The following is a 72,089-nucleotide window of genomic DNA, read 5'->3' as shown; positions in this document are numbered from 1 at the left end:
CCATCCAAAAAGCAGTAGAAGTCATTTCCAGATAGCCGATCCAGAATTTGGTCAATGAAAGGTAAAAGGAAATGAGCTTTCTTCGTTGCCACATTCAACTTGCGGTAGTCCATGCAAATACGCCATCCGGTGATGGTCCTTTGCACTATCAGCTCATTATTTATGTTGAGGACTACCGTCATCCCACCTTTTTTCGGCACGCACTATACGGGGCTGACCCACGTGTTGTCTGCTATCGGATAAATGATGTTCGCATCTAACCACTTGATTATCTTCTTCTTAATGACCTCTTTCATCATAGGGTTGAGTTTGCATTGATGTTCAATCGATCCTTTATGGTTTTCTTTGAGACGAATTTTATGCATACAGTATGCGGGGCTAATTCCTCAAATATCTGCAAGCATCCAGCCAATTGCTCGCAACATATTTTCTCAGAATACTCAGCAGCGCATTCTCTTGATTTTCATTAAGTTCAGAGGAAATAATTACCGGTAACTTTTCATTCTGCTCCAGAAATGCATACTTTAAGTGGTTGGACAGGGTCTTCAGCTCTATTATTGGTGGTTCTTTTAAGGACGGTTGCTTTGTTTTTCTTTCTTCATTTACTACTGGCTCTTCTTCTTGGGTTGCGATCATCTCATCTTCCTTGTTTGTTTTTTCTATGATTGCATTGCATGTAACAATGGATGCGATCGCATCCCCATCTTCATTTTCATCGTCAGGTTTTTCTTCTTCATTCAAACTCTGATCATCATCAGAATCATTCAAGTCTTCTTCGTCAGGAAACTTCATGGCATAGATGATGTCGAACTTGAGCTTTTCTGTCCATTTATGCTCAAGGTGACTCTTCTTTGTGCACATCATTCTGGGCACGATCTGTTGATAAAAATGGTCGCCCTAGGATGATGGGCACATCCTTGTCGGCTTCGTAATCTAAGATGATGAAGTCGGCTGGTAATATAAATTTGTCGATTGTAACCAGCACGTCCTTCACCTTCCCCTCTGGATGCACCAGAGATCTATCTGTTAGTTGGAGAGTCACAGTCGTGGGCGCAAGTTGCCCCACATTCAGCTGCTTAAAGATCGACAGAGGTATCAAGTTGATGTTGGCTCCAAGGTCACATAATGCTTGCCCGATATACAATCCTCCAATGGAGCAGGGTATAATAAAGCTCCCAGAATCGCGCATCTTTGGTGGGATTATAGATTTCGAGCTCTGCTTAACGCCACCGTGGCAAACTTACCAATGCCTCTCTTCTTGGTCACCATATCCTTCAGAAACTTCGCATATGCGGGTATCTCCTCAATCGCTTCAGTGAACGGAATATTAATATGCAATTGTTTTAACATAGTCATGAGGCGTTAGTACTGTACCTCGTCATTCTTCTTCTTTCTGTGTCATTGTGGGAAAGGTGGCAACTGTACTCTCACGGTCCCCTGTTCTTCTGGCTCTGAGGTGGATGCAATCTCTGGCTCTTGCTTCTTTTTCTCCTTCTTCTTCTCGAGTCACCGCAATCTCAGGTTCCAACGCAATAGAAGCAGTCCGACTAGGCTCCTTCTTCTCCCCTACCATAGTCTTTCCACTCCACAGGGTCAGACTTGACATTCTTTTTACCTGTTCCCCCTGCATTGTGTGGAAGTTCTATTAAACTCGGCAGGGCCCCTTGCGGTATGTTCTTGAGTTCACTCGCAATCTGGCTCATCTGTAGTTCCAGGTTGCAGATAGATGTCGCTTGGTTTTGAAGCACAATTTCGTTCTTCTTGATATATTGCTTCAACAAATTTTCTAAGGAGGAAGATTGCGGTGGTTGCAAATTGCTGGCTTGACTACTCGTCTGACCGTTATTTCGCGGGAAAAATCCAGGTGGCCCATCTTTTTGTGCCACAAATTGGAAATTTTGCTGTTGATTTTTCCACGCAAAGTTGGGGTGGTTTCTCCATCAGGAGTATAGGTGTTAGAGAATGGATTATTTTTCACAAAATAGATAGACTGTGGGTTTTTCGGGCATTCTTCCATTGCGTGTCCTTCACCGCAAATTGCACACCTTGTGGTAGTCTGATTAATTGCGTTCACTTGCCCATTATGCGGTGCTGGGCTGTTGATTGTGATTCCCTGAATTAGGTTCATCATCGCAGTCATATGACTCTGAGGTGATGCAATAGCACCATTGTTTGCATCATTATCCTTTATTCTCAGTCTTTGATCGCTCTCTCTCCAGTCCTCATGATTTTTAGAGATGCGATTGAGGATGTTCTTAGCCTCATCATATGTTTTGTCTAGCAAACCACCAGCGACTACCTCATTGGCAGCGGTCTGCGAAGGGGGATTTAATCCATGATAAATGATCTCCATTTGCAAGCAGTCTGGTAATCCGTTGTGTGGACAGTCCTTTACCAGCCTCTTAAACCTCACCTAGGCATTGTTGAGCGATTCGTCCATGTCCTGTTCAAAATTGGTTATTAATTTCCTTCTCCTGGCATTCTTAGTTGGTGGGAAATATTTCTTCATGAACTTCTCTACGACTTGTTCCTATGAAGTGATCTCCCCCAATTCAAAAGAATATGCCCATTTTCGTGCCTGATCACACAGTGAAAATGGAAACAAAGTTAGTCGAACTTCTTCGGTAGAGATATTCGAGAACACAAAGGTGTTGCAGATTTCTATGAAGCTCCGGAAGTTTGGAAATTGTAGAGCAGGCCTCATGATTCCTATGGAGAAATTGTAGAGGTTTGGAAATGCATGGTCCCGAATGGGCCTATTACAATCGTTTGCCAGTAGGATCGGATTCGCCATGACATTGTTTTTGTTTGGTGCTCCGTTTCCAGGTTGTTTCGCCATATCGTCTTTATCTGGTTTTTGTTGTTGGCGGTTGTCTCTCAATCTTCGTCAGAACGTCCTCTCAATCTCCAGGTTGTAATTCGCCAGAGATTGAGAGTTGCAAAGAAATCAGAAAAATTACCGTTATCACACTGAATTACCTAAGTCCCCGGCAACGGCGCCAAAAACTTGATGCATTGTTTTATGTGATGAAATGATGGAATGAAATGCAGTGATAGAAATGCGTTGAGCAATAAGTTTTCTCAGCAGAATCCAAATGTAAGCCCTACTGAGTTTCCTAGCAAGTCCAGGGTCGAACTTAAGGACTAAGGAAAACGGTATGCAGTAATAATTTTCAAGAAGACTTTGCGGTAACCAATAAATCAAAGAGTTGTTTTAGGTTGTTGTTTGTTGTATAAAATAAATGTATACGGTGGAGTTACGAAAAGAGTTGGGAATAAGGAAGAAACGATGAATATGCAGAGGAACGAGTTGAGAAGGGTTCAGCTAACACTTCCTAGGATGCGTTCACATTATGCAATCATGCAACACACATGTGATAGCAAATCATCTCTCAACACAAATGCTACGGCTTCTAGTAATAGAACGCATGCGATATATGCGATGAGTCTATAGGACCTACACATAAGCCTCTATTCTTATTTATGCGATGACAAATGACACACACACAAATAAGGCGACCACATAATATCATAACCTATCTCTAGGATGCATGCAATGCATGTTGGCAAACAGAGCTTATCTCTAAGTTCAATCTCTCGCTTATGCAGTTCTAATCTCGCTCTCTCGAGTCTAGATTCTAACCTAGCTCTCTTAAGTCTTAGGTTCTTTCTTTAGACTCTCTCTCGAGTAGCTCTAAAGGGGTGTTGGACGCAGCATAAGACAAGATAATCGCATGCGATGAAGATCCTAGGTCATGTTAGCTTAGTTCTTCTCAACCCATTCGATAAAGTTAGCTACTCATGCGTGCTTTTAAGAGAGTGAACAAATGTAGATAAGCAAGTTTCATTTTATAGATATAGAGTTGAAATACAAAATAACAATGCAAAATGAGAATAAAGAGCCTGGTAGCAATCTTTTGCTTCCCAAGGCTTTTACACTGTCTTTTCTACTCTGTTCAAATGATAGTCTCGCTCTCATGAGAGTCGGCCCTCTCTCTGCTTTTTCACACCTCTGTGTTCTCTCTCGAGCTGACTAAAGCGATCTTCCAGTGTCTCTTCCCTTCTCTCGCTCTGCCTTCTAAGTGAAAAGGAAAACTATGAATAAGGTTATTCTATCTCAAGGAAAATTATCTAACTATCCGAACTCCTTCACTGAAGGTTGCCTTCGGTATTTATAAAGCTTCAGGGTGAAAGGTTGCTTCTCTCTTATGATTGCACTGATGGGATGGCATTAATTCTCTGTCTGATGCGCCGAATATTTGTCACCAAAAAGTTGAGTATACTTGCTACAATAGTTCGTTAGCGGTTTGTCAACTTAATTCGGAATCGACCGTCATCAGCTTTTTGTCCCATCGTGATTTATTATGCTTTTCACCCAGATGTGCCCACCAAGTTGTGCCGGCTCTATGCGGCAATCCTTCTTGAGCAGATAATTGTGAGCGTAAATCACCGCAAAGCCTTGCAATAACACTGCGTTCGACCGTTGATTTCTTGTGATCGCATTTTCCACCTTGCTCAACTCATATTTTGCCAAAAAATACATAAGTTAACTGTTTTCGTGTGATGGACGCCTGCGACCGCAATGTCACGAACTTAATGCTTTTTGGACGCAATCTTATATATTTTATCAATGCAAACCTGCATTGTTTAATAACTTAGTACTGTAATAACGTGCATTTCTGCCCATTATTAATGCTCTTTCCTTATGTTCCCTGGGTTGTGTGGGAGCTCGATTGAGCTCGGTAGCGTCCTTTGCATTCTATTTTTCAGCTCTCCCGCAATCTGCCCTATTTGAATTCCTAGATTGCGGATGAAAGTCACCTGGTTCTGGAGGACCGTCTCATTCTTTTCAATGTACTGTTTTAACAGGTTCTCCAGAGAGGATGATGGTGGTGCTTGAGGGCTGCTGGCTTGTTGTTGCTGTTGATCGTTAATTCGTTGGAAAAACCTCGGTGGTCTTTCTTTTTGCGCCATAGGTTGGTAACCTTGTTGTTGGTTATTTTTCCAAGCAAAATTAAGGTGGTTTCTCTACTCGGGGTTGTATGTATTAGAAAAAGGATTGTTCTTGACAAAGTAGATTGACTGTGGATTTTGTACACACTCTTCAATCGAATGTATTTCTCCACATGTAGCACAACTGGTGCTCGTCTATTCTATTTCGTTGACTTGCCCTCTTTGCATTCCAGAATTGTTGATTGTGATGCCCTGTAATATATTTATCATCGCATTCATTTGATTTTGCAAAGATGTGATGGCACCGTTATTTGCGTTACCTTCTCTGGGTTTTACTCGTTGATCGCTTTCTTGCTAATCCTCATGATTTTTCGATATGCAATCAAGAATGTTTTTAGCCTCATCATAAGTCATGTCTAGCAAACCACCTGCTGCTGCCGCATTGGCAGCTGTCTGTGATGCAGGATTTAATCCATGATAGCAATTTTCCATCTGGAGGCAATCTGGCAATCCGTTGTGCGGGCAATCTCGCACTAATCTCTCGAACCTCACCTACGCGTCGCTGAGCGATTCGTCTTCTTCTTGTTCAAAATTTGTTATTAACTTCCTCCTTCTGGAATTCTCTGTAGGAGGGAAATACTTCTTCATAAACTTCTCAAAAACCTGCTCCCATGAAGTTATCTCCCCTGGTTCGAGAGAGTATGCCCATTTTCTTGCTTTATCGTATAATGAAAATGGGAATAACGTGAGTCGAACTTCTTCAGCAGAGATATTAGATATTAGGGAACACAAAAGTCTTACAAATTGCAATGAAGCTCCGGAGATGGGCGTGCAGATCTTCGCCACGCCATCCACCAAACTGTCTTGCTGTCTAGATCATTTGTAACATAACCAGCTTCATTTCGAACCTCGATCCATCCAAAGCTGGCCTCATGATTCCTACGGAGAAATCATACAAGTTGGGTGACGCATAGTCCCAGATGGGTCTATTGCGATCATTCAACAGAAGGATAGGATTTGCTATTATGTTGTTTGCATTCGCGGCTCTTTCTTCCAGTTGTTCAACCATTCTAGGAGTTCTTCCTTGTTGTCTACGTCTGTGTCTATGTTTTCTTCGAAATGTTCTTTCGATCTCTGGGTATAGTTTGGCTCAAGAGTGTGTCCTTCGCTCATGTGACGCCTGCTTCTTCCCTTACTGAAGGAATGGCACTGCACAGAGGTCGAAAGCTGCAAAGAAAATCAAAGAGGTTTGTTGTGAGCGCAATATATACCGTAGTTCCCAACAACGGTGCCAAAAACTTGATGCATGACATTGTGATGTGTTATGGTGTGAGTTTGCAGTGATGTGTGTTATGCGGTGATCATGCAAGTTTTCCTAACAAGACCCAAGTATAAGCCTTCTTAGGTTTCCTGGTATCTAGGGGTCTACTAAGTAAATATGCGACAGACTCTTCGATTCTATTGCGGTGGTAAATAAATGAAGTGGGTAGTGCTTGAGTAAGAATTTTTCCTATACGACGGAGTTAAACGCAGAGTTGATGAAAGCGTAAAGTTACAATGAGTATGCGATGAAGGGGTTGAGAAGGGGTTTAGCTAATATTTCCTAAGAATGTGCACAAGTTATGCGATCATGCTACACACAAATAATAGTACGTCATTTCTCAATGTAGAATGCCATAGTTCCTATTTCTAGGACACATGCGATGTGTATACGAAACAGCCGATAAGACTTATGTCTAAGCCTCTACTCTTTTCTATGCGATGATGAATGATGCACACATAAAACAAGGTGACCGCATGCAATCATTCCTATTTCTAGGACGCATACGATGTATAAATAGCAATAGAACTTATGTCTAAGTTTCTATTTCTTGCTTATGCGATTCTAATCTGACTCTCTCAAGCCTAGATTCTAATATGACTCTCTCAAGTCTAGATTCTATCTTTAGACTACTCTCTCAAGTATGTCCAAAGGGTAAATGATGCATACATAAGATAAGATGAGCGCATAAAATATAAATCTTAAGTCATGCTAGCTAAGTACTTCAACCCATTCAGAAATTTAGCTACTCATTCATGGAATGGAAAGATTGAACATGGATTGAAATGAGAATTTCATTTTCTGTAAATAAAGTACTGAATACAAAATAACAAATGGATTTGAGAGATAAGAAGCCCAGTAAGCAATGTCTTGCTTCCCGTGGCCTTTTACACTGTTCTTTTTCACTCCAACTCTATTCTAGATGTGTATTCTTACTCCTCCAAGTGTTGACCCTTTCTACTTTGTAACGCTTTCTGGCAGTCTCTCGATCTTTCTGGGAATGATCTCTCGGCTTTCTCGTCTCCTTGCTCATCTCCATCCTCTAAGTATAAGTGTGTGAGAATGGACTAATTAATTAGCCTTCTAAAAAGTTGAAAGACTCCATAACTGTAACCTCTTTTACACTGGTGACCTTCGATATTTATAGAGCTCAAGGTGAAGCAGCCTTTCCTGCTAATGATTGTAATGATGGGCGGCATTAATTCCTCTGCTCTGATGCATCGATTAATGGTCAACGAAAATTGAGTGTATTTGCTACAGTGTGGCTTTTAACGGCTTGTCAACTAAATTCGGATTCGATTGTTATCAGCTTTCCGTCCCATTATGATTTATTATGTTGTCACCTTGATGCGCAGTCTTTATACAGCCACCTTTTTAAGAAGCTTCTGACGATTGCATGTCTTGTGATCGCAATCTTCAAGCGCATTGACGATCTGTTCCTTTGGATCACAATTTCTTATGTGCCATCACATTGTTCTTGCACAAAATAGGTAAATTAACTGCTTTTATGCGATGAACGCTTGTGATGACATGCAAAAATGCATGCCATCTTAGTCCTTTTACTTAGAATTATGAAGGTTGTTATGCAGAAATTGCGTCGATCATGATAGGAATTCACGAGAATATGAGTTTGCGTCGATCAGCATGGCAAATCTCAGCTAACCCATTACTATATGTTAATTATGCGTTCGATGTTCTATTTTTGTAGCCAATGTAGGAAATGAACGCAAATGCGAAAATCGGATCACCGCATAGACAACCGCATGTGGAGAAACACTCCATCGCAAAGGCAAACACATCGATCAATGCATGGATGTTGCGATAATCACCCGTATGCATTCCATCACATGGGAGTTGCACTCGTCAAGTGATTGCGGTCATCATATAGAGTTACGGTGTTAAGCGAATGCGGCCATTGAATGATTGCGGCTACGTAACAACGCATTCTAATGGGATCAACACAAGGTAGGTGGAATGAACGCATCAACGCATCTACCTCGAGAAAATCTAAAGCTGATGCTGACATTTCACTTACCGTGCCATTGGTGGCAGAGGTTCAGAAAAGACTGACACACCGAATGTCAGACTCAGAGCAGTTCAATTAATGTTGTCGGCGGTTCAAACTCTATAAATAGAAGCTGATGAGCAAAATTCCAAGTCATCCAAGGGAGGATCCTTGTGAACCGGGGACTTTCCCCGCGATCTAGACAAACTGCATGAGAAGATGGCTGAGAGTTCTTCACCTCTTTCATCCATTCTGAGTGACGATCGGAGCTAGATCTCGAGAGAGTCAGCTCCTCCGCCCATCCATGGCACCATTAGCAGCCTTGTCGCACATTCGCTGGAAGCAAAGCTTTGCTTCCAGCTGGTCATTTCTTTTTCCTTTCTTTTCCTATATTGTATTGTATGACATTTTGAATTAAGAAATTAATACAATGTGTTTTCAATACATTTCTCTATTCCTTCAACTCCATCTCCATCTTCTTGCTTAGCATCTTTACTTTCATTGCAACACTTAGTGGGATTGCTTGGGTATTGCATACTTAGTCATGTGGATTAGGGATATGAAGCATGTAGCAACCTATCGAGAGGTGTGCATTGCATGAGTATGTGAGTAACCTTATTTTCTTAGTGTGAAGCTACAACAACGCCTGTTTATAGGCTAACGCAATGCTTGTCTATGAGTAAAGTCAGCAACAACCAACTATCCGGGAGGGTAAGTGGTTAGTCGCATTAAGCAATATTTGCGTTGTTCACTAGGGATAGTAACAACCTTACGTCAACCAAGTTCATTTGGTTACCTTGTCCTAAGAGCGCATCATTCATCATTTAGGCATACTTGAGAGAGTAATCTAAAACCCAAATCTTAGAGATAAGCTCTGTTTCTCAGCTTGCGATCGCAATTCCTTTCAAATTAGCGCTTTCGGACATGATATTGTTTATTTTACCATCGCATTCTCTCATTGTTTTACTTATTTGAGCTGTAATACTTGTATTTCTACCAGTTATCAAAGGTTCCCTATGCATTGACCATTGGAAGTCTAATGTATGCTCAAGTATGTACGCATCCAAATATTGTGTTCATAGTTGGAGTGTTAGGCAGATATTTGAGCAACCCATGGATGGATCATTGGAAAGCAGCCAAACGGGTTATGAGAAATTTACAGAGAACAAAATATTATATGCTCACTTATCGAAGATTAGAAGTTTTGGAGATCATTGGGTATTCTGATTCTAATTATGCATAATGCCAAGACATTTTGCGATCCACTTCAGGCTATATCTTCATGTTGGCTAGAGGAGTTATATCCTAGAACAGTGTTAAACAAACACTTATGGCTTCTCATACCAAGGTTGCGGAGCTTATAGCATGTTATGAGGCATCCAATCATGGAATATGGTTGCAAAATTTTGTCACTAGGCTACGAATGGTGGTTGGCATAGAAAGACCACTAAAATTATTTTGTGACAATAAGGAGGCAGTAATGTATTCCAACAACAACAGAAGCAATACAAAATCAAAGCATGTAGACATAAAGTTTATGGTTGTTAAAGCAAGAGTTCAGAATGGTCAAATTTCGATAAAACATATAGGAACAAACTCTATGGTGGTAGATCCATTGACAAAAAGGTTTACCATCTAAAGTTTTTCATGAGCATGTTGCTCACATAGGTGTCAGTCACTATTTTGATTCCATGGTTTAGTAGAAGTTTGTTATTAAGGATGTTCTTTGACCTTTATTTATTTATTTTCTATATAGAATAAAGTTCATGGTTAAGTTTTATATCTGAACTTGTTTATCATGCATGCGGTTTTACAAAAGCGGTTTAGCATAAAGTTTTAAGAAGGATCTCATTAAGGAATTTGGACCAATTGGAAACATGCATGATCTAGATCATTTTGCATGTGGTTTCCATGCTATCCATCCATGCTTGATCTATGTAATTGAATGTATTGGAATTGGTGATCAAGGAAGGTTTAATTACAAGGTAGTGACGAAAGCCACCTTGTTTTGGGGTTGATACCCTAAAATCTCGTGTCCTGTAGTTTGTAAACAATTTGTATGAACGTTTGTGTTGTAAAATATATGATATTTACTTCACATCTTGTATTTTTGTCAGTTGTTTGTTTTATTTGCTTTACCACAAACCAATAAACATAAAATCCCTAGTTATCTGTATGTGACTCAAGCATGTATGTGGTGACATACAAGTGGATCATGTCTTGAGTGATAGCCAAAATGGTTTGTAGTATATGGATATAGGAGGGAAACCTTATCCTGGTAATGCTACGGATGCGGCTCGCTTTGTGGAATAATCACAAGTATTGTGACTTGTCACAGATGGTTTGATCCTGATCGTTCGTGTTGGGGACATGCGAGCGGGGGCGTTCTATATAAAGAATTTGTATAAGACCTGACCATAAAGTGTTAACGTCTCATTATATAACACCGTTCATGACAGAGACTTCACTTCACTGGGATGACCATAGGTAACATGACCTCAATCCTAAGAGAGTTGAGAACTCCTGCCATTGAGGGCGATCCTTTGATTTGTATGGGTGCGACTGGCCAGGTCGTCGATTCAAACCTACCATTTTGGGGATTCGTCTGATTTTAGAGCTGGAAACTCAGTTACACAAGATGGAATTCCTTCCTTCCTCGAGGCAGGGGTAAGTAGATAGATAGCTCCCTTAAGGGCTGATTCTGGGGGATTGAACGATGTGGTGTCATACACCTTTCTTGGCTCGAGAGGTGTTCACACATAGTTGGACTATGTTGTATTGTTCATTAGAGGAATCAGTGGTACTTAAGGAGTGAGATGTAACTACAGGGGCAAAATGGTAATTTGATCCAGCTGTACTTACGAGCATCTGTGAAGGGTCATTGTACTCATGATTGGTTATATCCGATGGACACAGAAATATATCTGTGGTAAGAAGAGTTTAGCCTTTGGTCTTTAGTGGAATTCCTGGCAGTTAACGGATGGTGGATCTTGTGGCTAAAGAGTTTAGTCAGCTATTCACAGATCATTGGAGCTTCGAGCCACAGGTTCATTAGGTCCCCTGGGTAGCTTGGACAAAGTCGAGAACCAGTGTTTGGGTTAATTTGAAATGTTCAAATTGACAAGAGGAAGTTCGATTACATATGATATAATTGGACTGGTTAATTTATATGATATAATTGGCTAAATATATGAGATACATTATTTTGGAGAAAATTAGATATAAATATGATTTATATCAAGTAGAGGAGAAAATACTATAGTAGATATGTGATATCAAACTATAGGATAAAAATATAATATGATTATATTTATTATTAATTAATTGATTAATTATATGATAATTAAGCCAATTTTTCACGTTCGGATGTGGGTTATTGGGCCAACATCGGTTATTGTAACCGATGAATTAAAATGAAAATAGTTTTCATTTTGAATCGTCGTTCGAGTAGAAATTACAGAGATCGCGTTGGTGAAAGCTAATTGATCGCTTAAGAATTTCGAGAGCCTATACGATAGTCACTCTCCGCTTAAACGATTGTCCATCTCGCGCCTAAACGATCGCACACTAGTTCCTACACGATCGCATAGCTTCTCTAAACAATTGTAGTGTGTGCCGAGTTTGCTAAATGATCGTATACCATTTCCTAAACGATCATTCAGTAAAACCTACACAATCGTGTAGTGTCTCCTAAACGATAAGCATCGTGCTATGCGATAGCGCCTTTTCCCTCCCATTTGCTTATCACCTACACGATCCGTGCTTCCTCCGTCCTCCACCAAATTCACCAAAGATCACACTTTGGATTCTCACTCCGAGAATACCCGGGGCTCTTTTCTGGTGGTGTCGTCCCTGCAGCATTCGTGTTCGTGCGGTTGTTCGTGTTGCTATAGTCGACGTTGCTGTTGGGCGTTGGTTAATCGGGTGGAAGGTTCCGTTGCATTGAGTTCTAAAGATTGAAGATTGTCTTCAACTGGTATGGCACTCTCTCCTTTGGTATATCTTGTTTATAGCATGTCGTTAATTAAGATTTGTTTGCATAACTGTGTGTTTGAATGTATATTGTTGTATTTCGGTCACTGTGAGATCGGAGCGATCCGAACGTGCTCATGGAACTCTTTAGTAAGAGATCTTTCAACTTGATTCCGTGCTAATACAGGAGATGGACCAAATTGAACTAAAGAGAAATTCTATTATTGAAATAACGGCATGTTTATGTGCGCTTAAGGTTTATGTGATTTAATTATATTAGGTACATAGACATAGTCCAAGGAGGAGATTGTTAGACATATCTAAATAATAATATGTTTAATTAAAGTATGGGATATGTACGTGGATTAATAATTTATCACATTGGGTTATTTTATTAGATTGGGCCCTATTATGTGATCTAATTAATTAAGGCTCTAGATTCCTAATTGAGTATGGACTTAATGGGTAGAAGCTCATTCCTAGTGGGTTTAATGAGAACCCTAATTGAACTAGTATATAAAGAGACCTTAGGGCAATGGTCCCTAATATACCAAAATAATAAGCACTCACTTTTTCTTGAATCCCATCTAGAGAGAGATCCCACTAAGGGCATTCAGAGTTTTGGTTGAGGAAGACATAGTCATCTATGAAGCTATCATCAATTTTGCAATGGAATCCGGTATATTATTCTTGATAATTTGGCATGAATGATCCTAGGGTTTAACTCTTCAGTATAGATATTAAGATTTTATGCTAACATCTCCATCTTCAATTTCTTTTGTTGCTCTAATCTTGAAAATAAGAGTTAGGATTTATCGAAGTTATCGGATTTTGTTAAGGAGATTGAGCGCTTGGTTGTGTTGGCTCATGTCAAGTCCTTTGGTCGATGCACACGTTTTGCAAATGGGTTGCCCCACCATTTGGCTCGTGCTATGGTGTTGTATGGTGATTGGGTGGGTTCTTTTGTAACTATTTCTTCTTTTGGCTCAGAATAAGTGTGTGAACCCCGAATCCCAATTTTACACTTATGTGTTTTCTTATTTAAATTGTCTTAATTTTCCACTTAATTATGTGTCCCTATTTAAATTTGTATATAAGTTGAGTAGGTTGATGAGAAAGTTAGTATGAAATGGTGAAGAAGGGATGGGGATTTGAAAAAGAAAAATATGGAAATTGAGTTTGGGAAATTTCGGCTAAGTATAGAGAAGTTATATGAAATGCATTATGGATGAAGAAAGGATTGAAGAACTGAGAAAAATATGGGAAATTATTTTGGGGAAAATCTAGAAAAAAAACGTGTAGAAGTTGCATGGAGACAAACAATTCGCAGTAGCTAAGAGCGAGATCATTGAAAGTGAGATCAGCGAGATCATTGAGATCGAGACCAGCGAGATTGGAGAGGAAATAGGAGAGAGCGAGATTGGAGATAGCAAGACTACCGAGATTGCTGGAGAGAGCAAGAGTGAAAAGAGCGAGACCAGAGAGAAAGTGGGAGAGAACGACACTGCCAAGAGTGGAGAGAGCGACAGTGCCGAGAGCGGAAAGAGCGAGAGCGCCTATGCATTAGCCTTGCTTTGTCCGATTCGAACGTCATGCCCACACCTCGCCTATGTATTGAACGATCGAGCTAGCTTCTGGGCGATGTATTTGGACGCATTAGGGTGGATTATGCATTTAAAAACCCTAATTTGAATACAAACAAAGCTTGAAGACGTAAGGGAAAACGTCAATTAAAATCTAGGTGTCCGATTAAGTGAAATTCTTAAACCCTAAGAAATTGTGTTGGATGCGTTTGGGAAGAACACATTGAACCAAGGTGAAGTCAACTTACGTTGATAAAGGGAGGATTAAACATTTGGCCATGCAGCCAAGTAAGTGCTGTCAATCCCACGAGCAATTTGAACGCCTATAAATAGGGAGTTAGGATTTCATTTTCAAATCACACAAATCATTATGCCTTTGCAATGTTACTTGGTTTAACTCTATTTGTGACCTTTTCTCGTATGTGGGACTCTCTATCTTCATAAATTTCGTAGAGAAAGTAGAGGGCAGTGAGGGTTCAGAAGAATGTGTCAAATTTGGACGAGGAGATCTTTCAATCTACTCATGCGTTTGGAGTGATTCCAAAGCCATCTGAAAGCTCTGAAAGTCTAGTTTTCAGAGTAGGTCTGCCGGAGGAAAAGGCTCAAAGAAACTGGGCTGGAAGTTGAGAAGAAAGTAGAAGGGTCAGACTGTCGGGTCAGTCTAGGCCAGTCTTGAAGATTTTGAGATTCCGGCCAAACCACGAGGAATTCTGAGCTGAAAGTTTAGGATAAGATTCCTAAGACATAAGTTTGTAGAAGGAAATATTTTCAAATAAGGTTCGAAACTATGAGTAATCTAAGTTGTAAGTTGAATCTGGATTCTAGGGGTGAAAAAGGGACCCGAGGAGCTACTAGAGTGAAAAGTTCCTAAGAGTTCGAGGTGAGTGGCTAAAATGTTTTCGAACTAAATGTTTTTAAACTTTTTTTATTACAACATTTACAAAAAGCATGTTTGCGAAAATAATTATCATGCCTACTAGTTTTCTAAAGTGGTTTCCAAGCAACTTTGAATTGTGATTTGAATGCATGCATATTGTTGAAAAACTATTTACATATATATATATATGTATTGATTTTATCTAGCATGCGTTACCATCTTTAAAGCCATGTTGTATATGTATTATACTGTACATGCTTTAAAGAGAAAAGTTGTTTATAAATAGTTTTGGTAAAATGCGATGCCGAAGTACAAGGAGAAGGCATCCACCCAACTAGATACTGAAGTACAAGGAGAAGGTATCTATTGGTACTGAAGTACGTTTGAGAAGGTACCAAGCCAACGGGATACTGAAGTACGTTGGAGAAGGTATCCTTGTAGCTCGATACTGAAGTATAAGGAGAAGGTATCTGAGCAGTAGTACCTAATGTGTGAAGGTACTTAGTGGGGCCACAGGTGAATAAAGTCAGAGATTGAGCAAAAGGGTTCTCTCTGGACTAGTAGTTGATGTTAGGATTATTTTACCAGTTATACAGTACTTTGATTTGAGAAATGATTTTATTGTTTTTTGTTTAAAACAGCTTTATATAATTTACGCTTGGAAAGTACTTATGTTGTAAAAGTTTATATTTCAGATAAACTATTTTTTGAAATTATGCATGAGAATTTACTATGTTTTCTCGGTCACTCACTGGGCGTAAGCTCACCCCATTTTCAAATGTTTTTTGTTTTTCCCCCCCATAGATAGCGGTCAAATCCTCTGAAGACAGCTCAGTATCTGCTCCGCCACTAAAGGACCAAAAGACTTGTAACCGTTTGCTAGGTGGTTAGAGTTAATATTGTACACATGTTACTATTGTTCATATAAGGACTAGGGTTTGTGGGTTTTGGGACTTGTAAATCTAATGTTGTAAATACTCTAACATATTAAGTTTCTAAGTTAATAAATTTTGGGTCTAAAGACATCCCGTTGCATATGAATTACAATTGGTATCAGAGTTATTCTGCAAAGAGTTATTAGGCAGTAAGTGTCAGCCCAAGGGTTGGTAACTGCTGTAGTCACGCCTTTCTCTAAGTTAAGAAGGTGGTCTGGAGCGGGGTGTGACAAAGTGGTTGGGGATTCTCTATTTATCTCAAATTGGTTTTCCTCTACTCTTGAAGGATTGTGGCTCTGGTTAGTTTTTGAATGAAAGTTCTAAAAGAAGAAGAAGAAGAAAAAAATGAACATCTCTGGTTGACCATTAGTTTAACCTAATATTTTTTCCTAACACTAAAATAGTTAAATGGAGAGTGAAAGAGATTCCATTTCAAATATTTGAGTTTAGAAAAGTTATTGTGTTTCACATCACAACGTTTCCTTGTCTTCCTCTTTTTCTAGAAATATCCTTCGGAGTGTAGGCCATATTTTTATACAAAAATGGTCTTTCAATCATATGTGAATTTTACATTTTGTGTTTTTTCTTTTTTCAAATTAAAAAAATCCGAACATATTCTCTTTTAAAATGTTTAAAATAATAAAACCAGAAAATGTTTAATCTCTTACTACTATTACATACACGAATTTTCTATTTCAAGATAATTATTATTATTTTTGGAAACATATATAATTTCACATTCAAGTGGGATCGTGTACCACTATTCTCACAGTGCGGTACAATCAAAAGTTGTGACAGCCAATGAAATTATTCCACGTGGCGGAATCACATTAAAGAAATATATTATAACTCAGGTCATGTGATAGCTACTGTACTGTGACCATCCAGTTTAAAAGTTTTCCTCAAACTGAGAACTTTCGTCATGCTTATGTATATAATACCAATATTTTTATTTTATTTCTTTTTAACATATATAGATATATATATCACTTTAGATTCTTTATATAGTATCTTTTAAATTTTAAAATTTTGATTCTGATGTAAGTAAATTCAATTATAAACTAAACTAAAATAATGTTAACAGATAAATACTCAAAAAGTTTAGAGAATTAATAAATCGCCTAAAATCTTATCAATAAAACTATGGCTAAAAAAAATACTTTTTTGTTTTTTTAAAGAAAAAAGGATAATTTTTATTGTTAAACTTGGATAAACAAAACAATTTAGCATTATCTTATAATAATTTAATCTATTTACTTTCGATTTTCGTAACATTGTAGTCCTCCAATTTAATGTTTAACAATTTAGTTTCCGTACTATAAAATTTACAACAATTTAATTCTATTGTGAAAAAAAAAAACAAAAATAAATGTTAATTTTTATTAGGTAAAGACTTAGTATTTGAAATTTATAAATAAATGGGTTTCTAAACAGTATACCTATCTATATATGCATGAATATTATGTTTTTACATAGAGACTAAATAATTTAAAAATTCAAAGTACACTGCAAATTAAAACCATAAAGTTCATGGTCCAGTTTATTAAAAAAATAATAATTAAAAAATCTGAATACAAATGTTCAAATTTTGGTAAATGTATTATCGAACATAACAAGTAAATAATCAAGTAACCAAAAAACCAGCCACTAGAAAAAGAAATTCATAAGATATTTAATTTGGTTTAATTAAAATTTATTAGATGAAAAATGAAGTCACACAACAAATTATATGTGCAAAAAGTTATTTATTTAAAGAGAAATAATAATATCCATAAAAGTGTGGTTGAATTTAAAGGAGAGATAATGTTCATAAATAAATAAATAATGCTGTTTCCAGTTGTATTGCAACCGAGGCCATCATTTGGGCACATGTACATGTGGGGGACAAAATCGTAATTACGCTAAAATTTATTTATATGGATAAAGAACTTCTAAACGACACGTGTCAAACTTTTATGGCGTGATTTTTTCCATGGGCTTTATTTTGGATGCTTGTGTTTTTCATAATGATGATTATTGTTATTGTAATTAATTAATTAATTAATTTTAAGTGGGGGAGGAAATGGAGTCGGGTTTAGCCGGTAGCCGGTCAAGAAGGAGGCAAAGGAAAGAAGAGCCTTTTTTGAAATAGTGTGAAAATGAAGACTGGGTTTGAACAACGGAGGTTTAATGGATTGGACTTGTTCCACCATGGCATTTTCAAGAGTTCTTTCTCTTTTTTTTCTTCACTTCCCTCTCTCAGTTCTCGATTTTTGTTGTGTTTCTGTCATTTGATTGAAAGAATCGAGCTCGGATGGTGCTTCTGGTACGCGCTTTCTGTATTTCTTTTTGGGGTTTTTCTGATGTTTTAACTGTTTTTTTTCCCCCACTGGACTTATGATCGTGCTGGGTTGTGTATGGTATCTTCTCTTGATCCGAATTTGGACTTAATTGCATTTGGGTCTGTTTCGATCTTCATCTGTAGTTGAAGTGTGTGTGTGATTGTGGGTGTTTTTGCAGCTTTTGAGTTTCAAGTTCGTTTTAGTGGCTTGTGATTCTTGTAGTGTTTTTGTGAAATGTATTGTTTGTTTAATTAATTTGTTGAATTTTGATGATGGGGTGTGTTTGAATTTTGAAAATTTTGGGGAAGTTGAGAGGAGGGAAGTTGGTTAGATTTTGATTGTGCTATCTGACGAGTAATTCTTGCAGTTTACTTGCTAGGTAATACCTGGAAGCTGATGCAGAACCTGGATTTCATATGCCAAATTAACTTGGTATCTCAGCTCAACCTGGTTGGTCCAGGATGAGGTCATGACTCTGCATTGTTCTATGTTTGTTGTTTAATTATTCATGGAAAGACGTTTCAGGAACATCGTCTCTGAAACGTCGTTGAGGGAGATTTGATAAGTTAGGATATATTAGTGAGGTTAATTCAGCTGTCCTGTTATTAAACTCTGTTGCCCTAGTATGGACTTAGCTGAAACTGAAAGTGACCAGATTGGGCAGTCTATACAATTCTACAACTGTTTCAAAGTTTCAAGCCTGAGTGAAACAATTTTAGAAACTACACAAGTTGGAAATTTAAAAGATCGGTATGTTTTAGGGGAACGATTAGGTTGGGGACAATTTGGTGTGATTCGATCATGTTCTGATAGGCTGACTGGCGAAATGTTGGCTTGCAAGTCCATTGCCAAGGATAAATTGATGACAGTTGATGATGTGCACAGTGTTAAGCTTGAGATCGAAATAATGTCTCGATTGTCTGGGCATCCAAATGTTGTAAATCTAAAGGCAGTCTACGAGGAGGAAGAATGTGTGCACTTGTTAATGGAGTTATGTGCTGGTGGGGAGCTTTTCCACCAGCTGGAGAAGCATGGCAGGTTTTCGGAATCTGATGCTCGGGTTATTTTCAGGCATCTAATTCAAGTGGTCAAATATTGTCATGAGAATGGTGTCGTTCATAGAGATCTAAAGCCAGAAAACATTCTATTAGCCACAACCTCCTCCTCATCTCCAATTAAGTTGGCAGATTTTGGTCTTGCAACCTATATCAAACCTGGTAACTTATCTACAAAATTTCTTCTCCAATTAGTATTTAACATAAACTAAAAAACCATCATTCAAAACTCTGTTTTGTGACCATTTGTCCTCTGACAACAGGTCAGAATTTGCATGGTACTGTTGGGAGTCCATTTTACATTGCCCCGGAAGTCCTTGCAGGAGGCTATAACCAAGCTGCTGATGTTTGGAGTGCTGGAGTTATTCTTTATATCCTTCTCAGTGGGATGCCCCCATTTTGGGGTAAGACGAAATCAAGAATTTTTGAAGCTGTTAGAGCTGCAGATTTACGTTTTCCTTCTAATCTTTGGGATCATGTGTCAACATATGCAAAGGACTTGATCTCCAGGATGCTTTGTATGGATCCTTCAAAGCGGCTCACTGCTAAGGAAGTTCTAGGTAATCCTAATACTTTTTTGGCCAAATTTCTGTTTAGACAATCGAGTAAGAATGTAAGAAAAAACAACAATCAAGAACTTAGAGTAAAGGGCAAGAGATTTGGTTCTTGGATGCGTCAGAAGCATCTTCCACATTGCCAACATTATGTTATAGGAATGCTGTTAAAGGTATAGTAGTAATTAGTTAGGGAGTTTTTTTATACTTGTTGGTTATAAATGGAGGGGGGATGGCGAATGAATTAGGGCTTCAGAGTGATCTCAAGAAAAGAGAATCCAAGTACCTTGAAACACTTGGTTTATTGTATAGTTCTGATCTCTTTTATATTTCAATACATTTGGTCCTATCGTCATGTTGGAAGACTGTCCATGTTCAAAAGTTAGATTAGATTAGCTGTATTGTCGCCCTTTTGGTGGACCGGGGAATGGGTACATGAACATCGCAAACCATTATTTTCATTGTGTACTTTTTATCCTTTAATGTCACACTTTAGAAAGGTTTGTTTACTTGGGAATTTGGCATGGTGTGACGAACAAACATTTATGATTATGTAAAATTCTCAATTTATTGACCATTGACTAAGACAACCCTTGAGCATTCCTGCTGACATATATTCTATGCTTATTTTTAGCTTTCAATTTTGGAATAAGCTTATGCATTACATATCAACAAAGTGCGCCATTCTTTATTTCTTCTTCTCTGAAAGGCAAACATACTTTATGTTTCATGTAGCTCATTCATGGATGAAAGATGCTGCCCAAGCATCTCAAGAGCAGGAAAAGCTAGATGCTCGAGATTGCAGATGGGTGGAAATGGGCATAAGTTCTTCGCCCGCTCCATTCATCATGAGAAATCGGGATTTTAGCTTCAGTGATGGAACTCCTGTTATTTGTGAGGACCAAATGGGACATTCACCTGTATTCACTTGCAAATCATCGTTCTCTTCATTCCTTTTAGATAACGGTGGCACGCCTAGTTCTGTTCCAGGAGGATTTTCTTTCAGCAGTTGCGTTGAGTTAGATACAGCCACCGAGTTTTCATCCCCAATTCCAAAGCTTCCCAGTTTTACTTTCTTCAGTCCATGTTCAACAGTTGATCAAGGAAACAGTTCCATGAGATTCAAAGCAAATCTGTCACTGTCAGAAGCGCTTCATGAAGGTGTGTTTTTTTCTCTCTTTCAGGCCCTTTTCATTATATTGATTATAGGTTTAGGATGGTGGTATAGTAAAAAAGTGAAAAAGAAGATGTTGAGAACGAACTCTGAACAAGCCTAAAAAGGAAAACGAAAACTTTTAGATGCAATCTTTCATTCATGTTTTGTATTCCCTTTAATCAAGACTCTTTTGTATGCCTTTAGATATTTCATCAATCAATGAAACAGTTTCTTATCCACAAAAAACATTTACTTCATGTTTGAAATGCTATCAATAGCTAGTTCAAAGCAACAACTAATTGGGCTTTCTCTGAATATCATTTAGTAGGAAATGATTTCTTTAGTTTTACCAATTACGATGGACCATATTATCTTAAATGCAGAACCAATCAAGAGAAAGCTTTCTCTTCTCCTGGAACCTACAATTCCAGCCAAGTACAGGTTTGGAGAATTGGAGTGGAAAGAAACTCGAAAGGGGGGACCAGGTGGATCTAGAGGGACCAACATTCCCAGCAAAAGGAATCATACAATCGGACTTGGCGAGCTCGATCAGCTCAACCTCATTGTGACCGAATCAGTTATACGATGGGCATCGTGCACACATATCCCAACAACTCCATCCCTTAGGCTATCACTTGTCTGTTAACATTTTCGGTTTGTTAAAATTGTTTGCCAAAGTACAGACAAGTCATGCAGGGGAACAAGGAAAGCCGATGATCCCGAGATTTCTTAACGTTTCAGTCTCAGGAAAGTGAAATCTGTTGTTATATAGAGTCTGGGCAGCATTTTTTTGTTTTATAATTTTCAATGTGGTGCTATTGGGACTCTGATGCTTTGTTATATTTGGAAGTAGTCACTAAGCAAAGAATGAGAGGTTTTGCATTTGCTTGGCCTTTTTTGACAACTCCCCTAACTTCTCTAGCCTAGTTACTGAAAATCCAATTACAACCTGTTGATTTCTGTTCCTTTTTTGAGTGTTGTTTTAGAGTTGGAGAGGAAAAAGAAATTAGCTTTTTGTTTAATGATAAGGCCTAGTAGATCTTGTAATTTTAAATTTATGTAAAGGTGTCATTTTGTTGGGAAGTAGGTTTAATTAGCCCAATGAAATTGATTAGTGTTTTGAGGTTTGTACATTGTTTCAAGCTTGTAAAACTGGAGGAGCTCTCAAGATGTGGGCATTTTTAAAAGTCACCCAAGGGAGAAATTTGGGGGAAATTATTAAATTATTGGAATTTAAAGTTCAATTGTAAAAACATTGTACTTCTGGAATTATCTATGATGAAAATTTTAATTATGAAACTAAAACTAAATTATGTGATTGTCCAAAATTTTCATTCAACTGTGTGCATTAATCAAATTTAATATTATTATTCAAAACTTGATTATTTAATTTGAGTTTCATTTTTTTAAAATTAAAATTAGTGAGTGAATATGTTGGAAATTGAATAGAGGTAACAATCTTTTATATATATATATATATAAAGGTCAAATATTAATTTATACATTTACACTTAGGAGATTGTATTAATCAAAACTTTTTAATAATAATTATAGTAATTTAAATCTTGAATTTTTGTAAGTGTGACATTTTGCACCCTATATTTCGTTTCACCAATATCCTGTGAAATTTATACTTTGATTCTATTAAACTATTAAATTTCTATAAATGAATCAATTTAGACGTTTTATTGTGATTACCTTTGAAAATCATCAATGCATTCATTCTCAAACATGTAGACTTCTTCAAATGTCGATTTTACAAAATGGACGATTAAAGTAAATGCATGGACCATTGTCAAAGAAAATCTAACTAATAGTCTAACTTGATTCATTTGTGAAATTTTAGAGGTTTGATAGATACAACTATAAGTTTCACACGAGTTTTTTTTTTTTTTTTCTTCCTAATGAAACATAATGAAAGTGCAAATCACTACACTTAGAAAAGTTTAAAAGTTTAAATTGCAATAATTATTAGCTCGAAGTATAAATTGATACCATCGCTAAAATTTAAGGATATAAATTGATACAACTCTTAGAATCATAAATTGATATTTTCTCCAAAATATATACACAGATAGTAACAGTCACAACACTATCTCAGGTTGAGTTAAATTGATACAGAAGCTTCTGGATGAAATTTATCTTCAATCTAAAGAAAACTATCTTGAGGTAACAAAAGATCCAACATTTTTATAATTGTACCATTAAACTTATTTGAAGAGTCGGAAAGAAGTTTTTTGAGGTTAAAAAATGATATAAAAAAAAAAAAAGAAAAAGAAAAAGAAAAAGAAGCACTGCGTTTGCCGGGAGTCGAACCCGGGTCTATTGCTTGGAAGGCAATTATCCTAACCGTTGGACTACAAACGCTGGACTTTAACTAATTCTTAAAGTAAAATATAATATCCCTTACATTTTTGCCAAGTTCGATAACAATACCAAACCTGTGCTCGTTTGTTCAAAATGTCCTACTTATCTTCAAGTTAATAGAAATCAGAGTCTCGTATCTTATTTGTAAAAAATTGGTCCCATCCATCCACTAAAAATCCGTTTTGATTGACTTGAGAAAAATATATTTTTTAAAAATCTCATTTTTATTTAAACATTTTAATAAAAACTGATTAAAATATATTTGAAAAATTATTTTAAATAATTACAAAACATTCTAATTTTTTCTAAAATGACTTGTTTTTTTAATTTAAACATTAGAAAATATATTCCAAACACACTCAAAATTAAAGTTACAAACAGTGATGATGAAATTGAGAAACCAAGAAATTTTGCATTATTGTATTGGTACACTAAATAAAAGCATCCATTCTCTTTATAGTACAACTGCCTCAGCCTCTCTTAAAGAAGTAGATTCATTTGGTAGAGAGATCAATTTAGAATGTTAAACTGATCCTGTTTTCCGAAGAAACCCCCTCTCACAAATGGGGGGAAAGAAAATAGACAGACAAAATTCTCTTCCGATATAAAGGGCCTCTAAAGGCACCATCTTTTATCACCGTCAAGGAGCGGGAGCGCATTCTTGAATCGCTTCTGCTAGCTTATTCCGATCGTCCTCTGTTTTTAATCGAATCAAGTACGTGCGTGCCACAACTGTATCTTTATCACCATTCTCGTTTGTATCGCCTTCACTCTACAAAAGAAGAAAACAAATATTAGCTATAGATGTCTTCAGGAATATTGGAATACAAATTAATCCACAATGAATAGAACCCAACAGCAATTTCTCTTCATTCCATTTCATTTAAATGAATAGGAATATAGAACAACAAAAACACAATAAAAGACACCAATTTTCATTCCAAAGGTTGATGATTTGATCTCCCACCCTCCACAATAGTTGAACTTAGGAAAAAAAAAAAACAAAACAAAAATGTAACATGGGATCGATTGTGTAGGTGGTAACTAGATCGCTATAAAAGACAACTTTTGAACCTCACATTCGCAATCCTTGTATGGGGGAGTTAAATGCTACTTTTATCATGCATACGAAGTAGAAATAAACTGACCAAGTCATACTTCAATATGTTGATAATCAGTATGAAGATAAACATTACCGAAGTATGGAATATTGCAACAAGCGAATTCTTTTGAGTACTTGTTTTTATCCCTGGATAGATTAAAGCATTCAGCAGTAGTCTCCCCACCTATAAGTAGAATATTCAACATATTGTAAGATTAAAAAAAAAAAAAAAAGAAAGAAAAAAGAAAAAAAGAAACCAAAACCCACAGCTGTTACTAAAGACTTGATGGAAGAGAGAGCTGGGATAAATAAAAAGTATGATCAAACAGTATAGATTAAGCATAATAAACCATACATCATTTCGAATTACAATTGTTGGTTTGGATTCCTTTGTACCCTTGCTGATACCCTCCTTGCATTTTATGGAAAGCTGCCCTGTGCCTTTGTCTTTCCATGCATCTTTATCTGCTGGATCAGTTGACTGCATATACACAACATGACATAGTGTCAAGAATACAGTAATTAATCTAGAACGGATACTAAGAAAATAAAAACTTAAACAGGATGAAACACAACGCAAATAAAAATAACAGTGAACAGAAGCAATATAATGACAACAGCAAATTTTCAATGTGTATAACATCATGCAACAACTATTCTAACTTTTTTTTTTTCCCATTTGTACTTCTTCACAAATTCATCAGAACTCAAGGGATGAAGACAGTTAGCTATCAAAAACAACACCAACAGTTACACAAGTTTTGAAGAATTCAAAGAGGTTTTCTAGACTCCATAGCCTAAGATATCTCTTAGTCACTAATTAATTAACTGCCTTCATCAGCTGCTCATCCAAGAATTTTTGTTGCTAGCCCTACAACCTACAGCAATCTTTACACAGAGGCTACCCCACTGATACAACAAGCAGTAAGCACAGCTACCTACCCTAATCCCTTCCAAGGAATGTTGGATATTCATACTTGCCATCAACTGATTTTACTACTCCTTGGATACTCCTCCAAAAGTGTTTTGTGTTTCCATTACATCAATTTGATTGTACAATTTTCCCTCTTCAACTTCCAAAAGTAATGCTCCAATTGATACGAGCCAACCACAAAAAAATTGGACTGTCTACAATATCTCCGCAAATCTACTCATGCACTACTGAATTCATTACTGATTTTTCCCAAATATTCTAATATTCCCCGCAACATTAAACTACTTTTACACCAAATACCCATTCATCCCTTACAGCAGAAACCATAAAATAATATCCCTACTCAATTTATACTCTCATACATAAAAGTTGAAAGTGAAAACTATTACAATAGTTACAACAAACTACAATCTTTGTTTGGAAACAAGTTGCTCAATCAAGCTCTCCAGTCTCAACTCTCACGGCAGTCGGCACAATACATTTCAAGTTCTGGTCCTCATCTACCTCTTTTCTTCCTTGGAGAGTAAGAGTACCAGAAGGTAATATTCAAACAAAATGGATCCCCCTCCCAGTAAGAGTGCTCATAGGAAAAAAAAAAAAATAGAACGACAATTTTTCACAATGCAAATGCCTTCCTGTGCGGCCAATTAACTTTATCCGGAAATTATAATCATTTAAATTCCACTTTTCAGAAGCAAATACCTTCACATAAAGCTTACACTTAACTTCATGCACTACAACCACCCCTTTCTCTTCAGACTTCTTCACAGATGGGCTGCTTGGCTGCTCCAAGTCATTTTCTACAACCAAAACAAGGCCTCAAATTAAGAAAGTGGCACTTTAAAATTAAAAACAACATTTACACTCGAATATGCTCCAGCCCCGGGAAGATACCATGAGGTCAATTTATTTTTAAAATAATGTGGGTGGGGGGAACCATAATCTCGTATGTGAAGTTCTTACACACTAACAAGTGTCAGTTTTTTTTTTTTTTTTTTGCATTGTTGGATGGTGAAATGGTGTGACAAGACTCATCAGCTTGAAAACAAAAGACATTTACTACAATTCTGAATTCACAATTAAAATCCTTGCTCCCCCCAGCACCAACATTTACTACAAATTTGAGTCCAAGTTTCGGTAAAGAAAAGTCAAGAAAATTGCCAAAAAAATAACTAACAGTAGATGATCTATAATCCATTTAACTATTTAGAGCTCAAAATTTGAGCATTAAGGCCGTCAATAACAGATTGAACATGATAACTTGACTTATTTATAATTTGCTAGTCTCAAGTCATCATTGGTGCAACAATGTATAACAGTTGGACCTTCACATTAAGATTAACCTAGAGATGTATTGAAATATAAATATAAGCAGAGTAGTTTAAAGAGATACAACTAGATCAAGAAATAACTAAAAGAAAGTGCAAAATCTCAAGAATCTCACCGTCATCCGCATTCTCTGAAGTTGGGACTGCAGTTTGACCAACAGAAACACCATTGGCAAGAACTGAATTTTGTAATCCTTGCCAAAGGAAGAGAAAAGAAAAGGAGTTCATTTAGAACCAAACTAAGGAATTGTGGGATAGTTTAATACTAGTTGCATAACAAACTATACTACTTTTAGTTCTCTAAGAACGTAATCATAGCAACAAAGGAACAGAGGAGAGGTAATCAATTATAACTAAATGTTAAAAGATCATGAATCACATGCTAAAACTTGACTCGGAAAATAATAAGAACATGGTTGTTTTCCTTGTTACTATGAATAATTCATATCAATTAAAAGAAATCAGTCCTAGCCTAACCAGTATAAACATCTGGCATAAGTGGAACTTCAACAAAATGTCAATCTTTCTTTATTCATCGAGATGCATCATAACCCAGCAAATCAGCCAGGAGACTTGATAGATATTTGAAGTTCAACGTGGGATGCCCTAAGGCCCTTTATACTCGTGACATTTCCATATAAGTTTCCAAGAGAGTGATCATGTTTTTGGTATCTAAAAACATCATGAGAACATATATGAAATTACTTTTTTTTAGTGAGAAACATTGATCAAGAGATCATATATGAAATTACTGAAAATATGGTCAAATCCAGTCTTATATCATTTTCTATAATATCTAACATAAATAACAAAAAACTATAATTATTAAAAAAAAATTGTAAATCCACTTTGGTAATACAATTTCTCTAGTTATTAATTTTTTTTTTTTTACAACCCATGAAAATCAAAGCTAGCCATAACACTTCAAGTGACGTAACAGACGTGATGAACAAATATAGTTCACTTTCTTTTCCCTTTGTTTTCCATGTTGCGCCAAAATTTAGCATATTGAATACTCAATGAAGACACCAAAATCCTTGCAAAAGAATAATGCTAAGAGCTAGAAAGTAATGCTACCAAATATGCTAGGGGCTTGATGGTTGAAGAATGCCCCAGAGGTCCATGAAGTTGTACTGCTAGTAGTTGCACTAGTAGGTGCAAAACCAGTTTGTCCTTGAAATAGTTTTACATCAGTATTCTTGCGTTCAGTTTCTGTCTTCTTTTCAGCTATGGAAGATCCAGTAGAAGGTGAACTTTCTCCTTTAACAGTGTTTGCTTTGAGCCACTCGACAATATCACTAAATTTTTCCTTTGAATACAAAACGAATTAAGTCATGGATACTGATTTGAAAAATAATTTGGATATGTAAGCCTGACATTTAGTGTGAAATTCAACAAAGACACTTTAAACAAATGAATTCTTGATATGCAATAAATTTACAGCATATAAAGCAGGGTGCATTTGATTCTGCCTTATCAAAAGAGAGATGAATGCTTGTTAATAGTTAAGAAATTCTTGATCAAGTCAAATTGATTTCTTATTGTGTTAAAGATGTTACACGTCTACAAATTCATCTGAAGGGCATGATTTAGTCATCAAACAGGACCTATAAAATAGCAGGGTGGAGTTTAGATGAAAGCAGAAGAAAACAATTATCAGCGCTTACCATAATACTTGAGGCATGAGTCAAGTAATCACGGACACCATCTTCCCAAAGTTCATCTGGATGATTGGCTAATTGTGACTGCACCCAACTGTATGCAAACAAAAAAATGTAGTATACATTTAATATCATACAGGTATGGAATCCCCATATTGACACTTCTAACATTCTAAAATCATAAACACTAGCAACTACAACTAGCTACTTTCTACAAAAAATCAGCAAATTCAATAAGCGTAAGCAATGATAATGCAAGATAACAAATGATCAAGAGGTTCATTTGAATTACGGTATTCACAGTTAGACCTTGCAAATTGAGTGTTAAGTGCTCTCACATGCTGCTGAGATGACTCCGCCCGGCGCACATCAAGTGTAGGTGTTTTTGTCTTCTGTTGTTGAGATGGTTCTGCCCTCTGAATATCAAATGAGGATCCCGCCAATATTCTTTTGTTACCAAACTGCATTAAATTTGCAAGAGAGAGAGAGAGAGAGAGAGAGAAATACAATAAGCTTTTAAGACATCAGGTGATTAAATCAGGAAGTGCTTTATCAATTAGCAATAAACACGTCGTTCATCGACTCCCTGTTCTTTTGTAGAAAAATTCGGGGGAAAACCCAATAGGACTCAATTAATGATTCAATAAAGTAAGAACACGTCAACCTTATAACTTAAACTCCCGCAAAGGGAGATTTTCAAAACACTCAAAGAAGCTAAGATTACTATAAGCAGACAAAAAGCACCGACCACCCAACGGAATTCAAGTACATGGAAATATTCTACTTGTTACAACCCAAAAATTGGGGGAAAATGCTCAATCCTAACTACGCTCTTCATGAAAGCCATCAAACAGAGCAAGTCAAAATTCAATGAAGCAAAGCACAGTCGATAGAAATTCATACCCAAAAGAGTAGTTCATAATTATCATTGAAGCTGTAAAATATATAGAAAAAACACGAGTAGGATATGTGGAAGAACAAATCAGGTTTCGGCGGATTACGGAGAAAGGAAAGAACATGAAAAAGGAACATACCACAGAATCGTAAGTGTCGGGAATCGAGTCTGATAAGGCAGAGCGCTTAGTTCCTCTCATAATTTTGAACAAATCTTGTAAAAGCGAAGAACAGTGAAAGAAAGATTTAGGGTTTTCCAAAATTTTACAACTTTTTTTGCTTCAGAGTAGCTTGCTCAAAAGAGGAGAAAAGGAACATTTTCGGTAGTGGGGAACTGAGATTTATGCAAATTAATTAAATGTATTAATATGAACCGTTGGATCATCTGCACACGATATTTTCAATTGGAGCCGTTGGATCTGTTCGCCGCGAAGAGAAAGACCACGTGGTCTTCGCCTTCGGTTTTGCTGAGCTGTTTTGTCTCTCCTCCGATGTGGAACCCATTTGCTTATCTGGGCCACCAACTGGGCCTGAAAGCCCATAACCTTCGCCCACTAAACTTTAGTTTAGTTTCAAACTTTTAAATTTGCATTTAATATATTTAAATTTTAGAATATTTAAAATTTTATTTTAACACATTTTGTATTTCAAGAAAAAAAATAACTCAAATTTGACCCTTGTGAGCCTATTTTGATTTACTAGAGAAAAAATTGTTTTTTAAAATAGTCATTTTTTTATAAAATTTGTTTAAAATACGATTTGAAAAATTATTTTGAGTGGTTGTTGAACATTTGTATTTTTCCAAAATGAATTATTTTCAAAATTGAACATTTGAAAAGTTAAATCAAACACATACTCAATTTAACTAGGTTAAGATACGTCCATTTATTTTGATAGTTTTTTGACATACTTTCAAATCTCAAGTTTTAGTTTTTGTACTTTCGTTTACAATAGTGTTTGTACTTTTAATAAATTTAGTCTCTATTATTAATTTATTGTTGATTTTTCACCCAAAAAAAAATTATAGGTCAAAGGTATATTTGGAATATATTTTCAAATGTTTAATTTGAAAAATAAGTCATTTTAAAATAAATTAAAATGTTTAGCAATCATTCAGAATAGTTTTTCAAATGTATTTTAATAAGTTTTTATTAAAAATATTTAAATAAACACGAGTTTTTAGGAAGAAAAAAAAACCTTTTGTTTTCAAATCAATCTAAACGAATCCTCAATTTAATATTTATGAAAAGTATATGAATTGAAATTAGACATCTGAAAGTACACCAAACTTAAGCATCCTTTATAGTAAAATTAAAAAACAATGATCTCAACTCAATTTTTTTCAAACCGTGCTTTCAATTAGTTATAGTGAAGTTTCTTATTTCTTTATCAAAGAGTATTTTAACAAATATATATATATATATATTATAACATCATTTTCTTAGCACAGTAATTTATTAATTTATTTATTAAATTAAAATGTTGATACAATAGAGATTTTGAATAGACGTTTTTTAGAAAACATTTGAATGGACTATGTGAGTTTGATGTGACTTGAGAATGACAGAGAAGTTTGAAAAGTTTTCCTTCAACAGTTTTTTAAATCCAAAATTGCAAATGGGCTATTAATCAGACAAATATCCCTTTTAAGTAAAATAAAAAAATTTAAAAAAATCATACAAATATTGAATTACGACTGCTATATAATATAATACAACTAATTGAAATTGAAACTGAAACAACCCTAACCCAAAAATATAAAAATAAAAAATCTTTACCAATCAGCTGTACTTCCAAAATTGACATTGGGTAACAAGTGAAAAATAAGCTTGTGGGTATAAATATTCTCTATTTTCTCTAACTTTACATTCATTTCTAGTAACAACTTTGCAAAACGTAAAAGAGAATAAATAAGCACTTATGGAAATCTAAGTAAAAAAAAAAAAAAAATCATAACAAAAAAAACAAGGGAAACTCTTTATTTGATAGACACACTACATGAACACTCCATTAAAGGATATATAATTAAACCAATGGCCTCTTCACTTCATCTTCTTCTTTTCCCTCATCTAACTGGTTATCATCTACTCTATGTGAAGATTTTGCTGGTCTTGAAGGCAATTTGTTGTCAGGCAACATCTTCAGTACAATTCCCATGGCTATAAGAAGCAGCCCACTTCCATGTTGTTCTGTCATTGGCTTGGTAAATATGAGGTATGAAAGTAGAAGAGTGACTGCTTTTCTTGCAGTTGTTATCTGCACACATCGGTAAAGGTCGAAACCCAGTTGGTAAACTGTAAAACCCGAAAAGATTCGCTTGAACTATATGATAGAACTTGAAGAACATACCATTGCGGTTGTGGCAGCGCCAAAAATGGCGATGAGGGATAGAACAGACACTTGACCAACAAATGTTGCCATGGCTTCAAACACCAAGACTCCGTAGACATACGGGTGCTGTTATACATTTAGTACAAAGTCAAGATATGAGCTGTATATTCATAAAATAGCTAAGTCGAGATTAATGTTTAACTATCCTCTCTTTGTTGACCTAGCAAAGATTGTTGTCTTCAAGGATAGGGATGTTATTGTAAATTAATAAAGTATAATGTCCAATTTTATATTAGAATAAAGGGCATATGTTGACTAAGTTGCAGACAGGACATTTTCTTGCACATATTGAACTAATCAAATGGATGTGTTGACTATATAAACGGTTGACTTATAGGAAAAAGAAGAAACATGGAGGCAAACATTAACCACTACATGACTTGCCATCAAGTTGTAGACAAGGATTTCTTTATATGACAAGAAAAATACGTATAGTCTAGCAATAAAAAAGAGCAAATTAGCAGAGAGTTGGATTAAGATATTTACTTCAGCACAGGAAGTCCAGGCTCGAAACAGCTCTCCCGTTAACACCATCGGTACTACTAAGAAAGGGAGGCCAACTACAGTCGAGCAAAATAACATTTCAGTCTGCCAAAGAGTATCAAAAGGTTATTATCAAGAATCGAAATAAAAGAAATTGCCATTGTTTCATAATATAAACATTCAGCACACTTCTTGAACAAATTGAAGACTGAGAAATGATAATCTGAACTAAAATTTTCATCTGTTGCTTAGAACGGGTAAAACTGAAGGGGATCAAAGCTTACCTGTGTAGTATCAGGATTCATAGTAAAAATGGCTTCCTGCAAATTCCCGAGAAAGGCGTCCATGACAAGAGCACCGCTTATCATAACAACACCTAATATACTAAAATTTGGAGAAGTCTGTGCATCTGCTAAGGTGAAGAGGATCAATCCAATCACTAAAAGAAGAGCAGAGATATACTCATGAATAGGGTATTTCCTTCTCAAGCCAGGAATGAAGGCTCCCATTATCATAACAGGAAGCACCTGAAGTTTTACATAGCAAAAGGGTCAATCTAAAATCACAGAATTAAGATAACCGGAACTCAATTCAAAGACAGATCAAAAGGTAAAATCTATACATATCATCGAAAATCTCAACAGTTTTTTCCTGATTGAAAACATGCCTTGGTAGATTTGAACATAATTTGTGCTGGATAATTCAGAAAAGCCAAGGAGCCCTTGGTTAATCCATGAGATCCCATGAGAACAGCTGACAGTTTCACATATGTCTTCCATGGGTTAACCATTTGCTTGGTGGTGAAACCTTGGAGATAAATAAGTGCCAGATAAACAAATCCTTGGACAAATGTGAAGTACCATCCATAACTGCAGAACTAAAATTTGTTAAGAAAAGGGATTCAGCATAAAAACATAGTTCCATAGAGATGGAATAGTTCGAACAAAAAACTCTGATATAAACTAAAAAAGATTAATCAAATACCTGAACTTGAGACGATTATACACATATTCCTGCGAACCAATAACATGTTCTGTCAATATCAAACAGAATTTGGTAATAGAAAGTTGACCAAACCATTAACACTAAACTAACCGATGCTAGCACAGAAAATCAGGGTAAAAGCCATTACTAAGAGGGAAGAGAACAAGAAATGTAAAAGTTCTCAGTTATTTTACCATAAAGCAGAACGTTCACTGCTTTATACAGAGATTTAGCTTTATTCTCTTGCGTTTTCTGAGCCACCAAATAGTTACTCAAACAGATGCAGGACTAATCATCACATAAATTAAACTAAGAGTCGAGCCATTAACATAAATGAGAATCGTTCCAAGGAACACTCATCATCAAAAAAAAAAATCAAAACAAAGAAACCCAAAAGAAGATTGAAAGAAACAAACCTCACAAACACCATTAACAAGGTAGCCAAAGAAAAACCCAGAACTGCAAATGAGAAACTGCTGCCATTTAGGTCGATCAGTGAGCGAAATCCCAAACAGGGACCTGGTTTGATCCTCGTTTTTCATCTTCCACAATCGTCAACGTCTGAAAACAAAGAAAACCCAAACAGCAATCCCAAGAAACGAAAACCCAAGACAACTTTAATTCACTGGTAATATTTCTTTAATTGGGAGAAAAAGGGATATCAATTACATTGGGAAGAAAGGAATCGGAACAGAGATGGAATCAAAGGGACTTTTTAATCCTTTTTTTTTTTCTTCTCTGTGCAAGTCTGTAGAGAGAGTTTTGAAAGAGAAAACGTTGGTACGAAGAGAAGAAGAAAGAGAGAAGCTTAAACCACAAGAAGAAACGATTGCGATACACTTGTGGGTGGGCCTCGCTTTCTGTTCTAAAGCTGCCTGCAAATGGAAGGAATGAAGAAGAAAGAAAGAGGACGAGGTTTGTGAAATTACGGATATGGGTTTCTATTACAAGCCGTGTCTTTCGGTTTGGCTTCGTATACCCACCGAGTTTCTCTTAGGAAATTACAGAAATGGGCTCGATTTTTTTAAAAAAAATATTTGTTTTCATTATTATTATTTTTCTTTTTTCAAGTCAAGTAGGCTGCTTTGATAGTTCGGCAGCCGCCTGTGAAATTGCATGACCGAGTCACCGTCGCTTTGGAAATTACGATTTAATTTATTGGAAAAATATCCATATATATCTCTTCATTTTTTACCCTAATAATTTTTAAGTTAAAAAATATATTTAGTTCTCCAATTTTAATAAAAGTAACTATTTAATAATCATTTGTTTTTTTTATTTTTATTTTTAAAAATTAAACATATTTTATCACTTTTTTTTTATAATGATTTCTATCTTTCTTAAGTACAATCGTTGAATTCTTAAACAAATTCTAGAAACAAAACTTTTTTAAAGTTATTTTTTTTAATTATCAAAATTTGGTTTGATTTTTTAAACCATTGATGAAAATAGATAACAAATGAATAAATTTGAGATGGAAGTAATGTTCATACACTTAATTTTCAAAACAAAAACAAAAAATAAGATATTTACCAAACGATACCTTAGTTTTTAAATTTTAGTTGGTAATAATTTAGTCCATTTTTAAGGTCTCCTTTTTGGTAACCTTTATATTTTTTTTGTTTTTTATTTTTGAAAATTAAGTTTATTTCGTCTTTATTTCTTATAATGATTTGCATTTTTTTTAGTATATTGGTTGAATTTTTAGCCAAATTTTAAAAATAAAAATAAAATTTTAAAAGCTATTTTTTTAGGTTTTCAAAAGTTTGCTTGATTATGTAAACTATTGGTAAAAAGTAGATGATAAATGAAGGAATTTAGAAGTAGAAATACTGTTTATAGGCTTCATTTTCAAAAACAAAATACAAATACAAATGATTACTAAACGAGACCTAAATGTATAACAATTTAGTTTCTAAATTTTAATAAATAAATTTCACCCTTTACTTTGAAATTTATAACAATTTAGTTTGTATAATGAAAACTTTCAATCAATTTTAAGTTTCAATTATTATGTCGTTACCAATTAGTCTTTATAGTTTATAAATACGTCTGTTTTATGATTTGTTTATCAATTTACATATGTCATAAACTTAATCAAATCATCATGACAATTTTCATGATTGGGACAAAATTGTAAATAATTACAACTAAAGTTTATGGACTAAATTGTTATGTTCATGAAATCATGAAATTTCAAGAACCAAAAATAATTTTTAATCTTTGGTTGTGTATCAATTTATACCTCTTATTATGTTTCATTTGAATAAATATAACATGAGACTTATAATTTTATTAGTTAATTTCATAAACTTATACAAACAAATCAATTTAGACTCTTAATTAAAATTACTTTTGAAAAGTGTCCACGCACTAATTTTACTGGCCTATTTTGCTAATTCGAGATTTGAAGAAACTTGCACACTTCATAAGAATTATTGTTGTATTTATACTTTCCAAAAATAATCTAAACAAATTGTTCATTAGACGTTTAATCGAAACAATTATAAGTCTCACAATTCTTTTTTGACGAAATTATCTGAAAAATGTGTAAATTGATATATAGTGTAAAGTTTAAATTGTTACGATCATTAGTTCAATGTTGTGTTTAATACAATCGAAAAGTTTAGAGTATAGATTTATATTTTTTTTTTCTAATTTATAAAATCATCCATAATATTTTACATAATTCTTAATTTGATAATTATACGAAAATATTTCTAAATTTAATTTATACTCTCGGACGTTCTTTCAATTTTTACAATCATACTTATTGTAAAAATGTAAGGGCACACTTACCTACCTATAAATGTTATTTATGACATGCAATTTAGGGAGGTGGGTCACATTGGATTACATTTGGAGTTGTTTACCTAAATATACACGGATAATCAATTGTTGGTTCCGCCATTTTTTATTACACCCAATCATGTAATTTAATTGATTTCAAGATATATTCTTATTACGATTTATAAATTTACTCTCTATCCTCTCTCTTTAGAGAGAGAAGAACATGTTACTATTCCTTTAAAGACCAAAAAAAAAATCAAAACTTATCAAACTTTATATTTTTTTCTCTCTTCATCCTATCACTTTCCATGAATCCCTCATTTTCTTCTTTTTCAATCTCCATATTAAAATTCTTTTTTCTTCCCCCTCTTCTGAACACTATCAACAAACCTATCAAATTTCATTCACATTATAGAGAAAAATAAACATCATTAATAACTTTCTAATTATGATTGAACTCATTGTTATTACACGTTTAAAATAACATCAAAGATTATCTAATTACCACTGCAACACATTTTCTTTGCAATACAATACAAATCTCAAACGGGTAGGTAAGTGAACCTAAAAGTACAGATCACCCCAAACTCAAATAATATTATAACATCAGTCTTTTCTCCCAAAAAATAAGAAGAAAAAAAAAAGACATCGTTGGTACTATTCATTTCAGCTCGAAAACATATATTTGACAATGTTTACAAGATCTACCAAATTAATTTTTATACATCATTTATCAAGTCAATTTACATGAACGATGTTATGACAAGTATAATTACAACAATAACCAGACTTCATTAGTAGTTTTTGTAAAAAAAAAAAAAAAAAGTTCATGTTGTTTTTAAACAAAACTTTTTACTCTATAAATTAATCTTTTTTCTTAAAAAATCAAATAATCCATATTTTTTGTTAGCTCAATAATTATCTTATTTACTAAATTGATTGAATTTGACAAATAATTTATGTTGAGTCATTACGATTTAATATTTATTTTTTAGTTCACTATTTCGTATCATTAATACAATATTGTTGATTTTTTCTTTTTTTAATAAAATAATGGTGGACAATCCAAAAATTCAATGGACTAAATCAAGACATATTCCACTCAAGTGAGACTTTGAGCATTTTTGGGACAATTTTCGAATTTAGAGATAAACCTGCAATGATTATTTGGTTTACAATTTATTCCAAAAATAATAAAATGAGTTTATATTATATCCAAATTAGATTTCTTATCATTAAGAAATTTCTCCAAATGAGGTAGGAAGTCTCATACTCTTTTCCCAAAATCCAATCTCCCCAAATATATATATATATATTTGTTTACAAATTAAACAACCTATCTACATAGTTGTAACATTCGAAATATATGCAGAAATATCTAAACTTTTAATTTTTTACATAAATGGATAAATGAACTAATCTTTTTTTATATACAAAAGTTAGACTAAATTGCTAACAAGTCATTTTGTTTTTCGTCTATGTTAGCTGTATGAGTTTCAATCTTATTAAATATTTTAATGATAACAAACGTTTTTATTAATAGTCTTAGTGTTCTAAAATGTCAAGGGTATGCATAGAGTTTGAAGAGACGATTCTAACGTATTTTGAATCGTTCAAATTGGACATCAAATGAAGAAATTGTGGTCAAACGAAGATTAAGAAGAAAATTCTTAAGTGGGGATGATATGGCCACGTGGACAAATCACGTGACAATACAGACAAAAGAGATAATACATGCATGGCGAATCAAATCAATTGAATAGCCCAAATCATGACAGGTGACGTTATTACGAATAATCCTTTTTAAATAAATTAAAATTTTGATTTTTAATTTAAAAAAGAATTTAAATTAAATAAAACAAAAAGAGGAAAGTCTTCGGACGACTACTTCCTTTGAAAGAAAAGAGAAAATACAACATATTATTAATTTTATTATCTTTAAAATATACTTTCATTTTTTCACTACTTAATCTCTCTACCCTTCATTTCTTCACGCTGTTATTCAATGACTATTTTTAAATCTTACTTTTATTGTCCTTTTTAGGTAAAAAATCTGTTTAGATTTCAACAATCATCTTCTTCAAAAATTAATTATTATTGAATAAAAAATTTTCTCATCTCCAAATTATTTCCAAAACATCTCTCTAATTATTCATTGTTCTTCATTCTTTCAAGGCTTCATTGTTTTCATAACTTTGATTTTGTAGGAGAGAGTTTATTTTGAGAGACATTGTCTTGAGTGTATAAAATGTGCCTATCTACTCTTTTTAGAGTGTTTTTTTTTTTTTTTTTTAGGTTTTTCAATTTCATCATTTTTATGGGATTTGTATTAAGGTGTGGATGCACCTTAAATTGAGTGTAATGATTTAATCTTGAATCCGAAAAATGACTTGCAGTAGTTTGATTTTTAACCCGTTGAAAATGATTGGAATACGTTGGATCCTAAACCCAAAAAAGGATTAGTAGCAGTTTGACTCTTGAACCGTGAAAAGAGTGGTAAATATTGGTTCTCATCCTAAGAGAATCTATACAATAAAGTACCCAAGAAGGAGTTTTGGGAGTGAAGTAGGATTCCAAACCACTATAAAAATTAGTGGTGTTATTTTATCTCTCTACTCTTTCAATTTATGCAATTTAATTTTTTTATGTCCTAATCATTTCATTTATTTAAATTTCTTTAATTTGGTTTTAAATCTATCGAAAAAGTTTTAATTTTTGAAAACAACCCTATTCACCTCTCTCTATTCTTTCCATTCAATCTTACTATACATTTTTTTTTTTAAAAAAAAGTGAAGATTTTATTATCCACGCTCAACAAATGCATTAGATTAAAACTATTATAAATATCATAAAAATAGATGTCCAATGCTTAGTGTCCTAGAAGTCATATGTCATTTTTCATATTGTCCATGTGCCTTGTAATAATTCATGTTTGGTGTTCATGTAAGTCCACCTCCTACTTGCTACTTGCTTATAAATAGTGGCATTTTGTGGATCTCGAAAGTATGCACATTAGTGAGAAATCCACTTCAAAATTTCATTAATTTTCATATTATCCAATTTTATATTTTTAGTTATATTATATTTATTATTATTATTATATAAATATATTATTATATTATATTTTTTCCACATCCGTGTTCCCGTCGAGCTCTTCATTTTCACAACACATTATCAGCTCGAGCTCCTGGTCCTAAAGGTATGTCGATTCTTCCCTCTTCGTTATAATTAATAAATTTATTGTTATTTTGCATATTCAATATATATTAATTTTCTAACAGAACTACAATATTTTATGAAAGTGTTGTCATGACAAATCTCACAAAATTAAAATTTACCACTCTTGATGTTAATGACAATAATTATTTGTCATGGATACTTGATACCAAAATCCACCTGGATGTTATAAATATTGGGGAGACTATTAAAGAAGGAAATACGAAAGCGAGTCATGACAAAACAAAAGGCTTATTTATAAACTCAACTTTACAAGACAAACTACTACTTTTCAACATAAAAAAGTTAAAAAAAAAAAAGTAAAAGATTACTTTTTAACATACATGCCTCTTTTGGAACTCTAAAAAAAGGAAAAAAATCGTTCCTCCGAACTTGGGACCCTCTAAAAAGGATTGTTACTCTAAAGTTAGGACCCTCACGTAAAACATTTCTATCTAAAAAAACAAAATGTGAAACTGAATATTGAAGTTTCTAATTTAAGATATGTGAGTTAGGTAAGTTGATGATTTCATATTCAAGACAGTTGAATGATCATTTATTGAGGAGCAAAATGGTATTTTCAAGTGGAGGACTTAAAATTAAAAGGATAGAAAAGAGGTTAAAAAAATAAATTTTAAAAATGAGGTTACTGTTCAATTGAAAAAAAAGTTTTTTGGGTCAAAAATCCATGATTCTCCTTTTAATTTCGGAGATTTGAATTTCAAAAAGAAAATTATATATATTTTTTTAAATCGTTACGTTCAAAACTTTGTGGTGTTTTTTTAAAAAATAAAATCGAAATACACGTCATCACCAACAAAACGATTCAAGTGAAGTTGCACATGTTTTTTATTATGCTTTTTGGTTGAATCATAAGCTTAAATAACAATTAATTTACACTACTTTCACTAATCACTAGTGTTATGAAAAATAATAAAAAATGAAAACTAAAAAAAATTCTAAAAACGTGCTTTGTTTTTTTAGAATTTAACTCAGAAATCTAGTACTTTTTAAAACAGTATAAACATCATATTTGAAAATTTAAATAAATAAATGCATAATTTTTAAATTTGTAATAATTTAGTCATAAATGTTTGACAGGATGGGGCTCCATCTCAAAACCAATTGGCAATGAGAGAAGTACCTCATCTACCTTATAAAGAGTGTGGGTCCCCTTGGTTTTTCCAATGTGGGATTCTCAACATGCCCCTCAAGATAGTGCCTCTTTTGGGACATCACCCATTTGGGCTTTAAAGGCTCGATACCATGTGAGGAGGAAGAAGAAAGGGTAGCTAAACGATCGTTGTCAAAGACTAAACGATTGTTGAGAGGTGAAGGCTAAACGATCGTTGGGAGAAAGAAACTAGACGATTGTGGTCAAATATCTAGACGATCGTAGGGAAAAAGGTGAATGATAGGACAAGCATCTACACGATAGAGGAAAGCATGTAGACGATGGGTTGATCGTGTAGGCGACAGAAAGTACACGATAAAAAGTAGACGATTGGGTTGAAGTGTACATGAAGGAGAGTACACGATAGGACTTAGACGATAGAAGAAAGTTACTACACGATTGGTAAAGAGCATAAACGACAAAAGAAATTGAGTAAGACGATCGGCCTTCACGACTCGCATCGCTCGTCGTACAACATTATTTATTAACATAAAAAAGTCATATGGTAGAATGTTAATGGTCTATTATAGGATCTAAAGGCAACATTAGAGGGAGGGGTTGACTACCAATTTTTTTTTTTTTTAAAAAAATAATTTTATCTTCAAACAATACTCAATAAAGTTAACCCACTAATTTGATTAAAGAAAATTTATGCAAAAAAAAAAAACTTAAATCATGCAAACTATGATAACTTCAAATTTAAAGATAATTTAATCAAGGATAAATTTAAATGACACACTAAAAATTAAATCATGCAATTTGGAAAGATTAAAAAAAATAACTAAGACAAGAAGCAAAAAAAATTGAAAACAAGAAATAAAAGAGAGAAGAAAAAAAAACACCGGGAATTATAGTGGTTTGGCAAATTGCTTACTCCACTCTCCAAGACTCCTTGGGTATTTCACTAAATGATCCTCTTGCAGGTGAGGACCAAACCGACACACGACCCTCTTTTTACTAGGCTAAAGAGAAACCCAAGATCTTTTTTACCAAGATCGTTCAAGATCAAACCAATTTCTTTTTCTCACAACCCAAGGTGTACCCACACCTTAATACAATTTCCAAAAATTTAAAAGAAAACCTCACAATATTACCTCTTACTAAATACACAAATTGAGCACTCATAAAAAAAATCACAAAAATAACTTTAGGCCAATTTATGAGCAAGGAGGACAAGAATTTGAGAGTAGAGAGAATTGAGAGCTTAAGACTTGATAGCTTTTGGTCGGTCAATGAAGAGTAAAATCAAGTCTAATTTATAGGCGAGGGGATAAATTTTGGCCATTGGATATGATTGCAAATGAAGGGTGGAGATTGAATAAAAATAGAAAAGGAAATGATTTGAAAAGGAGTTTTGAAAGATTGGAATTATTGAGATTTGGAGAATAAAAAGGATTTGAATGATGAAAATTTAGGAAGGAAATCAAATTTGAAAAGGCTAAAATTTGGTGAGAATTTGGAGAAAATTAGATCAGGAAATTAAAGGAAAATAAGAAAATAAAAATAAAAAATAAAAAATAGCCGGATGATATAAGCACCACGAGCACAGGGGAGTAGATTGAGCGTCACGCACCGCATTCTGTGAAGAAACCGCAGGCACCTGTTATCCGCCACACCATCAATATTGACCGTTTGTATGCTACATCAGCCGCCACGTCGGATGCCACGTCAGCAAGGTGCCACGTGTCACTGCCACGTTGGATTTTCTCTCCAATCTTCTTTTGCTTATAACTTTCTCGTTTGAACTCCGATTTGAGCGATTGAAATTGCATTGGAATCGTCTTTCCGAGCTCTACAAGATAGTGACTCTGAAACACTGAAAATGTTAGTATAAAAAATTTGAGTTTGTTATCATCAAATACTTGGTTTGATTGATGCCCTAAAGCTAACAATCTCCCATTTTTTATGATGACAAACCACCATAATACTGAAAATACTTCTCCCCCTTTTGTTATCAACAAAAAGATATACAAGTGATTTTTCTCCCCCTTAATCATACAAATAATGCTTCCCTCAATAAATTATAACACATAAATTCATAGAAATATGAATAATGCTCCCTCTATCAAACATAATTAGGCAATTCTAATAATACCAAGTGCAAGTCTATTTTTACAAAAGGCTTCTTCATTTAATGCCTTTGTAAGAATATCTGCTACCTGGTTCTCAGTATTAACATAATTAATGACAATATTCTTATTTTGCACATGCTCTCGAAGAAAATGATGTCTAATATCTATATGCTTTATTCTAAAATGTTGAATGGGATTTTTATTTAAATTAATTGAACTAGTATTATCATAAAAGATTGGTACTTGTTCAAAATTTAAACCAAAATCACGCAATGTTTGTTTCATCCATAAAACTTGAGAACAACAACTAGCAACAGCAATATATTCAGCCTCAGTGGTAGATAATGCAACAGAAGTTTGCTTTTTACTATACCAAAATACTAAAGAACTACCTAGAAAATGACATGTTCCACTAGTACTTTTTCTATCAGTTAGACTACCAGCAAAGTCAGCATCAGAATATGCAATCAAATCTAAAGATGCATTTTTAGGATACCATAAGCCTAAATCAACGGTACCAAGCAAATATTTAAAAATTCTTTTTATAGCATGCAAGTGCGATTCTTTAGGACATGATTGAAATCTAGCACACATGCATACACTAAACATAATATCAAGCCTACTCGTAGTTAAGTAAAGCAAGGATCCGATCATACCTCTATAAGCTCTAATATCTACGTTTTTACCTTTTTCATCCTTATCAAGCTTTGTAGTGGTACTCATCGGGGTCTTTGCTACTTTTGCATTATCGAACTTAAACCTTTTGAGTAGATCCCTTGTGTACTTTTCTTGATTTATGAAGATTCCATCTTCAAGTTGTTTAATTTGAAGCCCAAGGAAGAATTTAAGTTCTCCCATCATGCTCATTTCAAACTCACTATGCATACATTTAGAAAATTCTTCACAAAGAGAAGAGTTAGTAGCACCAAATATAATATCATCAACATAGATTTGTACTAATAAAATATCATTATCTTTAATTTTGATAAAAAGAGTAGTATCAATAAGTCTCATTTTAAAACCATTTTCTAGCAAAAATTTACTCAAACGGTCATACCAAGCTCTAGGAGCTTGTTTAAGATCATAAAGTGCTTTATTTAATTTAAAAACATGATTTGGATTATCAAATCTTTCAAAACTAGGAGGTTGTTCAACATACACTTCCTCCATTATGAAACCATTTAAGAAAGCACTTTTTACATCTATTTGAAATAAAGTAAAATTCTTATGAGATGCAAATGCAAGCAGCATGCGAATAGATTCTAATCTAGCAACAGGAGCAAATGTTTCCTCATAATTTATTCCTTCTTCTTGACTATAGCCTTGAGCAACTAGTCTAGCTTTATTTCTAACAATATTACCAGATTTATCCATTTTATTTCTAAATATCCATTTAGTACCTATAACAGGATGATCACTAGTACGCGGGCCTAGTTCCCACACATTATTTCTTTCAAATTGATTTAATTCTTCTTGCATAGCAATTAACCAGAACTCATCAGATTCAACATCTTTAAAAGACTTTGGTTCAATTTGAGACACGAAAGCAACATTATTTAAGACATTTAAAGAAGAGCAAGTTCTTACCCCTTGAGATATATCATCTATTATTAACTCTTGAGGATGGTGAGTGGAGAATCTCCAATCCTGAGGGAGAGATTTTTTTGGCTCTTTTTTAGATTCATTTGATACTGCTTCCCTATCTTTAATACTAAGATCTTCAACAGGTAATTCTTATTCATCACTAGCAGAAACATTATTAGTGGCAACATGTATTTAATAAAAAACAACATTCATTGACTCTTCAAGTACATGAGTTCTTTTTATTAAAAACTCTATATGCTTTACTACATGTAGAATATCCTAAAAATATGCCAATGTCCGTTTTTTACTCAAACTTTGCAAGTTTCCCTTTGTCTTTCAAAATAAAACATTTGCAACCAAAAACTTTGAAATAGCTAATATTTGGAGTTTTATTATTAAAAAGCTCATAAGGAGTTTTATCTAAAACATGTCTTATTAAAACACGATTCATTACATAAGATGCCGTATTAACAGCTTAGCCTAAAAAGTTTTTGGTAAATCATATTCATTAAGCATGGATGTAGCTAATTCTTGTAAAGATCGATTTTTCCTTTCTACAACACCATTTTGTTGAGGTGTTTTTGGAGAGAAAAAATCATGAGAAATTCCATTTTCTTCACAAAAATTTTCAAAAGAAGCATTTTCAAATTCTCCTCCATGATCACTTCTAATTTTTGAAATCATAAAGCCTTTTTCATATTGAATTCTTTTTGAAAAGCTAATAAAAGATTTTAAAGCTTCATCCTTATGAGATAAAAATAAAACCCAAGTAAATCTAAAAAAATCATCAACTATAACAAGCATATAATGTTTTCCACTTAGACTTGCAACTCTAGTAGGTCCAAAAAGTTCCATATGTAACAATTGTAAAGGTCTAGAAGTAGAAACCATTTTCTTTGGACAATCTAATATATCAATAGTATAACATTTATTTTCTACTATAGGACAATCTAATATATCAATAGTATAAATATTTTTATCTCTATTTCCTACAAACAGAACTTTTCCATCACATGCATTTTCTATTGTACAATTTTTATCACTAAAAATTACTCTATATCCTTTATCACATAATTGACTAATACTTAATAAATCATGCTTTAAACCATCAACCAACAAAACATTTTCAATAAGAAAATTCGAACTGTTACTAATATTACCTTTGCCAACAATCTTACCATTTTTATTGTCACTGAAGGTAACGTATCCTCCATCTTTCTTTTCTAGGTATGTGAATTTTGTGTGGTCCCCAGTCATATGTTTTGAACATCCACTGTCTAAGTACCACTTATTCTTTATGGATCTCAAACATACCTGAGAGAATTAATTCTCAAGATGTAACCTTAGGTACCCAAATTTGTTTGGGTCCTTGGGGGTTAGCTAACAAAAATTTAGGAATTCATCTCTTTTCATTCATAATATTGATTTTTTTAAAATTGCATGCATAAGCTTTATGACCATGCTTTCCACATGCATGACAAATAATAGAACCTTCTTTGACAAAGTAGTTTGTAAATTTCTTTTGTTTTTGGTGAGGTTTATAACTTAAGCCACTTTTATCAAATATGCATTGTTGCTTACCCATCATGATATCTAAATTCTTTTTCCCATTTGTAAACTTTAAAAGAGTAGCTGAAATATCTTCATTTTTATTTTCTAATAATTTGTACTCTTCTTTTAAAGCATGCAAATTTGATTTAGATAAATCTAGATTTTTTCCTAATGTCTCATTTTTCTCGTTTAGATTATCTAGCTCAATTAATAAATTATTATTTTCAAGAGCTAATTTAGCATTTTTCTTCCTAAGAGACATATATTTGCAACCTAGTTTTTCAAATTCAATTTTAACTTCATTATATGCATCAATGAGCTCATCAAAAGTAAGGTTTTCAGAACTTACCTCATCGTCGTCGTCGTCGTCTCCAAAAGCCATAACGCACAGATTTGTTACTTCTTCCTCGCTTTCAGATTCGCTTTCATCGCTTTCATCCCAAGTAGCTTTCATGGCCTTCCTGCTCTTCTTTGAAATAAATTTTCTTTGAGGACAGTCCCACTTCACGTGTCCGGGCTTTTTGCATTCATAACAGATGATTGTATCTTTGTTGCTCTTTTCTCCTTTGCCTTCTTGATTGTTGACTTTCTTTGAGAAGTTCCTTTTCCTAAAATGCTTTTTAAACTTTTTGGTCAAGTAAGCGAACTCCTCATCATTTAGTTCAACTTCAGTTTGAGGTCCTCTTGAACTTGAGTGGACTTTAATGCTAGGCACTTCTTCTTTTTGATATCTTCTTCCATATTGGCCTTCATGATTATCTCATGTGTCATGAGAGATCCAACGAGCTCCTCCAGTGGAAGTTTTGAGAGGTCTTTTGCTTCTTGGATCGCCGTCACCTTAGCTTCTCAACTCTTAGGCAATGATCTAAGAATTTTTCTCACATTTTCAGAGGTGGTATAAGATTTTCCTAATCCCTTCAAAGTATTAACAATATTCGTGAACCCAGTAAACATTTCAGATATAGTTTCATTTGCATCCATTTTAAACAATTCATGATTATGAACTAACATGCTAATCTTTGACTCTTTAACTTGATTAGTTCCTTCATGAGTTACTTCAAGCATATCCCAAATTTCTTTAGCAGAATTACATGCAGAGACTCGATTAAACTCATCAGGACATAAAGCACAAAACAAACAGTTCATGGCTTTAGCATTATAGAAAACTTTTTTTTATCTTCATCATTAAACTCTTTTTCTTCCTTAGGAATATCTTTATTATCAACTATCTTAGTAGGAATTAAAGGACCATTAAAAACAATTTCCCATAGATTATAGTCAATAGAAATCAAATAAATTCTCATCCTAGTTTTCCACCTTGCATAATTATTTCCATCAAACAAAGGTGGCCTAATGGTAGATTGACCTTCACCATACTCATTTATTTCAGTAGTTGCCATAAGCTCGAACAATTAAGTTTTTCGAAAGAGGAAGAGAATATAATAATTTTTTAAAAAAGATTTTTGTAAAGAGAAACACTTTTCCAAAATTTAGATTTTAATCAAAAAGATTTCAAAGATTAAGAAGGAGAGAAAAAAAATAAGGTTTTAATAACCAATTTTCAAGAAAAAAATTTCTAATGAAAACAGCTTTTAAAACTCAAAATTTCAAACTTTTTGCAAAAATTAGAAAAATTCCAGATTTAATATGATTAAAAAAAACATAATGTAAAATAAAAAAATACAAAACTTTTTTTGAAATAAGAAAACTGAGCTACCTGCTCTATACCAATTGTAGGATCTAAAGACAACACTAGATGGGGTGAATAGGGTTGACTACCAATTTTTTTTTTTTTTTTTAAAAAAATAATTTTATCTTCAAACAATGCTCAATAAAGTTAACCCACTAATTTGATTAAAGAAAATTTATGCAAAAAAAAAAAAACTTAAATCATGCAAACTATGATAACTTCAAATTTAAAGATAATTTAATCAAGGATAAATTTAAATGACACACTAAAAATTAAATCATGCAATTTGGAAAGATTAAAAAAAATAACTAAGACAAGAAGTAAAAAAAATTGAAAACAAGAAATAAAAGAGAGAGAAGAAAAAAAAAACACCGGGAATTATAGTGGTTCGGCAAATTGCTTACTCCACTCTCCAAGACTTCTTCTTGGGTATTTCACTAAGTGATCCTCTTGCAGGTGAGGACTAAATCGATACACGACCATTTTTTTCGTAGGTTAAAGAGAAACCTAAGATCTTTTTTACTGGTTCAAGATCAAAACAATTTCTTTTTCTCTCAACCCAAGGTGTACCCACACCTTAATACAATTCCCAAAAAAGTCAATATAAAATATAAACTTGTAAATGAAATTACATTGTAACTAAACTTTCTTGGAAAGGTTGACACTAAGCTACAAAGGAAAAAATCAATAAATATAGATTAGATTGAAATGATTAACATTTAACACACTCCTATACATGCATTAACCAACCCCTAAAAAAAACAACAACAACAAATGAACCTCTAATCCTTCATCCCTACCAAATGATTTGTATTTATTTATTTATTTATGGTAGTGAAACCTTCTAGACACTAAACTGCAAATGAAAACCCTAATGATAACCTAATGAAAGACTAATAATACAAGAACCAATAGAAGTAATTAAATTAGATGATAATGATTAACAGCCCCTATACATGCATTAACCGACATAAAAACCCAAAACGGACCTACCAACAAAAAAAAATCTCTATAATTAAACTTCATGGAATCATTCGTCTGGTTCTGCCACTATCAGTGTACATTGTAATTGGAGATTGGACCAATAAACCCATGGGAAGTGTGAGAGCTTCAAATGCCAACAAGTTAATGAGATTGCAAATGTTTTAGAGCGAAGTGGGTATTAATTCATGTGGTCACTACGGCAACCATCACCGTCGCAAAACAACGGTTGAGAGGGTGATTGGGTGGACTCCATAATGGGAGATTAAAGACATCTGATAATGGGAGAGTTGTAAAGTATGATCAACAATCACTAATCAAACCAGATTATAACAGCAAAATGTCTCATCAGTTAAAGCTTGGAATAGTTAAATGTTCTGCTATAATAGTACTTGCCAAATTTGACCATAAAAATAACAAAAGTATTCATTCCTTATTTATCTCCGTCAATCACCATCTTGAATGGAGAATCTTCTGAAAATCAATCAAAAAATTGTTTTTGATTGATTATAGAAACATTAACACTCTTTCTTGTCCTTTTCGCAAATCCAACCCCAACTTTTCATGTAAATGTCAATCATAATTATGGTTAATTTGGAACTCTCTTTATTCCTCTTTTAAGTCCTGTATGCACAACATATCAAATTAATATGTGATTAATCAAATTAATCATGTGAGTGAAAGCGTATTTAGAGACGGATCTATAAAGGAGATAGGGGATAGTTGTTTTTATTTTTTATTTTAACCCATTTTTGTTGCTTGAAATTTTATATATATATAGCTTAAAATACTTCATTCCATTTGTATTTTTTTTCACACATGTGTTCATGTTTATATATAAATATTTTTTAAATTCTACGCTCGTTTGGCTTATTGTTTTTTAGTTTATGAAAATTAAGGTATATAAACACCATTTTCACATATAAATTTTTTGTTTTCTTATTTTCTAATTACTTTACCATTATTTTAACATTATATTCAAGTTGGTATAAATTTAATTATTAGTTTTTAAAATTATGACTAATAAATACCCTCTTTTTAATTTAGCTTTTCCCATAAAAATGTCTAAAAAAATATGTAAACTTTCAATTTAGTATCTACAAATTTCATAAAATATTAAAAATGCTTAAAATTTTAATCTTTGTATTAGACACAAAAAAAAAAAAAAAAAAAATCTAAATCTAATTGAACCTCACAATTTCAATTTTGTAGCCAATAGTTACATTATTTAAAAATATAAATATATTTACTACTACATATTAGACACACTATTTGAGATGTCAATGATCTAATATTTAGTTTTTAAAGTTCAAGAACTATAAATGACACAAATTTTGACATTAATGAGCTAAAATTTTAACCTTATATAAATTTGTGCCCCCTAACATGAAATTCAGGATATGCTACTGTCCGTATGTAGTTAGTTATGATCTTTTTTTCGATATTATATGATTTGAATATTATATGTATGCATCTAAAATTATATTTATATAAGCTTGTGCCCCTTGTATAAAATCATGAATCCGTCACTGAGTATATTTGCTATTTTCTAATACAACTTTGTTTTTATTATTCTTCCAGATGGAACCTCAAAATTTGCTATGAACCACAATTTCCCTTTAGTCAATGTAGTTGATGTAGTTTAGAGTTCTCACAGGGGAATATGAGCTCGAGTTTGGATGATGGCCTTTAAGCTCAATCAATTATATTTTGGGTTTAGTTGATCAATAACCCATTTTTAGGTTAACTAGATCCGAATATTATGATCCAATTGGATCAAATCAATTTTTCCAAATATTATAATCTAATTGGACCAAGCCACGTGACATTATCGGGCTGTTTATTTTATCTGACTTTTGATATTTTTGATATTCTAAATTTGATAATGTATAATTTCGTTATTTTAATAATTTGTGATTCGTCCAAAGTTTCTCAACGCTTATTTTAAGCACAAATATATTGTGTTTTATTGAGATGGTCCCTGTTTTTATAATATATTTGACAAAATGGGTTTGGGCATGAGCTTCCTGATGCCCATGGGCTTTTGGATTCCCTCTAATTCAGGCCCATCAACAAAAACTAGTAATTTGCCACTGCTGGTCTTAATTTTATCATCTTTTTCTTAAAAAAGAAAATAATAATAACAAATAAAAATCCATGCCCATTATTGCCTTTAAAAATAAAATTCCATGCCCAATATTTATGGATTTGAGTATTGTGAATGTTTCTAAAGAGGATTCTTTCCCTTAGGTTAAAAGTCTATCTAAAATGTTAGAAATGGCTTAACTTTTCCTTATAATTCAATGGCAAGTTTTCTTTACACCTTGGAGCAAACAATACTAAAAATCAATTACCATCAAATTCTCATTACAAATTATCAATTACATAATATAAAATACCCACTGCCCATTGTGATTAAACTATATAAAAATCAAATGTTCTCAAACTTTTTGGTTCGAGTATATGTTTTAATCAAATATATGAACAAGGACATATTTATGAGTGATTCGTTAAGAGCAATTTGAAAATTACTTTTAATGATTCAAAATTAATTTCGATGATATGAAAATTATATTTAAAAGTATAAAATTAAATATTAAATTCTTTTAGTTATTTTGAACATGACAAAAGTGATTTTAATAATTTCAAAATTAATCCGAAACATGTATGCCTAACAATAGAACCATAAAATAAAATTTAGAGAAAAAATCAAAATAATAATGAAAAAACAAATTGAAATTTCATAGAGATTTATGAAATACAATTTATAGGAAAATTTCGAGTACTATCCTTTCTAATTTGACACGCTATCAAATAATACAACAGTAGTACTAGAAATTTTCCCAAAACCGATTTCGGTGTTAATTAGCTACATTTGTTTTTGTCTAAAAAATTAAAAGAAGCTATAAGGAGAGGTCAATTAAAAGATCATTAAACAAAGAGATCCAAACCTCAGCTTCAAACTCCGCCACTAACTCCTCCTTTTCTCCGGCGAAACTTGTCCATTTTCCGGCGACTTCCATATCTTTAATGTAAAAAATCCGTTCCTCCGGCGACTCCCATCCCATTACCATCATATCTCCGGCGTCTCCATCGATCCAATTTTGGGTGAATTTCAAAAGGTGTGCTTGATCAAAATCTGAATTAGTTGCAGTTGCTTCGTGTTCTTCGAGTTTCTGGTGGAAGAAATCGAGAAGCAGATTCTCTGTTGATTTGGTTGTGGATTTCAGAAGCTTTAGGAACTCGAAAGCCTTTTCTTCCATTTGGTGTTCCTTTTTAGTTATTAAAGTGAAATGTTGACCAATAACACTTATGTCTGTGAATCGTTTCTTTAAGTCTACAGGCTCTAATTCCATTCCCTTCTCCAATCGCTTACTCTTCTCTCTATGTTTTTGCTTCTTGCCTGTCATCATCACAATGCCCATTACTATTTATAAATGTCTTACGAATTTCTCATAAATCCATTTAAATTTTCAATTTTGTATCTGGCAGGTGTATGTGTATATTAAAAAATTAAAAAAAAAAAAAAGATGTTCGAAGAATAATTCATAATTTTGAAAAATTTAGAGCTTATTTAGCATAGAATCTGTTTTATGTTTTCAGATTCACTAAATTTAGTAAATATGTTTAATTATATTAAAAAAAGATAAAAATATTTACAAATACAATATATCATGTTAAAAACTCAATTCAATTTTTTAAAAAATATGATATGTGTTATGTAATGCATAATATTTCAAAATAATAATTATATAGTTTTTTTAACGTAAATCATATTTATAAATAAATTAATAATTGTTTATTGTCAATTAAATATTAGTGGATTACTTCAACTAATTTTTTATTTATAAATGTAACATATCTAACACATTTTAAACAATTATTTAAATTATAATCTAATTTTAAATTTGTTACCAATCACATGTCTGAAAAACATGAAATACAATTCTATTTTCATCATACCAAATGCCTTTAAGGATTAGATAAACAAAAAATTTAAAGTTCATGGAGTAAACTTATAATTTGATTTTTTTTTTTTTAATGTTATTTGAATTTATTCAATTTTTTTTTTGAAGTTCAAAATTGATTTAACTTGAACAATGTAAGGTATATATCATGAGCCAAAAAGTCAAATATTTAGTCGAAATAAAAAAATAAAATGTGGGTGATGATAATCTTAATGTGACATTATATTTTAGTAAATGGATGGAAATTAAGAGGGAGAAAAATGTCAGAAAGAGAAGTTCTTAATTTCTTCTTCAAATTTAAAAGAAACTGGGGAATTTTTTAGTTTTCTTTAGTTTCTGTAAAATTTGTCTAATTTATTGAGTATCATGTCATAAATAAATTTTCTTTGGTCATTTTATGGTAAGAATTAAATTAAAACTTTATAATAAATTATAAGACTTATATATAGAGAGAGGAGAGAGACCTTCGACAAGATTGATGTTGCAGTTGAAAGATGAGGAAATGTCTTGATCTTCATCTTCGAAAGGAAAATCCAACACTGAAACTGGACTTAATTGTTCCTTTTCTTCATCATTTTGCCATTGCTGTTACGATATGAAATAAACAAACGATTTTATTTCATTAACTAAACAAATAAAATCGATCTTTTTTATGATTCTTCCCGTGTTAGAAGTCATATTACAAATTTTCAAAATTAAAATATGGTCAATTATATATATATATATATATTACAAAATTGTATGTTATTAACGGTAATAGAAATTACCTTGATCGAAATATTCGATCCCTATCTCTATAATTATTATACTAAAAAAATGAAAATAATATAGTCATATTATATTACGAGTAAGTTTATTAACAAAGAAGTTAGATGAAATTATTTTCCCATGCATACTTAGGGCGGTTACATTATTAAAGTTTCTCAGTCTTTTCTTCACATTTAAAATAATTATTAATGAAGGAAATTATTGACATTAAAACAATCTTGTTTGTTAGTGATTTTCATTTACTTAAGAGGCAAATTCTCATATATCTAAAAAAGGAAAATAATAATAAAGTTATAAAATATACTCTTCCAAAAAATATATATAAAATATACCTTTCTAAAACACACAAACAAAAAAATGTATTAGCTTAATTGACATATGCAACAATAGATAACATTTATAAATAACAAATGTCAAAAAAACAGACAAAAATTGTAAATTAATATTAATTCAATGTGTGCTCTCAACACAACAACAGACCACTAGGAATGCTCTTATTTTTATTTTTATTATTTTAAGAAACCAAAACAAAATCTCCAATATTTATTATTATTATTTTAAATAAAAGAATCCCTATGATTTTCTTACCGACACATAGAAGAAAGCCAGCAGATGACAGACCAATAATATTAGACACTAGTTTTCCTTGGAATGGCATGATGGTAAATATCACCAAAATGTTAAGAAAGACATGAAGCCGCAATCTAGTATCGCGTGTACCATGAAATCAAAAGGTCTCGCAGGTTTGACAGCCGTAGATCCCGCTGCTTTGAGACACATGGCGAGATCGTAGGCCTCGATGAACTCAAATGTATTTAATTACGTGTCCCTGATTTGTATTCTAACTTTTCCCAATATATACCCCACACGTGAAATTAATACACTCTCAAAATCCAGCTGTATTTTCTCTATCTATTATTTTATCTACACAACTATAATTTAATTCTACGAATATTTCAAATCATAGCTTCCCTTTTTCTGAAAGAAAAAAATTAAATATATATATATTTCTCTCACGAAATTCAAATTTTAAAATAAACCAAATTTAATTTACATTTTAGATCTAAATTGGAGTTTTTTTTTTTTTTTTCCAAGTCGTTTGTAAAATGAACGGTGGAGATGGAATGGAAAAACAATCAGAGGCGGTTATCAAATGCACGCGAAGCATGGGATTGGAAACTAAATCCTGACCTTAACGATATCTTTCCGGTAACCGGTGGTGGCGGCGGCGGCGGCGGCCGGAGCGGTAGTTGTGTCCTCCATGGAATCTTTTCCGAACGATACGCCATCTCTTTTGCCAATGAGATTACCAGGTGAATCCTTATCGTCCTTAACGGCGTCGTTTTCGCTGCAACTCTCGGAATTACCGCTCGAAGACGACGGAATCATCTCCGATGTAAATTCACTCTCCGTCCAACTGATACTATTACTGCAACTACTGGTCGAGTTTCTTCCAGCGACGGCAATGGCGGTACAGACGGCAGAATCGGAGCGATTCAAGTCAGATGACGGCGGTTCTTTCTCATCAAGAAATTCCTTAAACGATTTCCACCGTCTAGTATTTGGATCGACGATTTCCGATTTCTTCCAGAACGCTTTCGAAATCAATTTCCGCGAAATACTCCTCGGCAAAAACGACTTACGTGAAGAAGGTAATGGAAATTGCTTGAAGGCTCTGAGAACAGCGTCGGAAGCTCTTTGCAAAGTGGAGATAGTGGAGAGAGCGATTTTTCTGGAGGTTGTTCGAGGAAGGAATCTTTTAGTTAGGGAAGTATCTTTCACTTTGAGATCGATTTCGAGGAGAAATCGGACGGTTGTGGTGCAGCATTGGCGGCGAGGAAATGATCGGAAGCCATTGGAGGAGCAAGAGCTCAAATCGTCAAGAAGATAATCCTTGAGCATGAAGGACTTAGGTTTTTCAAGCGGAGGCTTCGATATGAGAGTCCAATTAGAAGAATCAGTGGACGCCGACGCCATAATCGAAGAACAGAGAATTCAAAATTCAGAGAGAGGAAGTGAGAATTGACAGAACAGAGGATTCGAATTTGTAAAGGATGATGATGATGAGAGAGAGAGAGAGAGAGAGTAGAGCATTAAAAGCAGAGTGGTGAATTGGTATATAGAAAAGGAAGAAACAAAACTTCCATAAATTCACTTTCCTTGTTTAAATTCAGAGATAGAAATGGAGGTTTGAATCTAAGAAAGAAGAACAAAACTTAATATATAAAAGAACAGAGGAAGGATGAAGATGAAGAAGAAGAAGAAGAAGATGATGATGATGATGAAGAAGAAGGTTACAGGATGGTTCTTAGTGGAATTGGGAGTGAAGTTTTAAAAATTTGAATCTGAAGTTGGAATATTTTATTGTTTTTTTCAATTAAGATTGGAGATTTCGATTTTACTGTCAGCGAAAAAAAATAATCTAACATGTTACTTACTCCATCAATTTTAAGTTTGGTTCCTTTCTAGTCGTTTTTTTGTTTAAAAATAATTTTCATCCTTCGAACTTTATGAAAGTAATAATTATGATTCCAATAATCATTTTATTTTTTTGTTTATATTTCTTTAAATTAAGTCTATAGACCGAAAATAAAAATTCAAATAGTGATCTTAATTTTTGAATTTTCGTTTGTAACAATTTAATCCTCATATTTTTAATTTTGTAACAATGTAGTCCCTAAACTTTAACATTTAACAATTTAATCCTTTTATTTTTAAATTTGTAACAATTTAGTTTCTCACTTAAAAAAATTCATCAAAATTAGATGTTAATTTTATGATTTTATGATGTAGACTTTGTATTTTATAAAAATATTGAATCTCTAATTAATTTAGAGATTTATTTATGCGAGAAATCTCATTAAATCTTAATATTAATTTCTGCAATATGAGCTAAGTCGTTACAAATTTTAAAGTATAAGAACTTATTGACATGGTAAAGTTTAGGGACTAAATTATTGCAAAATTGAAAGTACAAAGATCAAATTGTCACAAACCAAAGTTCAGGAACTAAATCATTACATTTATAAAAATTTAGGGAATACAAGTTATTTTTAACCTTCTTTTGAATTTTAATCTATATACTTTTAATAAATCTTAAAATTAATTCTGCTATCTTATTGTTGATTTTTTTTTTTTTTTTTTAAAAAATAAAGTAGTTGCTAGCGATATCTTTTTATAAATTGTAAAAGATATATTTTTTACAGAAAATTTATCATAGGTTAAATTGTAAATTTGGTCCATAGAATTTCTAGAAAATTTATCTTATGAAATTGAATATCTATGATAATTTTATCAATTCATAGAGATTACTTATGACATTTTATCACATTAAAGCTTAAATTATAACTCTCTCCAAACTATAGAAACTAAATTTATAATTTAACATCTACCATATTATTTAACCAATTTATTAAAGTTAAGAAAAAATTATAAAATCCACTCCTAAAATATGGTGGTAGTTGCACTTATACCCTTAAACTTATACAAATGTTAAAATTGGACCCTTAAACTTACGTAATTCTATAACTTGTAATGATTTTATAACTTTGAGTGCTCAATGGTTATCATTTGTGAGTTCAATTTCTACAATTATTATATGTTTGAGAGTCCAATTTTAACACTTCTAGAAGTTCGGAAGGATTAATATTTACAACTGAAAATTTAAGGATGTAATTGCAACTACCACTATACATAAGGGATGTCTTTTACCATTTACCCAAAATTATAACTAAACTTAAGATTTACTAAGTTCATATGACAATCAAAATGGAAAAAATCTAAAGTATTAAAAAAAAACAATACTTGAATGCATGATTTAAGGTAATAGTGCAATCTAAAAAAATAATAGAAGAAAAAAAAATATTTTAAAAATAAAAGATTTATAACATAATAAACAGATTAAAAACAAGGCGTAACATGCTTCAAAAAGAACAGGAAAAAAAAAAGTGTAACAGAATTGAAAATTAAGGGTTGAAATTGAAAAAGGAAAAGGGTGAGACCCGTAGTTGACCTTCTAAATCTAAAAAGTGGAATTATATAATTTCATCGCTTTGTTTTATGCACTTTTTTTCTGAATATTTCCACTCTTCACGCGCGGTAGCACGTGTGCATGCATGATCCATGCTCTATTATAATTAAAAATACCACTTCTTTTTATTTTTCTACTTTTTATTTCTGTCTTCTTGTTGCTTTCTTCTATTTGTTTTTTCTTTTTTTCTAGAGGGGAATCAATTTTATTTTCAAATTTGTCAGGTCTATTCATTTACACCACAATTTTTTTATTTCATATACTCTACACATTTAAATAAGTAGTGTGGTAAAAAAATTTAATTCTGTCCATTCACCCACTACTTTTTAACTTGAAAAAAAAAATAAAAATCTTATTAAATTCATTGGTTTAAATAAAAAAAAGTTTTGGAACAAACATGTTTAAGGGAAATTGTTAGAAATATTGAAAACTCATTAAATTAGTAGCAATAATATGCATGTGAGAAAAATTTATATTTTCACTACAACTACAATTTGGAAGCTCTCATCTAAGCCTTTATATATATATATATACTCATTTGGCAATACTAAATCTTCTAATGTTTGACAAATCTCTACTTTCTTTTCCTCAAAATCACTTTTGCATTTTGCCGTGAGTCAAAGTTTCAAAGTTCTTCCTAAGAATATTTTCCTTCTTTGAAATAATATTTGTTCATACAATTCTCCTTTTTCTTCTTTGGTTTTCTCTTTGCTTTCAATTTTTTCATCTACGATAGGCTTTGTCGACATCAAACCTTTTTTTCCTTTTTTTTTTTTTTTTTTTTTTTTTTTTTTTATCACTTCGATTTCGCTTGAACTTTCAAAAAGAAAATCCAAGAACATTTTCGATTTCAACAACTATAGAGTTTTCTAGGTTTATATATTATGAATATTATTATTATTAATATTCCTCCAAGATTTTATTGTGAATATATTATATTTCCTAAATCTAGTCATGTATTTTAGGTAACAAACAATCTATAATTAGGAGGATTTTTTTAGGAATTAATTTTATGTATTTTAGGTTACTAATTTCTTATATTTCTTGGGTGAAACTCATGTATATGAGTATTGAAGAAAGTGAATGAGAAACACAGAAAGAGCGAAAGATTTTGGCACTGTATCAAAGCGTTATAGAAATTCAAAGGCAAATGTAATTCAAATTTTTTTTTCTCTTCTTCTCATTTAGAGTAATCTTGAGAGATCTTGGCTAACGGAGAGGACAAAAAGATGGATATGATATGTCATTCCGGTCCTGATTCAATTACGTGGTGAGAACTATGATGAATGAAGTAGGACAATTCAAATTTCTCTAAAGGCAAAGAGAAAGTTTGGTTTTATGGAAGGGACGGTCCCGAAGCCAACAATCACAGAGAAACTTTAAGGATTGGATAATTGTGCATTCGATGTTGGTGTCATGGATAACCAATACTATTGAATCCTCCATCTAATCATCACTTGGAGAATATGATAATGCTCAACTTCTGTGGAACAATCTCAAAAACAGATTTTGTGTGGTAAGTGGTACGCCATCGTATTTGCCAATTAAATATGTCATTGGGAGAGTACAAACAATGTAAAATAGAAACTGTGGCACAATACTTTGACAACATATGTGAAAGTGCCAATTTATAAGTGTGGAAGTTGCACATGTGAAAGTATTACTCATGTTAAAACGATGAGAAATAAGGACTATCTACATCACTTTCTTATCGACCTTGATGGTGCATATGCTTCTATTCGAACAAATCTACTGGGGCAAGAGTCATTGTCGACAGTTGATACAGTATATCAACAAATGATTCAATGAGGAGACAGCTTGTCCTTTAAATAAGAATGATAAAATGTCATGGCTTTTGCGTGGTAAGTCTCAAGTTGTGGAAAATCTTGATAAATTTTGTAGTAATTGTAATAGAAAAAGTCACGATATGATAACTTGTAGAAATACAAGTTATTCTTGCTCTTAAGTCGGAACAACTAAGGTTTTTAATGATAAATTCTCTTCATTTTTTGTTTTTAGTAGAAACGCATGGAATTATTCAAATATTAGCAAACTCATGCAAAAGTTTTATTATTAAATATCGCGGCGCTAACGCATTGTAGCAGGATTTCAATATGAGGATTAACGCTAACGCATTAGAGAAGTGCCGTAGGGAAAGCTCTAACGCATGGGCCATGCGTCGGAGGGAGTTCAATGTAGAGAAGATTCATTGATCCAGGCTGATTGTGTCACGTCACCACTTGCAAGTATGGGCACCTGCTTCCGAGAGTCAGGCGGCTAACCAGGGCATGGACTTTAATGCTGACCAGGATATGGACTTTAATTAGTCATAGTTTAAGCTGTGACCAACGCCTATAAATAGATGAAGTCCCTCCAGAGTTCGTAGTGAGAAAATTATTCAGTTCAGAAATTATCAAGACCCTGTAATTAGTCATAGTTTAAGCTGTGGTGCCAAGATGATCAGAAGGGTTGAGAACTACCACCACCACCGATCAGGGAGCGAAGGAAGCCAAGATTGAGAAAGACACTTCGTCCTCTTCCTATACAAGTGATTGTACACAATAGAATTGAGCCAAAGAGATACAAGAGATTGTACTCTGCGGCTTGACTCAGTTTCCTTCATCTCATTTATCGCTTTCATTTCACTTGATTGATTGTAAAGACAATTTGCTTCTTTATAAAATTCATATATTTGATCCATCACATTTTTGCCATTGTTTATTTCTTGTTCATGTTGAATGCATTTATACTTTATAAAAAAAATTCATTTCAACGCTTAAGCTAACTTGACCAATTGGTAAAAGCATCTTTAACTTTGATTGTTCGAGAGAATAACTAAGCCGCATCAAGTAGAACGCCTAGTATAGCTAGAGATAGACTTACTGGTGTTTATTGCATTCTGTGTTAGATGCATGCATCCTAAAGATAGGTTTTGTATATTGTTCGCATTGAGAAGTGTTGAAGAAAGTCTAACGCACGAACAAAAGATAAGCAAATCATCCCATCTCATCTACATCACAGGTTTGTGTACACTCATCTTAGACCGACGTATCCACTTACATTAAACTCCATTTTCGCATGATCCATCACTCACCACTCAATTCTTTTGTATCTTCTTGCACAGGCACAATACTTTATTGTAAATAACACATTTCTCTCATTCATTTAGGAAAACCCCTATAATAGATACAACGCAAGGTCTGTGTTTGTTTAACTGAATCCTTGAGTTCAACCCTGGACTTGTCAGGAACCTAAATTAGATTTATACTTAGGTCTGGTTTAGGAAAACTTGAACGTCATTAATAGGAGTGTCGTGCGTTCTGATTGCATATCTCTAACGCATCAACGCGCTACAACTACTTAAACGTATCACAACATCAACACACCATTCATACTTAACACTTATTTTTCCAACTTATTTTATACAATACACTCCCTGCTCGAATTATAATAGCAACGAACACGACGTGTCCTCTTGCTTCCAATTCCAATTATATGAGTTCCCTGAGTGGTAGGGGGATCGACCTCGTGGAGGAAGGGAATCAGGTCGTGGTGGAGGACGAACAGGAAGAAGCGGTGGGCATGTAGACTCCGATCGTGGCAAAGGGAATAATACACCGCCTGTTTGAGCAAATAAAGTTGGTGGGGTTGGAACATCTTCTACGCAACAAATAAGAACCTCACAGGGGTTGGTCGATTTCGCTGAAGTAACGAAAGATCAGTTATATGGTAAGAACAATAATTTTAGTTGGATTAAAAGGTGAAACATTGTCCGGTGAGGCTGCCAGACAGAAACATGGTAGAAGCGAGTCGAGAGGGAACTGTCAGGAGGATTACAACTTGATAATGTGTTTTATGTCCCACAATTAACATGCAATTTAATTTTTGTGACTCAATTAATTTATGAATAATATTGCATGGTACAATTCACTAATAATCTTTGTGTTATATAGGACCAACTAACGAGAAAGGTGATTGGAGCGAGTGAACAATTGGATGGACTTTATTTTTTCTGTGGTGTGTCTCAAGTGAAGGTCTTGACATTGGATGATGACTCATCGTTCGAGTTGTGGCATCAACGAATGGGACATCCATCAGAAAAAATATTGAAGAATATTCCAGTTGTGAGTCATTCTTGTAGGAAAAATAATAAACCTTGTGATGTTTGTCCGTGTTCAAAGCAACCCATATCGAGTTGTGGCATGAAAAATAATAATAAACTGCATTGAATACTTAAAAAATTATCTTGGAAAATGCTTCCATTTGAAGGATTTAGGAGTGTTGAAATATTTCTTAGGGCTAGAGGTAACTCGTAATTCAAAATGAATTTTTCTTTGCAAAGAAAATACATGCTCGAGATAATTTTTGAAACTATCCTTTTGGGCGCAAAGCCTGCGACCTTTCCCATGGAATAAAATCACAATTTGGCTTCTGCAAAAGGCGAATTTATTTCCAGTCTGGCGCCATATAGACGTATTGTAGGAAGATTGATTTACTTGTCTATTACATGACTTGATCTTACATATTCAATTCATGTTTTGTCCCAATTTATGCATCAACTGCAGGAGTATCACTGGGAAGTGACTCTCAGATTCGTTCGTTATTTAAAAAAGAGTCCAGGATAAGGAATTTTGCTGCGTAGTTAGAGTGTCCTTTGCTTAGAAGGGTGGTGTGACTCAGATTGGGCTCGTTGTCCTTCCACACGACGTTCTTTAACAAGATGGTTTGTGTTACTTGGTTGTTCACCTATATTGTGGAAAACCAATAAACAACAAACAGTGTCGAGATCTTCTGCAAAAGCTGAGTATAGATCAATGGCGGCAGCAGTGTGTGAGTTAAAATGGCTTAAGCAACTTTTAGGTGACTTGGGTTTGCGACATCTGAAGGGTATGAAGTTGTATATTGATATTCAGTTCACCTTGTATATTGGTCAAAACTCAGTTTTGCACGAATGAATAAAGCATATTGAGCCTAACTGCCATTTTGTTCAAGATGTGGTGACTGAGGAGATTATTTGCCCGTCATATGTTTCTACCCGAGCTCAAGTGGCAGATATCTTTACAAAAGCGTTGGGGAAAGCAAAATTTGAACTTTTTCTTCACAAGTTCGACGTTCGAGATCTCCACACTCCAACTTGAGGAGGGATATTAGGAATATTATTATATTATTATTCCTCCAAGATTTTATCGTGAATATATTATATTTCCTAAATTTAATTATGTATTTTAGGTAACAAACAATCTTTAATTAGGAGGATTTTTTAAGGAATTAATTTTATGTATTTTAGGTAACTAATTTCTTGTATTTTTTTTGGATGAAAACCGTGTATATGAGTTTTGAAGAAAGTGAATGAGAAACACATAAAGAATGAGTGATTTTGGCATTATATAATCTATATATATTTTTTATTATTCTATTAATTTCAATCCGTTGTGATTTTCACATTTTGATTTCGATCTTGGTGACTTTGTATTCAATCCATTGTGATTTTTGTGTTCAAGAATTTGCACCATGGATCAAAATAGTGATTTTGTAACTTTGGTTTTGATTTCTCTATTATTCCTAAATACAAACGTCTCTGTTGAAGTCAAATTGTAATTTGTATTATTTTATCAAATTCAATGTATTTTGGTTTGTTCATTTTAGATTTTCGATTTATGTGATTTTGCATTCAATCTATTCTTATTTAATATTTTAAGATCAAATCAAAATCAATTGAATTCAGTATGTCCTAAATAGTTGTAAAAAGTATACTAGCGCATCTCAATATCGTTAGTTTTAGAAGTGGGATTGTGCATATTCTAGGAGCAAGTTCAAGCTACAATCACAATTTGAGTCTATCAATGATAAAAACCTAATATACTTCATTCACAATCTATCATCGACATACTTCAATTAGTGATAAAAGTTTGTCTGTTATAGATTTCGATTTAAATGAAATTTATCATTAATAGAGAATGATAAAGTTCTAACGGTTAAAAGTCTATCAGTCAATCAGAAATATAGTCTATAAGCATGCAAAATACATCAATAATGCAACATATTTATCTATTATATAGCAAGTTGACAACCAAACCAAACCAAAACATCAACCAAACATATGAGAAGAAGTATAATGCAAAAGAAAAAAAAGAAAAACTCCGTCTATCTACTCTAATCTATGGAAGTTGGCAATGAATGGGACGGAGAAAATCTAGGGCTAAAGTTTTATCATAAATGAATGGTGATGACTTACCTTACAATTCAAGCAAATTTAAGGAAATCGTAATTAATCTATTTGATATAAACTTGAATTTTATGTCTAGTTAAGATCATAAACTTTTAATTTTGTATGACCAATTCTGAAAATTTTAAAATAAAATGCATTTGAGACTGTTCAAACGGCTACTTGGCAAAAAGTGACAGGTATAGAAGCTTAGAAATTAGCAGCAACAAACAAAACCTACAAAACAGAAACATGTGAAAGGTTAACTTGCAGATCAAGCTCTCTTTAAGGTGTTTCGTGGTTATGCTCTTTTAGACTATGCTTGCAAAGAATGTCACGTCATCCACAGGATAAAACAGCCCAGATTAAATCTGTCTTGATTGGAACTGCATCGGAAACCAATCAGAAATGTTCATACCCTTCTAGACTGTACTAAAAAAACATAGGAAAAAAATGCGAGTGAGAAAGAAAACATAGAAGAATTGTGGTTATTTTCAAATAATGTATTTTCAAAGAACTAAAACACAGTTAATTAAAGGGCCTTGAAGGCAAATAGTGAACAAGCAAAACGGAGTAATGTGCGCAAAGGCCAACAGTGAACTGAGTAACTTGTGCGTGTTAACGGGCAAAAAAATGGATGATTATTAAATGGAAAAAAATAAATGATTTTTCTTGAGGAATTTAAAAACTTAACTAAAGAAAATCTTTTTTTTAATGTTAAAAATTATTATCCCACATGCCACACCACGTTACGCTTGATCGGATGGAGGTGGCAGCACTCGTGTTTGGAAAAACCATTAAACCCTCATTTGCTTACCTTCTCACCCCTTCTAAAATTTGGGTATCCTTTGGGGCCATCCACAAGGAAAGGTAGGGGTAAATAAGGAGGCATTTTCTTATAGTCCCAACCAATATAGAATTCTCCACCTTTTTTTAAAAAAAAAATTATTTAAAACATAAGGAATTTTCACCAGTAATCCCCCACTTGAAAATTTTAAAAACATAAGAAAGGTGTCTTACGACTTGAATCTTTGTATAGTGAGGATGATTTAGAATATATTTTAGTAACTCTTGGTTTTGAATTCTATCTCTAATAGCATCTCACATACAACATTATTAGGGTGTCGTTCGAAAGCTCATCCTTTAAGGCCAAGTTTAGTGAACACTTTAGAGAATTTGCCTAAAATTCTATAAGAAGCGACCCCAACTTCTACATTCTTATAGGTGAGTCTATCAAAAGTACTTCTATAGCTTGGTACTCCACTTGAAATCAAGTATAGATCTCATTAAGAACTGAGTTCAACCTTTCATCGCTTCAGGATATCATGTCAAAACTTTGGGTCATCGGAAAGGAACTCTGTATTGTTTTTAGCATGATTCACTTCATATCACTTGTGATAAGTTATTACCCTTTGAACCTATTTCTTGGGATTTTCAGTCTACAGGTTGGGTTTTCCTCATAAGTGATTCATCCTTCTATAGGCATGACTCCCATTCTTTCTGACGTTTTGAAAACCTTCTCTCTAACTAGTCCTTTCTTCAAAGGATCTACCTGTTGGGGTGTATGCCCTAAAACCTCATAGTTTTATGTTAGTTTTATCAATGGTTGATTGATGTTATATTACTTGTGCAATAATCCATTAACCTAAGATCCAAGGTTATCTGATGTAACTTAAACATATATGTGGAGACATACAAGTGGATCATGTTTATGTGATAACCTAAATGGTCTGTAGTATATAGATAAGGTTAGGTGTCTTATCCTGGTAACACTACTGATACAACCCGCGTTGTAGTTATTACAATTGTTGTAAAGTACTACAAATGATTTGATCCTGATCATTATTGTGGAGATATGTGAACGAGGGTATCTTATACGAAAGAGTTTGTATAAAGACTGGACCACGAAATCTTAAGTCTCTCTTTATAACGTCATTTCTAGAAGAGACTTACATTTTACTAGGATGACCATAGGTGACTTGACCTTAATACTGAGTGAGTTATGAAATCCTGCCTATGAGGGTGATCCTTTGATTTATACGGGTAAGAGTGGCTAACTTCGTCGACTCAATAAGCCTACCATTTTGGGATTCATCTGATTGAGGAGCTGGGAACACAGTTACACAAGAAGAAGTTCACTCATTTCCTATAGTTAGGCTAAAAAGATAAATTTCTCTCTTAAGGGCTGATTCTAGGGCTTGAACAATGAGACACCTCATCCTTTCACGGCTCGAGAGGGTTCAGTCATAGTTGGACAATGACTAATTATTTACTAGAGGGATTAGTGATACATAAGGAGTTAGATGTAACTACATGAGTAAAACGATAATTTGACCCAGTTGTACTTACGAACAATTTGTGAAGGGTCAACGTACTATTGATTGGTATATCTAATGGACACGTAAATATATCTATAGTGTGAAGAGTTTAGCTGTCGACCTTTAGTGGAGATGACTGACAGTTAATGAATGTTGATTAATTTGATGAAAAGAGTTTAATCAATTAATCTCGTATCATTGGAGTTTCAATCTATAGGTCCATAAGGTCTCTTCGTTAGCTCAATGAGGACTAATGAGAATCAAATTAATTTTGATATGATTTGAATTGTTCAAATCAATTAAAGGAAATTAATTGTATAAGATACAGTTAAGTAATGTATATTGATACATTATATAAATGTATGTTGATACATTTTTATGAGAGAAATAAATATTTGAATATAATTTAAATATTAATTATATGAATATGATTAAATAAAAACTATATATTAAAGTTTAATGCGAATATGATTTATATTAAATTTATATAGTTTTATGAGAGAAATAAATGTTTGAATATGATCCAAATATTAATTCTACGAATATATGTTAAAATTAATATGAATATGAATAATATTAAATTTATATACTTTATTGAGAGGTATTATAATTTGAATATGATTCAATTATTATTTATATGAATGTGATCCATATAAAAACTATAGATAAAAATTATTATGAACGTGATTCACATTAATACCTTAGGTTATTTGAGAGAATAATAAACTATGGTTTATGTTATATGTGATATAACATTAACTATAGGTTATATATATTATATGTGATATAACATATAGTTTGTATATATATACATATATATATTAAATGGTTAAAATATATATGTTAAATTCTAATTTTTGAATTTGAATTTAATTAAATTAAAGGGGAGGGAGTTATAACTCCCCCACTCATTCTTTTCCCAAGATCTCACGTAACAAACTGGGTGAGAAGGAGAAAACTATTCTCTCTCGCTCTCTCTTTGGTTTCTTTGGCTCTTTGTATTATGTAGATGAGTTTTTATAGAGAAGAAAATTTCTCTTAATTCTTTTCTCCTTCCCTCATGCCAATTTTAAGTGCAAGACCACACCTCTGCACGATTCTCGTTTCTAAAAATAATGGGAAAGATGGTGGTGTTTGTTTGCAATATTCGTGAGATCGAGAGTAGATAGCATGCTTAAGTTACAATCTATCTTGATCAAAACTGTATTGAAAATTGATCGAAAATGCTAACACCCTTCTAGAATGTGCTCAAAAAAGGTAGGAAAAAACATGTAGTTGAGAAAGAAAATGCAGAAGAACTGCGATTATTTTCAAAATTATGTATTTAAAGAACCGAAACACATTTTATTAAAAAGCCTTGAAGGCCAACGATGAAACTGAAAAATGGAGTAACATGCGCTTGTTAACGAGCAAAAAAAATGGATAATTATTATCCCACACGTCATACACGACGGACGGTGGCAGTATGCACACATGTGAAAAGGCCATCAAACGCCCATTTGTATACCTCCCCACTCCTTCTAAAATTTAGGTAGGAGCCTAAACCTACAATGGAAGATAGGAGTACATAAACCGGCATCTTCTTGTTGTCCCAACCAATGTGAGATCCTCTAAAAATTTAGAAAGACCTATTAGATACAAAATTGAATATTTAAGGATATATTAGACACTTTTAAAGTTCAAAGATCTACTAGACACAAAATTAAAAGTTCAAAGATTTATTATACAATTTTTGAAAGTTCAATAGATACAAAACTTGAAATTCCATAATATCGTTTTGAGTACAATAAGGGATAAAAGGATTCGAACCACAGATCTCGTAATCAATAATGCTCGTCAAATTACTTAAAAAAAAAAAATGATAATAATTTAACCTAAATAAATGGCTCCAATAATGAACAGTGAGGCAAAGTTGGGTTGTACTTTCTAGCCTTTCGATTTAATTTTTCCATTTTTCCCCTTCTTTGATTTTTGGGTCGTTGAAAAGGCGTAAATTAGGTGTTTAATTAAAGTATAAGTTTGGTTTGCTACATAATGCAAATTAACCATACACTTATTGTTGTTGAAATTACTTTAATGTGTACTCAATATATATATATATATATATTTATATTGATGTGTACTCAAACAAAAAAGGATAAATTTAATGCGCATAAATTGATGCATTTATGATGCTCAACCCATCCTCGACAACATAATGAATTACATGTCTTTTATTTTACTTTTTTTTGTAGAAATAATGAATACTTGTTTTTATTGGAGGAAAAATAAATACATGTTTTTTTTTTTTTTTTTTTTAAATTCAACTATTTTTGTTTATCTTTTGGTTATTTTCAATGGTTTATAATATGTATGCTCGACTTCTTGAATTTCTCTACCTCCAAATTTTCAAATTCTAACTAAGGTCAATATGTCCCAAATTGAAATTGAAGACAAAAATTGACAAGTCCAAATGATATTTAATTGTCGGATTGAATTAATTAATTTTAAATCAATTAAATATTAATATTTGGACTTAGGTTCAATTGAGCTAAAAAAAACCTTTGTTTCGCTAAAAGACCTATGGGGCCCAAAATCATATCCATGGACTAACAAAGCCTAAATTCACTTAAGCCATGAAAGTTCTATAAATAGGAGCTTTACCCTTCATTTTGAGGGGGTCGAGAAAATGGAAGGCTAAGCTCTAAAGATCAGAATTTCCGAAAATTGAAGCTTTAAAGATCTAAAGAATATAACTCCCCTCAAGCTCTTAATCTCTGAAGACTAAAGTCCCCAAATTTTGAAGACCGAAGTTCTGAAGTTATCAAACTCCAATGATCAATTTTTGCTCTTCAGATTATCTAAATACTAAAGCTTAGCAGATTTCCAGAAGATCAGAAGACTCTCCAACGCTTTTAAAGTCAGAAACTGTAGAGATGATCCAGAGTAGAAGAACATTCTCCAAATTTCTGATAATCCAACACGCCTTTGCAGACCAAAAGCACTTAAAAAATGAGTTAACTTCCAAGCCCTAGAACTATAACATCAAGAACAAGCTGAAAAGCTATCCAGACTAATCAACATTGAGAATAAGCTACAAAATCCTCGAGACAAATCCATGTTCAAGAACAAACTGCAAAGCTCTTAAAATAAGTCAACATCAGTAACAAGTAGAAAAATTCCTTAAAATCAATCATCCTTACCTTGACAACAAGTGCCAAAGTCCTCAAGGCAAGTTTACTTTTCAAGAGAAAGTATCAAATGATCATTTATTAGAGATTTATTATACTGAAGTCAATACAAATACAAAGTTCAAATTCAACCAATCAAATTACTCGTTGTATTATATTGAAATTGATATAAATATAAATTTCAAATTCAATAAATTAAATTTTTCTGAAAATCTCATATGAACATAATTTAAGTCCCATTAATCATTTTATTTCTTATTTGTTGTTTTTGTAAATTATATGCTTTGTTTTGTTATAACTTCTTTATCATAGTTTTTTCTCTAACTAAACACTTGAATTCTTAACCAAATTCCAAAAAAGTTGTCTAAACTTTTTTTTTAAGTTTTTAACATTTGGTTTAGTTTTCTAAACCACTCTTAAAAAGTAAACCACAACGCAAACAAGTCAATAGGTAGAAATAGTGTTTATATACTTAATTTTTAAAAATTAAAAAAAATAAATAGTTATTAAACGTGGTTTAGTAATCATTCTCTTAATTTAATTTACTTTTTTAATTTTGTAAACACTTAATAAAAGTTTTTAAAGAAACTATTTTCGAGTTTTAAAATTATACTAAAAAATTTTCATAATGTCGTTAAAAATCATATTTAAACTTATATTTTAGACGAAAAATGATGAAAAATATTGGAAATAAAGATAGACTTTAAATAATCGATTTATTATTTTGCAGTTCAACATGGAACTATTAATGACACCTTATTTCATTGATGCTTGAATCGAGGTTGTTACTATATATGTATTAATTATTACGTGAGTTGTAAATTAGCTAAGTTTGCTTCCTAATTTGATTTTTCTTTTTGTATATTTATATCCAATTCATACAATATTCAATAAAATATATTTATATCCTAAATTGAAATTATTGAATGGTATTATTTTGTAAAGAATATTAGAACATAAATTTATATAATAAATTGTTAAAATAAGACACTTTGAAAAAGACTAACTAGATGGATGATAGGACCAATTCCTGCCATGTTGTGACATTGAATCTTGATGGGGATATAACAAAGAAGAGGGCCATCCATATTTATACTTATATTTTGAAGTCTAATTTATAGAAATATTCAACTGTACGGACACCGACCAGTGCTTTGACAATAATGATTGAATTATTTGTGGTATTCGATTGGACTATGGTCCCTCAAATGTCAAGTATTGGTAAGGAAAAAATAAAAAATTGGACCACACCCCTTATGTTTTTTCTTTTTCGAACATGGAAATTGCACTAATTAATTTATATATATATATCCAATGTCACTTTTAAAAAGGCTAAAAAAAAATATGGATGAGACAAGCTCATCGTGTATCACGTAAAATCAAGTTCACTTATTTTTATATACTAAAAAAAAAAGGTTCATTTACTTTTTTATTCAATCACTACTCTTAGACCTAAATTCTAACCCATCCCTTTATTTTATCGAATCTATATAATTAGATAGTTGAAATAATAATGTACCTTGTATTCTTTTTGTGTGTTCATAATAGATAAAATACAAGGATATTTATATACAGAGGAATACTAAAAAATAAATAAAAACAACCCACAAAATTAGGCATACAAATACGTAACAAGCCAACAAACCCATAAATATTAGCATTCCCCCTCAAACTCAAGGCGAGGGAGTAGGGACAAATAAATGACCAAAGTGTGTAGGAAAGAGTGCTTTAGTGAAGATGTCGACCGGTTGCTCAGTCATAGAGATGGCTTGAAGGCGTAGGGTAGGACTTTGAAGATGATGACGAACAAAATGACAGTCAGTCTTAATGTGCTTTGTTCGTTCATGGAAAATATCATTATGAGCAATCTGAATAGCACTATGATTGTCACAATAAAAAATAGTAGTAGAGGCTTGGGGAGCCCCCATGTCAGCCAAGAGCCAACGAAGGCATATGATTTCGAAAGTAACATCAGCAAGCACCCGATATTCTGACTCTATGTTGGAACGAGAAACAATAATTTGTTTCTTACTCCGCCAGGGGATGAGAGAATCACCCAGACAAAAACAGTAACCTACGATGGACTGTCTATTAGTAGGATCACTCGTCTAGTTAGCATTAGTATAGCCGGACAGAACTAAGGAGGACTGAGAAGAGAATTGAAGACCATGCCCTAAGGTGCCTTTAACATAACGCAGAATATGAAGAACAACAGTGAAATGAATAGTACGAAGAACAGACATGAATTGACTGACCACATAAACCACATAAGTAATGTCTAGATGGGTCACGGATAAGTAGATGAGACTGCCAACAAGTTGCCTATACAGAGTGGGATCCTCGAGAGGAACACCATCAAAAGAAGTCAGGTGAACATTGGAGTCCATCGGTGTTGGTGCAGTGATAACATCAATGATACCAGAACACGCCAAAAGATTAGACGCATATTTCTCCTGAGATAAGTAATACCCATCATAACATGATGAGATCTAAAGACCAAGAAAATAGTTGAGGGGTCCTAGATCTTTCTTCTCAAAATGTTCTCCCAGATAACGTTGTAGATCATATATAGCATGAAGGTATCACCAATAATAATCATGTCATCTACAAACAAAAGTAGAAGAACAACACCATGCAGAGTCTTATGAGTAAAAAGAGTGGAATCATGAGCACTAGAGACAAGCCCAAGTTGGGTGACAGTGGCACTGAAAGTTGTAAACCAGACACAGAGTGCTTGTTTTAGCCCATACAAAGCACGTTAAAGGAGACAAACATTTTGAGGTGGAGAAGAGACACCAGGCGGTGGCTTCATATAAACTTCTTCTGATAGAATACCATTAAAGAAAGCATTTTTGACATCTATTTGAAGAAGAGGCCACTGTTTAGCAGCAACAACAACTAACAAACTATGAACAGATGTCATTCAGACAATAGAGGCAAAAGTTCCTTCATAGTCGATACTATACTCCTGAGAATACCCTTTGACTACCAGGAAAGCTTTACAACATTCAATGAACCCATCAGAACGAGTCTTGATTTTATAGATCCATTTACATCCGATAGGTTTCTTACCAGAAGGCAACTCAACAAAATCCTAGATATGGGTTTTCTTTAAAGTCTGAAGTTCGTCGTTCATTGCTTGCTGACAACGAGGGTTAGTACAGGCCTCATGATAAGAGGAAGATTCAACCAAAGACATGAAATGGAAAAGCAATGATAGTCTTTGAGATAATGAGAAATTTCTTTTACCTGGGAGGATCGACGAACTAGAGTAGGTTCTGGTACCGCATTGGGGGCAGATGGTAGATTCGGGAATGCATCAGTGGAAGAAGATGAATCAAGCTCAGAGACAGGCGGAGTGGAAAAGTCAGGCAAAGGATCACAAGGAGGGAAGAAATCAATAAAGGGATCAGTGAAAAACGAGAGGGTATAGTGATGAAAGCATGAAAAGAAGAAAAACTAGAGAACATACGATGCTCCCAGAACGTGACATGACGGGAGATAACCTTTTAAAAATAGGATCCCAACATCAAAACCCTTTATGCTCTATTCGATAGTCAAGAAAATAACTTGGACGAGCCTAGGGTTTGAGTTTTGTATGTTCATGAGAATGAAGAAGAACAAAACACACAAACTCAAAGACTTTGACCTGAAAGTAAGAAGGAGAGGTACCATACAATCGTTCAAAAGGAGAGA

At 33.1% G+C, this 72,089-nt stretch overlaps 4 protein-coding genes and 1 non-coding gene across 8 annotated transcripts; 1 reads left to right on the top strand and 4 right to left on the bottom strand.

Moving 5' to 3' along the window:
• The first annotated feature begins 17,654 nt into the window (after positions 1–17,654).
• On the top strand, positions 17,655–21,614 carry PEPKR1 (phosphoenolpyruvate carboxylase-related kinase 1). 2 transcript variants are annotated; one of them, XM_039019407.2, is made up of 5 exons: positions 17,655–17,951; positions 18,335–19,184; positions 19,286–19,582; positions 20,312–20,737; positions 21,116–21,614. In XM_039019407.2, the coding sequence occupies exons 2-5, from the start codon at positions 18,593–18,595 to the stop codon at positions 21,376–21,378; spliced, it is 1,578 nt and encodes a 525-aa protein (XP_038875335.1). In that variant the 5' UTR covers positions 17,655–17,951; positions 18,335–18,592; the 3' UTR covers positions 21,379–21,614. The 2 variants fall into 2 exon arrangements, with proteins under 2 accessions (XP_038875335.1, XP_038875336.1); XM_039019408.2 differs by having other exon boundaries at positions 17,771–17,951; positions 18,347–19,184.
• Positions 21,615–23,027: 1,413 nt separating this feature from the next.
• On the bottom strand, positions 23,028–23,099 carry TRNAG-UCC (transfer RNA glycine (anticodon UCC)). The gene has a single exon. It is a non-coding gene; the product is annotated as a tRNA-Gly (tRNA).
• Positions 23,100–23,491: 392 nt separating this feature from the next.
• LOC120068214 (Pleckstrin homology (PH) domain superfamily protein) lies at positions 23,492–29,354 on the bottom strand. 2 transcript variants are annotated; one of them, XM_039019921.2, is made up of 9 exons: positions 29,159–29,354; positions 28,463–28,585; positions 28,131–28,218; positions 27,541–27,772; positions 26,580–26,657; positions 25,838–25,935; positions 24,557–24,682; positions 24,296–24,385; positions 23,492–23,871 (listed from the first exon to the last, which is right to left on the bottom strand). In XM_039019921.2, exons 2-9 carry the CDS (start codon positions 28,492–28,494, stop codon positions 23,740–23,742), a joined length of 876 nt encoding a protein of 291 aa, XP_038875849.1. In that variant the 5' UTR covers positions 28,495–28,585; positions 29,159–29,354; the 3' UTR covers positions 23,492–23,739. The 2 variants fall into 2 exon arrangements, with proteins under 2 accessions (XP_038875849.1, XP_038875848.1); XM_039019920.2 differs by having other exon boundaries at positions 28,434–28,585; positions 29,159–29,349.
• Positions 29,355–30,774: 1,420 nt separating this feature from the next.
• Positions 30,775–33,857, bottom strand: LOC120068565 (UDP-galactose/UDP-glucose transporter 2-like). Of its 2 annotated transcripts, XM_039020379.2 has the most exons (8): positions 33,293–33,824; positions 33,071–33,128; positions 32,877–32,925; positions 32,560–32,761; positions 32,177–32,419; positions 31,896–31,997; positions 31,368–31,475; positions 30,775–31,274 (listed from the first exon to the last, which is right to left on the bottom strand). In XM_039020379.2, the coding sequence occupies exons 1-8, from the start codon at positions 33,416–33,418 to the stop codon at positions 31,044–31,046; spliced, it is 1,119 nt and encodes a 372-aa protein (XP_038876307.1). In that variant the 5' UTR covers positions 33,419–33,824; the 3' UTR covers positions 30,775–31,043. The 2 variants fall into 2 exon arrangements, with proteins under 2 accessions (XP_038876307.1, XP_038876308.1); XM_039020380.2 differs by lacking the exon at positions 33,071–33,128 and having other exon boundaries at positions 32,877–32,905; positions 33,293–33,857.
• Positions 33,858–50,649: 16,792 nt separating this feature from the next.
• On the bottom strand, positions 50,650–54,980 carry LOC120092443 (GAR2-like protein). Its single transcript, XM_039050531.2, has 3 exons — positions 53,862–54,980; positions 52,367–52,487; positions 50,650–51,337 (listed from the first exon to the last, which is right to left on the bottom strand). The coding sequence occupies exons 1-3, from the start codon at positions 54,645–54,647 to the stop codon at positions 50,838–50,840; spliced, it is 1,407 nt and encodes a 468-aa protein (XP_038906459.1). The 5' UTR covers positions 54,648–54,980; the 3' UTR covers positions 50,650–50,837.
• Between the last annotated feature and the right edge of the window lie 17,109 nt (positions 54,981–72,089).

Source organism: Benincasa hispida, chromosome 12, assembly GCF_027475165.1.
Source record: "Benincasa hispida cultivar pf3 chromosome 12, pf3_genome.v1.1, whole genome shotgun sequence".
Classification (NCBI taxonomy): domain Eukaryota; kingdom Viridiplantae; phylum Streptophyta; class Magnoliopsida; order Cucurbitales; family Cucurbitaceae; genus Benincasa; species Benincasa hispida.
The sequence above is the reverse complement of the archived record's forward strand: the minus strand, read 5'-3'. Positions and strand labels throughout refer to the sequence as shown.

Excerpts from the sequence above, each read along its gene's own strand:
- LOC120068214 (XM_039019920.2), bottom strand. The coding sequence starts at position 29,218 with ATGAGAGGAACTAAGCGCTCTGCCTTATCAGACTCGATTCCCGACACT. Across the intron at positions 28,586-29,158 it reads CCGACACTTACGATTCTGTG|TTTGGTAACAAAAGAATATT; the intron begins GTATGTTCCTTT and ends AATTTAATGCAG. Across the intron at positions 23,872-24,295 it reads TTGCAATATTCCATACTTCG|AGTGAAGGCGATACAAACGA; the intron begins GTAATGTTTATC and ends CTTCTTTTGTAG.
- PEPKR1 (XM_039019407.2), top strand. The coding sequence starts at position 18,593 with ATGGACTTAGCTGAAACTGAAAGTGACCAGATTGGGCAGTCTATACAA. Across the intron at positions 19,583-20,311 it reads CACTGCTAAGGAAGTTCTAG|CTCATTCATGGATGAAAGAT; the intron begins GTAATCCTAATA and ends TGTTTCATGTAG. Across the intron at positions 20,738-21,115 it reads GTCAGAAGCGCTTCATGAAG|AACCAATCAAGAGAAAGCTT; the intron begins GTGTGTTTTTTT and ends TCTTAAATGCAG.
- LOC120068565 (XM_039020379.2), bottom strand. The coding sequence starts at position 33,418 with ATGAAAAACGAGGATCAAACCAGGTCCCTGTTTGGGATTTCGCTCACT. Across the intron at positions 32,420-32,559 it reads TTATGTTCAAATCTACCAAG|GTGCTTCCTGTTATGATAAT; the intron begins GCATGTTTTCAA and ends GTAAAACTTCAG. Across the intron at positions 31,476-31,895 it reads CCTGGACTTCCTGTGCTGAA|CACCCGTATGTCTACGGAGT; the intron begins GTAAATATCTTA and ends AATGTATAACAG.
- LOC120092443 (XM_039050531.2), bottom strand. The coding sequence starts at position 54,647 with ATGGCGTCGGCGTCCACTGATTCTTCTAATTGGACTCTCATATCGAAG. Across the intron at positions 52,488-53,861 it reads ACCGGAAAGATATCGTTAAG|CAATGGCAAAATGATGAAGA; the intron begins GTCAGGATTTAG and ends ATATCGTAACAG. Across the intron at positions 51,338-52,366 it reads CAACATCAATCTTGTCGAAG|GCAAGAAGCAAAAACATAGA; the intron begins GTCTCTCTCCTC and ends TGATGATGACAG.